Below are 72,089 nucleotides of genomic sequence, written 5' to 3' on the forward strand. Positions count from 1 at the left end.
TCAGGGTCCAAATGAGTACTTCTTGTTACTCCTTGTAACGTCTTCAGATGATCTGCCCAAAAGAAGAGCTCAACCCGCTTTTAAATCCAAATGGGCCATAGTGATTGGTGTAGGCTAAGCTTACCTTAATGAACCAATCCTGGGTCCCCACCCACAATCTCCTGTATTCATGAGGTCATAACCAGAGTGCTTTGCAACAGAAAAGGTAAAGGGGTGAAAACATGTTATACTAAGTCCCACCCATCTTCCTGTATGTTGTGGAACAAAGGGTTTCTCTGGTTAATTGAGCTCTCTGTGGTTCCTAATTAAAGTGGCAGGTCTCCCTTGAAGCTTTGGCAAGACCAGTTTTTTGGTTTCTGCCAAACCACATACTTGCACCTTCTGAATGGCGTCCCCCTGTAGGGAGGACTACTGTGAATACATATCCCCAGACAGAGATGACAGGTCACTGCCCTTAGTACTGAGAGGCAGGAGTTGGCTTCAGGTTGACACATTGCATATCAAAGGTTGTTGTGGTTTTCTGTCTCCTTTGTTCACCTCTGCAGCTATGTCCCATGTGGGACTGTTTAAAGAATACTCCAGTAGTGTGCTAATTATGTTAATTGCTGCCACCATTCCTCAGTGCTTACACAAAAGGACAGGGCAGATCTATGAATAATGTGATAGTTAATTAAAATTCAAAAAATGTTGGTACTTCACACATTGTGCCAGGCACCTTTATTAGAATAGGTCCTTATGTTTACAGGTGTTTCGGCCTTAGGCCTTTTTCAAAACCGGACAACATTTACATCATTCCTCATAAATTTGATTGCATCTCACATCAGTTTAATGAATTCTTAAAGTAAGTTCCCAGTCTCGGGTTAATCCCTCTTACCTGAGTTCCTGGGCATCATGGTGCCCACAGGAAACATCCAGGTCTTAGTGGATGTGCGCATGCCTGGTGTATGAGTGTAAGCCACATGCTGTGTTGGGACCCAACAAGTCACGCGTGCAAAGGGCAAGAAAGGGAGCAAGGCTCACCAAAACCTGCTGCAGTCTAGCAGGTAAATCTGAGGTCAATATATTGGGTAAGTCCCGATCCAAGAATCACAAATCAATCCAAAAGAGACAAAAATTAATGCACGAGATATGAGGAAAAACTAAAATGTATTATAACAGCCTAGGCAGGGAAACATCTAAACAGACATTCAAATGCATTTTAGAACAAGGCCGGTTTCATATTGTTTTACAGAAAGGAAAAGAAAACAAATGTTGCACGTCTCATACACTTGTCAGGCTTTTAATTTGCTCACATCATGTGCACTATATCTGTGTCAATACTTTTTATAGCACTATTGGTTAAAACTAACCACTTGTCTAAAGCAGCTTAGCAAAGGTTTGACTCATTAGCTTTTAGCTCATCTCCGTTTGCATGCATTTTCATTGGTTAGCTAACTTTCAAACATGTGTCAGCTAAACAGAGCATTCAATTGGGTGCTTCATAAGAAGTATGATTGGAGTGAATGATTATGTATATTTCGACCAATCATTTTCTGAGATGTGACAGTTTGACATTAGTATTGTAACTTAACACCCTTCCCTGTAGACCTAAGAAGTTTGGCACCATTTTACCATTCCTGAATCATTGGTCTCTGATACACTTTCCAACTCGTTGTTGGAAATATGGCTGACCTGCCTTCCGTTTCTCATGAGATCATCTATCCTGTTCTTGACCTTTCAAATTGAGGTTTATCTGCTTCTTAACTTCATTCAATGTTAATGACAAGATATGTATATGAATTGACATGCATAGCTGTGCTTGTACCTATATGATTTGTGACTTCATGAAGGTGTAGTGTCATTATTTCTGTTATATACTTATAGTGAACGTTATATATGGTCTGCTGGACATCAAATCAATTATACCTTCTTTCATGTGTACTGGCGTTCTGCAAAGTTTCTTCCTCAATAAATGGAGCCTTACTGGTGTGCTCTGTCTTATAGAGGGCTGTATTGCCCCTTGTTCATTTAGCCTCAACGGTCCTATCTTCCACTAATTATTGTTTTGCCTGCACAGGCGTATTACCTTCATTGTGTTGCATTTTCTCATACTGCTCAGGAACACAATTTGCTATATATCCTTTGAATATTTTCCTGGGAACTCAACTTAACCAATGTATATTCCAGTACTGGGGACTGCTTTCTTACTGTTTCTCTTCTCATGACCTCACTACCGCATCTTGAGCTTGGGAACTGGTTTGCCTCCCTTGGTTTTAGTCAATGATGGTGTGACATTTAACTGTGTGCTCTGAAAAGTTACAACTGAAATGTGCAGGCTTCCTTGCCAAGGCTCTGGCTAATATTTTTTGCTGTGGCGTGAGGTTTTTCACCCTTATGTGGTGGCTAACATGACTTTAAGGCTTACATGTACTGTGTATTTAGCTTACTGTGAGAGGCCTCTGTCATTTGTTATCACTATTAATGTGCTCATATTCCCCTAATCAATGTTGAGTGAATGTGTATTTAATGTAGTTCACTAAAGCATGGCTACTCATGTTTTGGGTCTTCATAAGGAAATCACTGGGGGTGGTGGTGTGGGGGGGGGGCTCTGTGTGTGTGTCTGTGTGTGTGTGTGTGTGTTTGTGTGTGTGTGTGCGCAAATATTGGCTTCTATGCTGTTTGCTCAGTGTCACAGGGACTTTCGCAGCTTGTATTTCCATGCACGTTTGGGGCGCTGGATTTACTCTCCATTTCAATTATAGTCCCCCATGTTCCCGTACTGCCCAACACATGTATGAGGCTCAAGTCAAATCAAGACCCCATGAGTACCACAGAGACCTCCAGATTGAAGCATACAGAGGGTTCCAGACAGTAAACCCAAATTACCCATGTCAAGTGGAGGGCATTCGTTGAAATGTTATAGAGCTGTGATGTGATATTAGTGCTATATATGTGGTTAAGAAGATGACCTGTTGTGTCTTTAATAAAAAGTTTTTTTTGGAAGAACCACCTTTTCATATTATTCTTAGCAACACCTAAGCCTTTCTTGTTGAAGCACCTTTAAGGATAAGGTAATATCTGGGCTCTGTGTTGTTTTAGACAAAAACATCATGGATGTTATGTGTTGCAATTTGTGATGGTGCATTACAAGGATGCCTTTTTTATTGTCTGGTATTTCTTTGTGTGGCCTGATTGTCAAATTGAAAACCCATCTGCCAGAAACTGCATAGATTAGAATTCGTTTTTGAATGGCGTGTACTGGATACAGCTGCAGACTTACTGATGTATCGCCGGTCAAGGTCGGGCTGGGACAAGAAATAGGCCCAGTCACCCAAAAAAAAGTGGTCCACCCCTCGCCTCATGACCCTTGACCTCTGATGACATCACTGGAAGTGATTTCATTTGACCCCACCCCAAAGTCACATCCCGGGTAGTGATGAAACACGATCTTTCACCCCTTGATAAAACAAACAGGAAGTGGCATCAAATAGCATTGGTCCTAAGTACACTAAATTACTGTGAATCCAAGCAGACATCCAAGGCCAATATGTTATTGTATAGCACTTATGCTTAAGCTCTTTTTTTTATATAACAAATATGCATACAATATCACCCAACCTGTGTTGGTACTCATTTATCGACCTAAGAAGGATGAAAGGCTTTTTGAAAGAAAAAAAAAATGGAAAAATATTGTTTTTTCCATTCTTTTTTCCCAAACTGTCCCAGGCATGGCCAGAAACCGGCCCCCACTCCACAAGGCCGAGGGGGCAATCCGACCCAGTCGCCCGTATTAGCATTACAAGAGCAGATTGAATGCATACATAAATGAACATTTGAATAAGGAATGCGGGGCATGAATTTCTCTTGCTGAGGACTCTCACGACCATACATTGATCTTTGCCCCGCCCTCATGACGTCATATTGCCCATATCCCTTAGAGCATGTGTTGCACCCGAGACTGATGTTCGGCCGAAACTGGTGGTGTTTGTTTTGTATGATCTGTGTTTGGTTTTTGTAGTTTTGTGACTGTTGGTTTCTTTATTATGGATGAATGCTTTCCTTTGTTGATTTTTTTCTGTTGTAGAGGTTTGCTTTAGATATGATTTATAAATGACTTGATTTTGTGGGTGTGGTGACGTGGTGAATTGTCCTACATTTGCATGCTGTCCCTGGAAATTGATTCTGTAAGCAAAAGGATAAAGATCTGAAAAAAAAAAAAAAGAAACTGATGAAATTGTCACTGGCACCAGAGTAATCAGGAGAACTGGTGGTAACAGGTACTGACAATGGAACTGCTCCTCCCGGACTGGAAATGGCATTGCCCGTGGAGGTCCGATGCCCCTCAGAACTGATTATAGAACTGAATGATGTTGGGTGACATCATAACAAGAAGTGAGCACTTATGAAGGACAATCATTTTAAGGATGAGTGTGCGGGAAGGCTCAGTTTTAGCATTCTCGAAATGTCCTTAGTCAGGTCACCAGTGGCGAGTAACAGTAAGGGGCATGCAGGGGGCTCAGGTCATTTAGGTGGGGTCCTGTTTAGAGGCAGGATTATGTTTTCCTTAGCTTACAAGCCTATGAATAAATCACCTGTTTGCCATCACTCGAAAATGTTGCGTGAACCTGCTTTCTTATTCTTAGACACTATGATGGAATTTCCAGTGAGGGTATTGCAGTAGGAATTGTATTCGCATTGGTTTTCATCCAGGAAACATATAGTCTAATGTCTCAGACCCCAAATGACGTCCCTATAAGTAGACGAATATGACGTGGAGCTGCTTCAGACATTCACACTTAGAGTAAAAAGCCTGTGTTGTCTCCTGAAAGCATGAACAACTGGTATTAATTCCACCTGACTCTCCAAATGGGCCAATGGTCAGTCTGGACAATGTGTCACCATTATTACCATTTAGATAGCCCATGAGGTGAGGATGCAAAGCAATCCATGGCCCTTCTCTGAACCCCACTCGGACTCTCAGAATACTAATGCGAGAGCCATACCTCTGGTGCCTCTGGGATTTACTTGAACGAGGTAATTTCATTGGCTTGAGTGAGGTAGTTACATTGGTTTCCTTTGCACACGGGTGTTGACATATGTGCACTGCATCACCCTCTCACTCTAGCTCTATCTAGCCCCTCAGGCTATTACGCAAGTCTGTACAAAAAAGGACGAGCATGCTCATCCTTGGCACTCAAGGGGTTAATCCGTGCCCCCTCTTTTTCACCTGTGCCCCACATTTTCCGACTCCTCCTAAATTCGCTTTCCAATGTCTGTGCTAAAGTAAAACGACTGCCATTGCACTGCTTGCCTTATTAATCTATTGCCCTCGTCCATCCAATGAGAAGAGAGCTAACATACCATAACGTTTTGTGATTGGTGGAGCAAGTAGGGCAAGGATGCAAACGGAGCATGACAACACAAGAAGAGCTATCTATATGAATGTCCCCAAAAAACACAATGGTTTTATCACGGGGACACTGCAATTTAGCTGTATGCTGCGTGCTGCGCCTATGCACAGTCTCTTTAAAGTTATTGCAAGCTCCATCAGGCAATCAAATGCAGTACCGCTCAGCAAATCACAAGTAGTCAAATAAAAACATAATTGAATGGGAGAAAGTTCTAGACCCCAGGCCTTCACAAAAGGGCAGGCGCTGCTTGAAATTCAGGCTGCGTCCTGATCTCGGCGTTTGCCTTCGCTGTAGTACTGCACGAGGAGACTGCACTTCGTCTGTCTGTATGTTTGTAGCCTTTGCAATGGCTCAACCGGTTTTCAGACAGTACCCAGTGATTTCATTGCAAATCTTGACCATGGTGCAAAACTCATACAAATGTTATGCTGAATGTTCCAATGATGTTCATCCATCGCTTCAAATGTCTTTTCATTTAAATGTGGTTGTTATTGTGCTGTGTTTCCATGAAGACACCCAGGCCAACAGTCAGACCTGCAGTGCTTTACTGAATGAGCACGCCCACTTTAAGGCCCGAATAAACGCACGTCAGATGTCCCTGAGGATTCCAGAAGTTGCGTCCCAAATGTATAAAAATCTACTATGTCTCTAAATGCGTGGACATTTAGTACACACGTTATACCGACTGTGGCGTTGCCCCTTTAAGGGTACGCACGCGACGGAGTGACGTCAACTCCGTCGCGTGCCTGTTTAAATAAACGGGGCGGCTCCTGGTGACGTCAGTTCACCGGGGAGCCCACACCGACCACATCTCCGTCTCTGTGTCTGATTACCACAGGGGGTGGGGGGCTCACGGAGGCGGCCCATCGGAGACCGCCAACAGTGGCGACGAGACCGGGATCGCTTCCTGGGACACGCGGGGGAGTTTCGACGCAGCGCAGATGATCGCGTGTGAGCGTGCGACGAACTCCGACCGCAGAGAAGGGAGCGACGCACGCGGCTGGCGGCCATTTTGATGAACAGGCCTCGGAGACTCACGGCTTCATAACGAAGCGTCGGTGAGCCATCCGGGCTTAATTTTTGGAAACTTCAGCGGCGGATGGTCGCTGAACACAGCACATGTCAATTTTATGAGGAAACTTTGACAATTTCCACCATTATCGTCGAGCAGAGGCAGGGGAACTCCATGGGGAGCCCACTGTTGCACTAGGAGTCTGTCCTTTCCTCTACTCAATTTTTGGATACATCATTGTCTGCATGCTGGCTGGAGTGACACCTTCACGGCTAGTGGTGAGTTGCGGCCCCTTTTCTTGCCAATCTTGTGGGGTGCCTGTGCGCTCTCCACCATGAACCAGGATGCTGCTGCTGCTCCTGCTGCTGTGGGTCCAGTACCGCCTGTGCTTCCGCCTGCCCCTCCGCCGAAACCACCGGGGTCCCTACAGCCAATGCCTGAGTTTGATATCTCGGGTGCTCCATCGGGCCTGGGACAGAGGTGGAAGATGTGGATGGATAGGCTGGAGATGTATTTCAGGGCCACCATGGAAACAACGGACGACGGCAAGCTGGCCACCCTCCTGTACTCGGCTGGTCCGGCGGTGCATGAGGTATTTATGTCCCTGCAGCCGGTGGACGGATCGTTTGCTGCGGCAAAGGAGGCACTCCATAACCATTTTCTGCCAATGCGGACTATGAACGTTTTCTTATGGGAACGGCTCGCCAAAAAGATGATGAGACTCTGGATGTATTCGTTGGGCGGCTGCGGCGTCTGGCAGCACCGTGTGCTTGGAATGACCCCGAGGTCATGATTAGGAACCAACTCATTCAGGGGTGCAGCTCTGGGAAACTGAGACGCCAGATCCTGCGGGAGCCGGGCATCACCCTCCCTCGCATCCTAGAACTGGGGAGATGCCACGAGGTCGCTGAACTGCGTGCGACCAGGATGGAAGCGGGTGTTCGCCCAGCCAAGGTGGAGGAGATCTGTGCGGTCGGAAGAGGCCGCGGGTTAAGGCGCCCTATGAACAATCAGAGCCAGCGCGCGCAGGGGTCGAATATCTCCTGCCCGAAGTGTGGCTATGATCTCCCGCACCCCGCGGAGTGCCCGGCGGCGGGAGTCAAGTGTGGCAGATGCGGAGGCCCTGACCACTTCGCCAGAATGTGTAAGTCTGCCGCCCCCAAAATTGTGCCGAGGGGACCAGTTCGAGCCGGTTTCTTCCGGCCCCAGAGGGCCTCCAACGTTGCCCAGGTGGACCAGGGTGATGAAGGAGCCCCTCAGGAGGAGGAGGAGGAGGACGAGGATGAGGAGAACGTGTTCTTCGTGTCCAGTGTGAGCGTGCTCAAGTCCCGCTCCAAAAGACAACCCAGGTGTAACGTGCTGGTTAATGGAAACTCTGTGCCGATGCTAGTGGACACTGGCGCTTCTGTAAATGTAATGGCCCGCCAGCATTACAAGACCATGCTGGCCCCGCCCGTGCTGGCTGCGCCCAGGGCACGCATATTCACCTTCGGCGGGGACCGGCCTTTGCCTCTAGACGGTGTGTTCGTGGCCGATGTGCAGTATGGGGACTCACACATACGGGCTCGATTCTACGTTACACCGGTGAGCGACAACACCCTGCTCTGCTGTGCCGCGGCGGAGGCACTGGGCATCGTCACGTTCGCATACGCAGTATACTTAGAGGACATCCAGGTCCTCCTGGCCAAACATGGATCCCTGTTTGAGGGCATTGGACAGCTGGTGGGTGAGCCAGTCCGGCTCCATATCGATGAATCCATACAACCAGTGGCGCTGAAGCACCGACGGGTCCCTTTCCATCTCAGGGATCTGGTGGATCGTGAACTTGACAACCTCGTGGGGTTGGACATAATTGAAAAGGTTGAAGGACCCACCCCCTGGGTGTCACCCATTGTCATCGCCCGCAAGCCCAAGCAACCCGATGCTGTGAGAATTTGTGTGGACATGCGGCTGCCGAATAAGGCCATAAAGAGGGAGCGACACCTCACCCCCACCATCGATGACATTATTGCGGAGCTGCAGGGTGCAAGGTTTTTCTCCAAGCTCGATCTGAGGTCGGGCTATCATCAGGTGGTCTTGCACCCCGAGTCCAGGTACATTACTACCTTTACCACACATCGGGGTCTTTATCGATATAAAAGACTAAGCTTTGGGGTGTCCTCGGCAGCGGAGGTCTTTCAAAATATAATAAGAGGTGCACTGGCGGATCTGGAGGGCGTCCTTAATATCAGCGACGATATCCTGGTGTACGCCAAATCGGAAACCGAGCATCTGTCACGCCTGTCCAAGACTTTTGAACGGCTACGTCTGCTGGGCCTCACGTTACACAAGGACAAATGCGAATTTCTGAAGACGGAGATCGAATTCTTTGGGTTCGTATTCAAGGCGGATGGGGTGTCACCAGATCCCCGCAAAGTGAGAGACATTAAGGAGGCGCGCCCGCCCGAAAATGTCGCGGAGGTGAGGAGTTTTCTGGGGATGGTCACTTACTGCGGCCGTTTCATCAGAAATCTCGCATCCCGTTCTGAGCCCCTGAGGTCGCTCACCAAGAAGGACACCACCTGGCAGTGGGGCCCTCTGGAACAGGCGGCATTTGACGATATTCGTGGGGCGTTGGCGGCGCATGATACCATGGCATTCTTTGACCCGAGCCTGCAGACGGAGATCGTGGTGGACGCCAGCCCATATGGGCTAGGGGCAGTGCTCACGCAAGTGGGAAAAGATCAGGAGGTCCGGCCAATAGCATATGCCAGCAAGGCCCTGTCTGACACTGAGCAACGTTACTCTCAAATCGAAAGGGAGGCCCTGGCGGTACTGTGGGGCTGTCGGCACTTCCGCCTCTACATTCTGGGGCGTCCTGTGACCGTGGTCACTGACCACAAGCCGCTGTTGCCGATCATGGCGGGCTCGTCATCTCGCCCGCCAGTGAGGATTGAGCGTTGGATGCTCGCCCTGCTGGAGTATGGGGTGTCCTTGACCTATCGTCCCGGTGCCAACAATGCGGCGGACTATCTATCGCGACACCCCAGGAACGACTCGCAGGTGTCGGCGTCGGCGGAGGAAGCCGACGAACACGTCTGCCAGGTCATAGAGAATGCAACACCGAACTCCATGCAGGTGGAGGAACTTGAGGCGGCTTCGAAAGGCGACGAGTGTTTCTCCATCCTGAAGGAGGCCATGCAGAAGGGTGCCTGGAAGACAGTGCTGGAGGCGGTGGAGCGAAGAACATGTGAGGCCAGGGTCACTCTCGAGCAGTTGTGGAGAGTGAGAGAGGAACTAACATTCTCCGAGTCGGGGCTACTGCTAAGAGGGGAAAGGATCGTAGTGCCCCAGGCCAAAGTGGCACAGGTCATCGCGCTGGCGCACCAAGGGCATCAAGGGGCCCCCAAAACCAAAGCTCGCCTCCGTCAGAAGGTGTGGTTTCCTGAGTTGGAGCGGAAGGTGGAGGCGTTCGTGGCCTCTTGTGTGTGGTGTCAGGCGGCGGCCCCGGCCCAGAAAGAACCATCCATTGAAGCAATGCCCCGCGGGACTCGACCATGGGAAGTGGTGCACGCCGACTCCGGGTCCACATCCAGAGGCACGCATTTTCTAGTGGTGGTAGACGAGTGGTCGAGGTACCCGGAAGTTGAGTTTATAGACTCAGTGGCGTTTGAGAACGTGGTGGTGGCGCTAGAGAAGATATTTGCCACTCATGGCCTCCCCTCGGTGCTGTGCTCGGACAACGGAGCCCCATTCCAGGGGGAGAGTTTCGCAGAACTCATGAAAGAGTATGGAATTCAACACCGGCGGGTCACCCCACTGTGGCCCCGCGCCAACGGGGAGGCCGAGCGAATGATGCGCACCCTCAACAAGGTGTTCCGCATTGCCCATGGAAGAGGGGAGTGTTTGCAGAGGGCTCTGTACGTATTCCTGCGAGGGTACCGCACCACCCCTCATTCGTCTACGGGGGTGGCTCCGGCAGAAGCACTATTCCAGCGGTGCCCGAGAGATGTCATACCGGAGGTGGGAGACAGAGACCCCGCCGTCATCGACAATGAGCAGGTGGAAGAGGACAGACAGGTCAGGACACAGATGGAGAACATCCGGAGGGGGCTCAGACCCCCACACATCGCACTGGGGGATGAGGTGCTGGTAAGAAATCGCCACCCTCATGGTAAACTGTCTCTCACGTATGAACCCGCCCCCTTGGACGTGGTGGCCGTAAAAGGGTCAATGGTGACTGCATCGGATGGAACTTCATCGGTAACCAAGAATGCGTCGTTCTTCAGGAAGATTGGTGACCCCAGAGTGGACAACCCGGACAACCGAGAAGGGGAAGGCGCTCTGGATGAAGGTGGGGGAGAACACGCCGTAGTGGAATCACCCGCTCGAGGCGGACCTGGTCCAGGAACACCAGCCAGGGACGGTGGCAGGAGGTACCCCCTGAGATCAGGGCGTGGGAAACCTGCCCGTCTCAGTGACTATGTTACGGACTGAGCTGGGAGGCTGACCGGGGACTAATGGTCAGGCCTTGACAGGTACACACGGGGGATCCGGGGTGGCTGTCAATAAATGGGGGTTTTTGTTGAAACTTATAGAGTGTTATGTGTCATAGATGTGTGCTAGTTAAGTGCTCCTATTTCCAATTTGTTGTTATGGAAAAGGAGGAGTGTGGCGTTGCCCCTTTAAGGGTACGCACGCGACGGAGTGACGTCAACTCCGTCGCGTGCCTGTTTAAATAAACGGGGCGGCTCCTGGTGACGTCAGTTCACCGGGGAGCCCACACCGACCACATCTCCGTCTCTGTGTCTGTAAACGCTTTGCAGTAAAACCAGCTCAACCAGTGGGATGAACAATCAGATGCAAATTACGTTTACTGAAAATAAGGGAAACATGAACACAGTAAAAAATAAAATAAAAAAAACATACTGAAAATTAAAAGAAAACAAAGTAGGACAATAGAAAACCGAACACAATTCTTACCAATTGTAGTTTTTGGGCTTGAATAGTTCATAAACAGGTTGGAATACTTCTTGTGAATATATTTCTATCCACCCCTTTTTTGCAACCTTTTACTAATGTAGAAACTTAACTGTAAAATAAGGGGTACTGGGTTGATCTGGGAGGTATGGTCACTCCCTGTAACACATCAACAACAACGCAACACATATAGGGCCTCATTCCGACCCTTGCGTTAACCATGGCGCTATTCGCGCCATGGTTGACGCCGGTATTTTTCCAATTCCGCCATGGTGAATGGCGGAATTACCGCCCCATTCCAAGGTTGGCAGGCGGTAATTCCCCATTCACCATGGGCCCTTCCCCATTCCCATTTTTGCCCCCATAGGGCTCAATGGGAATGGGGAAGGAGGTAATTACGGTACCTTAAATTACGGTGCCGTAATTACTTCCAAGGTCCCTTTGCGGGTTCGTTTTTTGACGCCTGCAAAAAGCAGGCGTTAAGTACCAACCTGCAAAGGGAACTTGGAATAGGGCGGTAAGGGTTTAACGGCACTGGTCTCGTTACCGGTGACCGTTAACCCTTACCGCCCTACTCAGAATGACCCCCATAGTCTTAGAATAAAATACATGAATGCAGAGGTCAAAGTGGGCGGGGGCGGTCGGGAGCGGTGCTCCCATACTTTTTATTTTTAAGTTTCACTGTTCCTATACTTATATTTTAAAAAGAAACCGTTCTGGAATGGTTTAGTTTTAAAATAAAAGTGTAGGAAAAAGTTGAAGCTTGCACTTCAGTGCACTGCACTGCACATTCCCATAAGCAGCAGGTGTGTTTGTTTGGGGGGTTGGATTGTGTGTGGGAGGGGTCGTGGCAATGGGGTTTGTGGGAGCGGGGCAGACCAACAGGGAACATAGTTCCACTACTTCTTTTCGTACACTTCGACCACTGCATGAATGCATTTGGACATGTCCTTGTTGGTGCATTTTGTGTTGCTGCGGCTTAGCGAAAATAGTAGTGTGTTAGTGCTACCTTCTGGTCAAAGGAACAATACAGAGAGGTGCGCTGTAGAAAGGCATTTTAACATGCAGAAACATTGGATCGGCATGGCACCTGGCAGTGTTGTTGGCATGTAATGGCTGCATCACTGATTGCTATTTCTTGTGTCCTGCCCTCAAAATGATCTGCCAGCAAATATCCACGAGGGAAAAGTCATCAAACACCATCTACAGAGTTTGAGTCAGAGTCATAGGGCCTCTTTCTACTTCTTATACTAGTCCAAGCCCTACTAGAACCAGTCCCTCTTCAATCATAGTCAAGTCCCACATCTCATTTCCTCCTCCTAAAAATACGCCGTGTCCATCCTCAGAGTCTCTACTTCCTAGTGCCAACTTCTAGTCCTGATCCTATTTCACACTCCCAACGCCCAGTACTCCACACCCCCATCCAAGCCCCTCATCACAGTCCCTACTCCTAGTCCCAATCTTTGTCCTAGTCCCTTCTCCTAGTCCCACTCTTTCGTATTAGTCCCTACTTCTAGTTAGCGCCCCATGTCCTAGTCCCTGTCCTAGTCCCTTGTTTTAGTTTCTACTGCTAGCCCTAGTTCCTCGTCTCAGCCATTCATCCGATTTCCTCATCCTTGTCGAGTCTTTTGTCCCATTCTCTTGTCCTAGTTCCTACTATTTGTCCAAGTCTCTAGACATCCATCCCTCTCCCTGTCCATTGTCCTAGCCCCACTTAATCATCCCACTTCTTCATCCATGTCCCAGTCCTGCATCCCTTTTCCTGCTTCTAATTCCAAACCCTTGTCTCAATCCCTTCCCTAAGTATCTACCTACTGTATGAGTACCACACCCTAGTCCCTTCTACTCTCTGGGTCCCTCAACACAGTCTTATGCCCCAGTCCCTACTCCTAGTCCCATTCCCTCGTTTCAGGCCCTTTCCTAGTCCAATCTCCTATCCCCAGTCCCTGGTCCATGTCCCTACACCTAGCCCAGTCGCTTATCCCAGTCCATATTCCTAATCACAGTATCTTGTTCCAGTTCCTCATGCAAATCCCTAATACTAACCCCAATCGTTCTTCCCAGTCCCTTGTCTCAGTCCCTAATCCTGGTCCAGGTGTCTCTTCCAAGACCATTGTCCCTGTCACTACTCCAAAGTGATAGTTCTAGTGCCAGTTCCTTAGTCCCCACCTCCACCCTTTCTTCCAATTCCTACTCCTAGCCGTGTTCCATTGTCCCGATCCTTCTTTCAAGTCACTACATAGAGCGCCACTACCTATTCCCATTCCCAAACCCTAATCCCGGTCAAGGTCTTTTATCCCAGTCCCTTGTCCCAGTTTCTTCTCCCAATATCTCAAATTATCCTTGTGTGCTCATCCCAGTCACTTGCCCAAGTCCCTTGTCCCGATCCCTCCATCCTGCTCCTAATCCCAGCCTCTGTCCCTCATCCTAATTTCCTTCTCCCAGCTCCCATTCCTAGTTTCAATCCATATCCCAGTCCCTACCCCTACTTCCAGTCTCTCATCCCAGTCACTCATGCCATCCCTGGTTTAAATCCTTCATCCCAGTACATTTTTTCAGACCTTCCTTCCATTCCCTGTTTATAGAACCAGTCCCATTTCCATCTCCATTCCTAATCCCTATTGCTAGTCAGATTCCCTGATCTTGATACATCACATCAGACACTCATACCAATCCCTCAAACCGGTCCCAATCCCAGTCCCGCATTTCAATACCTTCTCGCTGTCTCACATTCTCATCCCTGTACCTAATCCTAGACTCTTGGCCATATCCAAGTCCATCATTCCAGTCCCTAGTTCTAATTCCCAATCCTATTTCATTTGTTAGTCCAATCCTACTTCTTGTCCAAGACCCGCAAACCAGACCCACTTCCTAATCCTACCCCTGCATCAATCCCAGTCTCTCATCATAGTCCATGATTCTAGTCCCAGTCATTCATCCCAGTCCCTCGTTTAAACCCTTACTCTTCATCCCAGTCCCTCATACAGTTCACTTGTGCCAGTCCCTACCTCTACTCCTTGGCACTTATCAGACTCATTCGTCCTAGTCCCTCGTCGAAGTCCTGACTCCTTGTCACATTTACATGTCCCAGTCATTTCCTTTGCACTAGGTACGTTTACCCACTCCATCATCCGATTCCCCTCTCCTAGTCTCAGACTTTCATTCCATGTCATACTCTGTGTCCAAGTCAGTCATCCAAGCACCTACTGATAGTCAGTGTTACTTGTCCCAGTCCCTTGTCTCAGTCCCATTGTTCCACTCCCTGATTAGAACCAGTCTTGTTTCCAAGTCCCTACTACTAATCCCTTTTCCTTGTTCATAGTCTCAGTCCCTCCATCCATATCCTAGTCTTACTCCTACTCCAAGGAGCTTGTGGTTCCCCATGTTGTAATAATATGTTCATGATACCTTTTTTTCACATGTTAGAACAAGAAGAGATTCTATTCGCTAACTACGCAGATGACACACAATGTGTCATCCCTATTGCAGGCTCACAAAGTGAGGACAAAATAAACATCAATGAAGTGTATCACGCTATTAAAGGCTGGATGGTCTTGAACGTTATGGCATTGAATAGCTCAAAAACAGAGCTCCTGATTGTAAGCTTTGACAATAGTCTGGCAAAGGCCCATTGTATAACAATCTTACCATAGATAACTGCACAACTGAGATCAAGACTAAGGTGATGACTTTAGGCATTTTCTTAGATAAGAACTTGAATACGAAGGCTCAGGTCAATAGCCTAGTCTCCTCCTCATCTTATTTTTATCAAGTTGTTCTGTCACCTCTGCCCACTGATCTCTGAGAAAAATTCAGAGACCTTAGCTAGAGCGATTGTTGGTTCTAAAATTGGATTATTGCTGCATTCTCCAAGTCGGAATCTCGCAGGCAGACTTCCACCGGCCCAGGTTATCCAGAATGGGGCGGTGAGTGTTGTGAAAGGACTCTGTCGTAGGGACAATGTGTTTGATGCAAGACAGAGCTTGCACTGGCTGCCTGGACAGGCAAGAGTGCACTTCAGGCTGATACTTTTCAAACATAAACCTTAAAGGTCAAATGCCACTCTATTTAATGGAAGCCATCGGAAAAAAGCAAAACACCAGATCCCTAAGATCAGACAACACGAACATCCTAAAAAACATAGCAGCCCTGTCAGCTTGAAATGCCTTGCCCATAGACATTAGAATCGTAGAATCCACAGAAATATTTAAGAAGAAATTGAAGACCCTATTATTTTGCTAGATCTTTTTAAAGCCTTCTTTCTCTTACTCCAATATTGACCAATTCAGCCCCATGAACTGTTCTGTCTTGTCTTGTATTTTTTGTGTTTGTGCCCTTAAGTCTGAGGGAACCAGGGGCACGGTACAAATTAACAACATAAACATAAACAAAAACTCCTACTATAATCAGTACCTACTCCTAGTCCCAGTCCCTTCTTACTTCTTCATCTATTCCCCGTCCATACTGTCTCGGGAGGATAGCTCAGCGGCAAAGTGCTCGCCTTGGAAGCAAGATGACAAAGAGCAACACAGGTTCGATCCCCTGGTCCGCACTTAGAAACCTCTGGGTATTAGCACGTTATAAATAACCTATCATACTCCTAGTCTCAGTCTCTCATCTAAGACTTTTCCATCCATCCCAAGTCGCAGTCTTAGTCCCTCATCATAGCACATATCCTAAGGCCTCAATGTAGTCCCCATCCATCATTCCACTCTCTCTTACTAGCCCATGAGAATGGAGAGAAAAAATGAATAGCTGCATTGAGAATTTGACAGGTCATAGCTTGTGAAAGCATAACATGTGATGCGATTTACAATAATATCTCTCTGTTATGCTATGATAACCAGCTCCTAAGCCTGCACATGGATCCACATGTGGTTTTTCTACGTTCAACATCTAGGATTGTTGCTTGTTGCAATGCTTTGTCGTGTGCATGAAAGGTAAGATCTGTTACTCAGAGTGCCAATAGCAGGCAATCACTTTGTAGACCTGTTGCTTCAATGGCTCCAGAGTTAAATGGTAAGGCATGAATGCTGCTCAAATGTTTCTCAGCCAGAAATGGGCCTCATTACGAGAATGGAGGTAGCCATTGCTCCATGGCTGCCTCCGTTCCGGGCTCCATTACCGGGTTCCTGCAATGGGGACTTACCGGGTTACTACGACATAGGTGGACCCGGTAATTCCTCCTTGCAGGAACCCATCCCCACTTGAGCCCCCATAGGGCTCAATGGGAATGGGGAGGGAGGTAATAACGAGTAGATTACATCTGGCCCGTTATTGCCTCCCTCTTTCCCTCGAGGGACCCGGAAAGCACGCCTGGTTTTACCAGGCGTGCAATCCGGGTCCCGCGATGGGAAGCTCGTAATCGGCGCTCCCAGAATGACGGGAGCGCCAGCCTTATAATGAAGGCCATAGCCTTCAGGCATCGGATATTCAGCATTATCAAGCATTTTATACCCACTTAGCATGGACATGGATGGTAAATAGATGCTGTTTCTCTGTGCAGCACTGTTTTCTCCTCTTGCTACAAATTATAGTTATTGTTTTGCATATAGCCTCATAGATCATCTATGTCTGTATTATGTGCTGTGGTGGTAAAGTCCTACTCGTATGCCCTGTGTTAAACTGATCATCTGGGTGGCAATATTCTACTAACATTATTTAGGGAATTGGGTATTTGGGTCTTAAAGGTGTTTTTTTTTTAAATTAATTATAATACAATGCTGAATTATACAGACATCAAAACAATGTTTTGGGCTGGTTAGGCTACAGGTGTCATGCTTTTGGTGCCAATGAAATGTTACTAGAAGTATTTAATCAGCTGGCAGAGGGTAACTGCTCATGTTATAATAGTCACATGATGACTGACTCTGCATCTTGCATAGTCTTTCACCTGTGCATATTCTGTATGATGCTATACAAATGCATGACAATACTTGTAAAATGCAATGACCAAATGCAAAGCCTACACTATTGGTTGTTCAAAAGAATCAAGCAAAATAAAAATACGGATAATACACATTGGGCCTCATTACGACGGTTGCGGTAAGGCAACAACGGCGCCGGTAGTGCTACGGGCGCCGTTGTTGCCATGCCGCAACATTCCGAGTTTGCTCACGGGTGCCACTCTGGACGCCTGGTCAGACCAGGCGTGCAGAGCAGCACCAACTAGCAGACCAGGATGGTAGCCACGGTACCGTTATGAATGGTACCGTTGCTACCATCCTCCCCATTCCCATTGAGCCCTATGGGGGCTCAATGGGAATGGGGACATACCGGCTCCGGGTCCCGTGAAAGGGAATTACTGGGCCCTCCAAGGTCAGAATGGCCCGGTAATTCCCCTTTTGTGGGACCCGGAGCTGGACCCGAGTTTGAGGGTAGCCATGCCCTTATTACCTTATTAAGGGCATGGCTAACTCCAAACTCGTAATGAGGCCCATTTTCTTTAAACCTTGTCCTCTGGTCTCTTCAAATTAAGTGGTTTATGTTATGTTGCTGTGATATTACCAAATTGCAATATTTGACCACTCTACGAATCTATCTTTCACAGAGAAAGTGCGTTTTCATAACTTTTCTCCTATGAACCTCACTTGTGTTCTCTGGAGATTCAATATATGTGCCATCATCTTCTGAAACCAGATGTCAGATATCAATGCCTCCTTAAAGCTGTAGCTCAGACTTCTCCTTGCGGCACACTCCGCTCCCACAGCACCTCACCGCGTCCAGGCTCTACTTTCGTGTGCCAGCTACTGTGAAATGAAGAGCACTCTCGAAGCGTGATACCCTCTTCCAACTCTGCTAACTCTGCTTTAGAGAAATTCCTTCCACCAGTAACCTGGACAGCATAACGCGTGGAACGTTATAGTAGCAAAAACACACGATGGGCCCCACTCTCACACTATTTTCTCAGGCAAGTGATGTCATGGATATCTGATGGATACATTCAGCTGCCGCTTTCCCCTGCTCTGGGCAATTCCTCAAAGTAGGGCACGCTGAAGGTCCTTTTCCCTGAATTTCAAATCACATCCCCAAATTCCCAAAAGGATTTACTGTGGCTCAGAAAACTATGACGTTAGCCTGAACTGATTGAAACAATCATAGAGGGGTGGGCAACACAAGAGGGGGTCATTTCTGAACATTCCATGCATTTTTATGGGTTGCCCAGCAATGTGTTGAATCACAACAGTCCCACCTTAAAATGCGACAGACGCGCTTTTTATTTTGTTCAGAATTTCAGAGTTGCAAGCGCTTTACGGGGCCCTTTCTGTTACATGCTCTTCCAGAAACCAGGTGGAACTGGGAGCCGACAATGCAATAGTGTATGGAGCAGGCTTCTGAGAGTAGTTTATGCAAGGGGAAGATGAGCGCATCGCTTGCGCGACTGCGCATTCCCCTGTGAAACATCTGCGTAACCTTAGTGAATAAGGTGAACCGAGCATACCTTCAAATCTCAGAAGTAAAAAGCATGTCCTCTGCATTTTCTGCTTTCCTGATTTTCAGAGAACCTGGCCCAATGTCTGCAGATTGTGACTATCACGGTCCTGCCACTGTGAAATGTTAAAAAGGATAACATCATTTCCATCCCTTTTTGAGGGATACAAATGACAGCAATGCAGAAGTGGTTGAGACAGCTGCTGTCCCACTAGAGGAGAAATGCATGAAAGGATCAGAACTGACACTCTCTCCCATTGTGCATCCCCTGCAACTTGTCTAAGCAGGCATGCAAGAATGCTTGAGATTTCTGTGCATTTCAAAGCCCACCCCGTTCATGAATCTGGAAAACACTCTGAAATGTGCAGGAGGCACTCCTATCAGCCCATGCTTTGCAGCATTGCGAAAGGGGCGGGATGGGAGGGTCAAGAGGACAGCTAAATGTGCATAACTACGATGAGCACATTCAGACACCCTCCAGATATTAGACACATTTTTTGGGGCCCGAATGAAGGGGCTGCGAAAGTGCATTACATCATGTGCATCAAAACACCACAATATTTTGAGTCTCAGGTCTTGTACTTTTTTTCTGGAATTTAGAACAGTAACAACATTTTGATGATGCTAAGATGTAGACACTTCGGTCCTGATTTGTGGAATTCACTGCACAGAAAATATGGACATTTTGCACCAAACTGCGTGCAAAATCCCTTTTTTTGATTAATGGAACCAACTCCGCGCTCCTTTTTCATACTTTGCAGGGACTTTGCGCAGGCTTGGGGCATCTATGCGAGCGGCCGAATGCCTTGTGTGAGAAACCACACTTGTGCAGAGAGAAGAGTAGGGGGCGGACCTCAGAAAATGAGGAAGAACAAGGGAAAAGGTGGATGTTTCGAGGGACAGCCTGCAGGCAGTCCATTGCACACCCAAAAATGCGGCGAACGAGACATATTCATGGATCCGACAATGCAACCTATCATCGGGGAAATGGCCACACAAAGCCCTTATTCTATCTGCCATGGACACTTGCACATATGATTCACCACGCAGGGGTACGATCGCATGTTGGATTTAGGGGTGCGTGTACGCAGCTGATGTTTTGGTGTAACTTAGGGGTGAACGTACGCAGTGTAGCGGGGTGCAGGTACGGTTTACATGGGTTAGTACGCAGAATTTTATGAGTTTTACCTGAGTTACGGAAATTGGTATGCATTTTGTCAGGGTGCTGGTAACAGTTACGGGGGACCCTGTGCAGTGTCCCTGAGGTGTAGACCTGGTTGTGGGGGACCCTGCGCACTGTTTCAAGGGTGCAGGTGTTCGCGCCTGAGGAGAAGGCAATAGCAGCTGTTTCTGTCTGTTTTTATTTTGCGTGGGGATGCGTCAGGGGCGTTCCGGCCCAACTTACATATCCGGTTACTTTGCACAAACAAATCCATGAATACGCGAAGCATGCCGATAAACTTCTGTGCACAGACTTGCACACAGTTGTTTGCGGCGCGCAGGCTTTGCGGGATCTCTGATCACTTTTCCATGAATCAGGGCCTTTTGATAAACAAGTGCAGTGTATGAACCCTATCACACATGTATTTTCTTTTTGTGTGGCACCCTTATGCCTATTACATAAGACAGTTCGATTGATAATCAGATATATGGCAGGATGTATAGATTGAAAAGCCAGCAGGTAGACATAGATGCACAGATTGATTGAAGGAAGCTGTTCATTTGGTGACTTGCAGACAGTCAGATTGGCACACTTGTCAACCCTTTCTCTAGGTTACACTGTAGCTGTTGCTTTTTCTCACTCCCATGTTTCACTTTTGTGGCATTTCATTAGCAATCAGAACGTGGAGTTGTCCTGCAGGATTTACGCAGATCTGAAATGCCTGAATTCTTTATCATACATGTTCAGAGAGTGGAAGTCCTCACCAGATGGAGTAATATAGGGCATATTCCAGACCAAGGTGATCTCTGACAGTAATGCACTGGCTGCAGGAAATAGAACTGGTGACCAATGCCAAAAAGATGTGCCAAATCAATTTGAGGATGTTGGTGACAGCTCTGATTATAAGGTACCCTGAAAAAAAGGGGTGCCAGGCTGGACACATTCCCAACAAACTTACCAATAGCATATCATGTCAGCAGCTGCCAACGCGGAACCTAGTAACTAATTGTCAGGCTTTTTAAGAGATACCACAAATTAGCATAATTTGGCCATGGCAGAAATGATCTGGAGACAGAGTGATGCAAAGGGGCTTCAACTCGCTGTCTAAGTGGGAGGTATCATATGTGAAAAAGGGAATGTCTCCCTTCCCCCGGCCTTTCTCAGGCCTCTCTTGACAGTTCAACAAAGGTGGGGGGAAGTCTCCCTTCCACTGGTCTTTCTGATGCCCCTCTTGACAGTTCAACAAAGGTGGGGGGAAGTCTACCTTCCTCTGGCCTCTCTCAGACCTCAAGGGACAGATTTGCTGTGCTCGGGGGAACGTATGCTTCCCCCAGCCTTTGCCAGATTTTGAGCAATTCACAATGCCAGAGAGAATTGATTGCTTCCTCTGGTATTTCTCTTATGATCACAATGTCCAAGGGGGTGATTACTTCCCATACCATTTTCCAGTTTTTCTTATATTCTCAATGTCAGGGGGGAGGGCTGCTTCCCCTAGCTTTTCTCATTGGCACAGTCCACCTGGTTCACTACCTTGCCAGGTACTGTGACTATGGAGTTCAAAGGTGATGCTTGACTCTTTATGGGTGCAGGTCCCAAACCGCACTTCCTACTTTATATTTTCTCTTTATAGTTCACTCTCCTGCCTAGGACTATCACCCATTTCCAATTTACAAATCTTCCTTGTCTTATCTCATCGTATCTGTATTCTTGAGTTCTTTCTGTTCTATGGTCTCCAGACCACTTTCTAGCAGACCAGGTGCCTCCCCACTCACCCGCGTATCTCTCCTCATGGTCCGTGGTGGTTCCGGGTCCTCCTAGATGCCTCTCATCTACTGTGGGGCTAACCCGCTTATCTGTCTGTTTCCTCAGTCTGCGGTGGCTCCACAGTAGAGGCCTTCCTCCAGCTTGTGTGGATTCTGCTTCTCACGCTTGCCGTACTTCAGAGACTCCAGGAGCGCTTTCCTCTTGGCTGGGCGTACGGTCCCTCCACATGGGACCCACTCTATTCTGGCTTGCTTTCGCCACGGCAACCCAATCTGCCTTCTTCCCCCCTGCACCGTAGGACTTCTCGCGACTCCTCCAGGCAGACTCAACGTCATTGTTAGTCCTTCTTCCCTTTTTAAGTTCCACGGAACACAAAAGCTTGAGTGCTCAATGAGATGGTTTTAAGAGTTCTTTCTGGTCCAGAACTCCTTCCTTGTGTCAGTATATTGAGATGATGGTTCAGTAGAGTCAGTCTTGCTCTTCCTCATCTCAGTTATTTGAGGAAATAGTTCAGTGGAATCAGCCCTAATCTTCCTCGTCCCAGTACTGGTGGCACTATTTCTATACCCCAGATTGGGTAGCAAACCATACATGCAGCATGGACATCAGTTCTAACACTCCGTGCCCATGGACCGACCACCACCTCATACACTTCTCTATCCCTGCTGCCCACAAAACCATTACCACTATCAATCCTGCACCACCTGCCCTCACTAGAAGCGCACACAAAATCACAAAAAAATAAACATCATGCCCTTCCTAGAAAATACAGCCCTCAAGCCCCCATTCACTAAGGATCCTACTGCCTTGGATGAATTGTACAACAAGAAAATCAATGTAGCAATAGATGCCATTGCCCCTCTGGAAAAGAAGAAAGCGAAAAGTAAACTACACTCCAATTCATGGTTCACTACTGAACTTAAAGAAATATGCGCTCTAAAATGCATAGCGCTAAGCAATTGGCAAACCGGGCCACAGGAAACCACTCTACTAGCATACAAAAAACTTGCCACCCATTACAAAAAAAAGCATCATAACAGCCAAATCAGCCTCCTACAGCTCAAGAATTATCAATGCCAAATCGAAATATAAGCAATTATTTGCTATTTTTAAGGAACCCGCCTCTCTAGCAACCAGCACACAAGATCTCCTAAAAGATTAATCCTTTTGCTCGGGTATCCAATCCGTATGGTCAATGAAATTTCACTCCTACAAAGCAAAATTAAATCACACCTTGCGGCTCTAACCAAGCTGGTTCTGCCCACCCCACCAGTGGACAATTCTCTCCCCACAGGAGGAAAATCACTTTTTTTCTTTCAGAAATATGTCTGAAGGAGAGTACTTGTCATCATAAAAAACATATAAACTTCCAACTGTAAGGGTGACTCCTGCCTGGCCAATCTCACCAAAGATTGTGCAGACTCTCTCATGCCTTTCCTAACCACACTCATGAATGCCTCTTTCGCCTCTAGTACTGTCCCAGCGTGCCTTAAGGAGGCCTGCGTTTGCTTGCTCCTGCAGAAACCCTCCCTCCCTACACCCAGCATCGCCAAACAACTACAGACCCATCACCACCATGCCCCCTTAAAAATCCTGCACAAAGCAACTTACACCCAGATCCAACACTTGCTAAAAACAAACAATATTTTAGGAAAAAGGCAGTCAGGATTCCGCCATGGGTACGAAACGGAACTGGTCCTTTTAGATCTTAAAAACAAATTAGGCGAAATTTGGATGAAGGAAAACCCGCCCTCCTCCCCCTTTTCGACCTGTCCTTCACATTTTACTTGGTGGACCACTCGACTCTCTGCAGACAACTCACCAATACAGCCCAATTCTCCTAAGAAGCTACTGCCTGGGTGACCTCCTTTCTCGAAGGGAGAGCCATGAAAGTATTCTCTGAAAAGGTTGTTGCTAATCCCACTACCAGACACTGCAGTGTCCTGCAGGGCTCCTGCACATCACCAACATTGTACAATCTCCTCACTCTACTACTCTTCAATGACTCGGACAATCTCGGCATAGCCTCCACAAATTATGCCGACGATACCCAAGTGCTCATCCCCCTCACTGGCTCATATGAAACAGATGCCAAATCACTAGGGAAAATCTACTCCACCCTTCAAGCATGGATGGCTGCCAATTGGCTATGCCTCAATGGGGATAAAACAGAGCTCCCCATCATAGGCACCAAGGAAACGCTCAACACACTAGACAAACAGTACAATTCCTTCAGCATTGACAACTCCCAGAATTCCGGTCTCAGCAGCAATCAAAACCATTGGGGTGTACATTGACTCAATGCTCTCAATGACGCACCAGGTCAGCGCCATTGCTACTTCAGCAGCCTTCACCGCAAAACGAATAAACGTGGTTAAACCCGACCTATTGCCTCAAACTGCCTCTCCATCACCAGGCCACCATTGGAGCCAAATTAGACTATTGCAATGTCTTATTGGCGGCACATCTGCCAAAAATCTGGCCCAACTCCCAGTGATTCACAACAATGCGCTTAGGGCTGCCCTCAGTATCCCCAAAAGAGAGCATGTCACCAGACAAATGGCACACTGGCTGCCAGTCAAGGAAAGAATATGCTTCAAGACACTGGGCCTCATTATGAATGTGGCAGTTAGGCAACATTGGTGCCGGTAGTGCTACCGGTGCCGTTGTTACCATACCGCCACATTACGAGTTCTGCTTGTGGGGCCGCTCTGCACACCTGGTCAGACCAGGTGTGCAGAGCTGCACAAGTGAGCAGAACTCGTGATTGCACCGGCACTGTTATAAACCGTGCCGGTGCAACCATACTCCCCACCCCCATTCCGCCCTATAGGGCAGAATGGGGATCGGGAGCCCAGCCATACCGGCACCCGTGAATGGCCAATTACCGGCCCATTCAACTCGTAATTAAGGGCACGGCTACCGCCAAACTCGAATGAGGCCACTGTCCTTAACACACAATGGGCCTCATTACGAGAATGGAGGTAACGAAGGTAAGGAAAAGGAAGGCGGAATGGTAATAACGGCATCGTTAACAGGGCCGGGGCATTACGACCCAACAACCCGCCAATACCGCCACCGGCTGTACCGTGCCCCTTCATACCGGGACGCGCACGTACACGTGCCCCTTTGCAGAGTAAATACTGGGATGGCGGTAATAGGAGGACATCACAACTCACGCGGGCATGCAATTACCGGCATCCCGAAGCTGGTAATTTGGGCCAGCATGATGGCGGCCATACAGGCATCTCGGACCATCTGTAAACAACAATCTGCAGTCAAGGCAACTGCCAAAGGTGCACACAATCACCACAGGTGGAGTCAATGGAGCCTGTCCCAGTATAAAAGGAGTACAACCACACACCACAACCCTTCCTACACCAAAATGATACCACTAGCTGTTGCGATCATGGGGCTGGAGGACATGCATATACTGCTACAACTACAGCAACAACAGCAACTACAACAACAACTACAGCCACAGCAACAGGAATTACCACCAGTGTAGCCAGTAGTACCTCGCAGGCAGCCACCAATCCCTCGCATCGGACCCAGTCCATTCAATCTAACCCCTGAGCAGATCCACACCCGCTACCGGTTGGACCAGGACACCATCACCACCATAGTGGACATGATACTCAACAACATTGTCAGCCTCATAGAAATACGCACTGCCATCCCCCCGCTACTAAAGGTGGTGTCTGTGCTCCACTTCCTGGCCACAGGAACCTACCAGCACACAGTGGGCCAGCTGCATGGCATTTCACAACCGCTATTTTCACGCATGCTGACCCAAGTGCTGGATGCCCTCCTGAAGCACGCTAGCACCCACATATTCCTACCACGGACTGCCCAGGAGATAACCAACACCAAAGTAGGCTTCCATGCATTGGCAGGCATGCCCAATAGTGTTGGTGCCCTCGACTGCACCCATGTAGAATTGGTAGTCCCCCATGCCATAGAGGAGATGTACCACAATCGCAAGCAATACCACTCCATCAATGTGCAGATGATATGTGACTCCAGCAAGATCATCACACATTGTTGCACCCGATATCCCGGATCGACACATGATGCCATGGTGCTGCGTAACTCCACGTGGCCCGGCACATGGAGCAACATGCTGGACGATGTGCCTGGCTGCTTGGTGAGTTGCCTGACTGGCCCATGGCAGTGCATCAGGGTTGTGAGGTGGGGGGATGCATACTCCACCAGGGTGGGAATGGGTGGTGAGTGGAGAATGCATGCAGAGCTAAACACTCCTGACCTGAACCTCCCAAACCGAACACGACACATCACTGGCACACATTGGACCAATGCCGTATATGAATGACAACATGTAAGACGCACAACCTGGCCACCATGGGTATGTCAAGCAATGCATGACTAACATGATTGCAACTGTGCCAATGTGGCTAGTGTGACCATGCACAGTGTAGTATACACAGCAAATATGGGAGGCTAAACATCGTCCTGCAACCACAGTGCATCCGCATCAGCATGCAAGAATTCACCCTGCATCATCTGTACAACACCATCCAGACTACCACACCATATTGCAGTATTCAATGCATCTGAATAATATTTGGGCATACGTACAGGGACATGTGCATGTCAACAGCAAATAGCTGCGGCCATGGCTGTGAATCCTCAAGGTGGCAGCTCAGAGTGACTCACATAGACGTATTTGTATTCCTGAGAAGGTGGCAAAGATCACCATGGCCTGTGTCATGCTGCACAACATGTGCGTCCGGAGAAATGTACCACTGCCACCTGACATTGACATGCATGCACCGTGTGAGGATGATGTGGATGAAAACGGAGGAGAAGCAGCACCCCTGCCAGTACGTGATCCACAAGATGGCCGTGCAGTATGCCAATCACTGATTGATGAATACGTCTGACCCACAGGGACGTCGATAGATATGTGTCAGTAGCACAATGTACACTGGGTCCATGTGGACATGTACACAGGGAATGTGGGGAGTTGGGCACTGTGCACTGTCATGAATTAAATTTATACACACGAAATGAACAATGTTCAGGCATTGAATGATTCACGGGTGTATTAATATCAACTACAGAAATGTGCTAACCCCCACAACACCAAAACTCCCCATACCCCCAATGAAATCCCAAAACCCCCAATGAAATCCCAAAACCCCCAATGAACTCCCCATAACCCCCAATGAAATCCCCAAACCCCCCAATGAACTCCCCATACCCCCAAATGAAATCCCCCTAATACACCCATTCACCCACGACCCCATCTGACCCACTCCCATTGTTGTCCCACACTATTTCCTTGATTTCTTGTTGTCCGGGGCAGCATTTCTGAGGGCCTTGCACTCCGTCTTGTTGGACGCACAGGGCTGCAGGGTGCAGAGGAAGCGGGTGTGGAGGATGGGGGTGTGGTGGATGGGGTGGAAGCTGTGGTGATTTGCACAGCTGGTGCGGGTTGTGGCTGCTGCATGTGCAGCATGATAGAGGTGAGGACCTGCGTGACGGCCCCCAGACTATCTCGCATCATCAACGCAGAGGCATTGACGGCAGCTGAGTTCGCCGCTATGGCCTGCACAATCTCACGCCTCGTGTCCTCCCCCTCTGCAACATATTGTCGGACAAGGTCCAACATTGAGTCCTGTCTAGCCTCTTCCCTTGCTAGTCGTGCCTCAAGGTTTGTGGTGGGAGTAGCAGTGGCTGAGGGTGCTGCAACTGGGTGTGCATTGGCAGTGCTGTTCTGGGGGTGGCTGCTGAGGTCGGAATCATGGAATAAAGGATCCGAAAGCTGCTGATGGGTCTGTCCTGAGTGTGGGGTTGGGGGGTGGACACGGGGCATGGGGAGTGTGGACATGCCACATGGGTTAGTCCATCCTCGTCCACGTACTCCTCCACTGCAGTTTCAATGTTGCTCAGTGGGGCAGTGGCTGCTGCCTCGCCCATCGAACTTGTTGTTGCCGAAAGTGTGCCACTGGCCTCGCCTTTCACAGGTGTTGCCAGCTCTGTGGTCCCGGTATCAGGCATTGATGTGGGGCCCTCATGTGCGGCCATGGCCTGGGCACTCGTCCTGGGTTTCGGTGTGGCCTGCGAGGCTGCCCCAGAGGTGGTCTTGCCTGTGGGAGTTGTCTTGTGCCGGGACGTGGATGCCCTTGTGGCTGTTTCCTCACTGGCATCCTCTCCATCGGTGCCTGGGGGGTTGAAGAGATGCAGGGCATCAGTGATGGTGTTACATGCAAGATGCATTATATGGTGCTGTGGAGAATTTCATTTGTCATGCATTCGTATCTTACAGGTGTGTCACACAGGGTTTTATGAAGGGGGCATTTTGGCATTTCCCGTGATGTCTCAGTGCAGGGATGCTGCATGGCAGGTGGCATGCCGGTGTATTGGGGTTTGTGTGATGTATTGCATGGGCACGGTCCGTGTGTTTTGGCTGTGTGTTGGTAATGGGATTGGCACTCAGCATGCATTTCAGTGTGGCAGGGTTTGGGCCTCCATCTGGACAAGGATGTGTTGATATGTGTGTTGGGCATGCATTGCCTTGCCTAGACTCTCTTCCACATCACTTGTACTATGTCATGGTTTCCCCTACTGGGATCTGCAGGGTTACTCACCTCCATCTCCAGATGTTGCGGCACCCGTCTCCATCTCCCCAAAGCCCTCGATGGACTGTATAAAGGTACTGCACGTCTCCTCCCAGCGCAAATGTTTTGTGGGTGAGTTGGGACCCCCGCCTGTGGCCATAGCCTCCCTCCTATTGCTGGCCAGGATGTTCCGTACCCTGAGGCGGAGGTCATCCCACCTTTTTTTACAATCCCTGACAGTCCATCGGGTGGTGCCGACTGCCGAGACCTTGCGGGCTACCTTCTTCCAGATCTCCTTTTTGCATTGCTGCACCTCCCTTTTCAGGTTCTGCTGGTTGATCTTCTCAGCATGGGCAGCAAGGGTGTCTGCCAGCATGCTGAGTTTGTCGTCTGAAAAACGTTTTTTGCGCAGGCGGGGTTTGATTTTCTGGTAGCCTTGGCATTTTCAATAGATAGGCCCTGGTCTCTCCTCTGTAGCAGTGGAGGTTTGGGAGGATTCCAATGGATTGTGTTTTTAAAAATGGGCACCGGTGCATTTCCCGCTCCGACGCAATGACGTTACTTCCTGGTCCGGTATTACGAGCAAGGTATTAGCATGATGTTATTACCGGGTCGGTATTAAAGGGTGCCTCCTAGGCGGAGGCGGTATCGGCGGGTCCCGTGATGGCGCTATCGGGGCGTTAGAGGGCCTTTAGCGCCATGGCGGTATGGCCATTACCGGAATGGCGGTTCACTCGTACTCGCGCACTCGTAATTACCCGCTATTAGCGGTGTCATACGAGCATGGACCCGCTATTTCCTCCATGCCGGTAATGACCCCGTTTTTACCGCGCTTCTCGTAATGAGGCCCAATGTCTTGCTCGCACAGCTCCCCCCTACCTAACAGAGATAATCACCAGAGCCACCTCAGCCAGACCCATAAGATCACACCTCGCCAACCAGCTGAAAGTCCCCACTTTCAAAAGGGCAAAAGCAGGAGGGATTTGCTTCTCCAGCCTTGCACCCAAGTATTGGAATGCACTCCCCAGTACCGTCCCTAACGAGACCTCATACATAGCCTTCCACAAATCTCTCAAAACTGAACAATTCAACTAGCTCTCCCTTAGACACCTATCCACACGCTGGATCCACTGCCCCCACATTGAAACCTAACTCTGAAAATGTCCACTGACACCACATTTTGTACTTTAGTTTAGTCGACCGTATCTATTTTCCCCTCACCATCCCCTGTCTTCTCTATACATCATATATCAACCCTTCTTTCACCTGTCTGGCCACAGTTTTTTGTAACCAAGAACCACAGACAGGTGCTTTCATCACTTTGTTTTTGTGTTTTGTGTATCCAAGTAAATACTACTGTAACAACGTCACGATGCCCATGGGCCGCATTGCACGCTTTAGAAATTCAAATAAATAATATAGATACATGGGGTTACTTATGTAATCAGAGGAAGGAAAAGAAAGGAAAGGAGGAAAGGTGGGTGAGGGTGTTTTATACTGTGTTACCCCATGATGTCCCTGTATCCCAGAGGGGGAATCCCTCCCCATTAGATCCACTCACTGTGACTATTGGGTAGCGGCCTCACCTTCCTGGCTTCAAGGAAAGGGTCTCCTGCTCAGGGATACGGGAGAACACCATAGGGTTCATCAAAAGGGATTGCAGATTTGGAAATGTATGAGGAACTGCATGTCACTGTGTTCTTTCTGTCTGTGTTTATCTGTAGTGATGCCATTAAACAGACCCTCCAGTTTATAGTGATTTTGCAATTCCGCAAAATGCTGCAAAAATGGCTGTTTAAAAAACTAAGCGCAAAAAGAGCATTTTTCACAAAAACAGCAACGGAAATGGCAGTTTTTGCAAAAACAACCATAACAAAAAAAACTCAAGTGCCCGGATTCTCAAAACTTTTTTTTGACTCAAGAAATGAAATGCGCAAACACATCTCATCACTTGCGCAAAAAAGGAGTGTCTAAATCCAAAAAAGACATGCTCCAATGAAGATGGCAATTTTCGCACCTTTGCACAAATACGGGAGCATTTCTGCGTATTTGGAAGTGCGTATTTAGAAGTGCATTTAGAAATGCATCCCAAATTGACAAGATGCGCTTTTAAATGTGCAGAAATTGTAGGCAACCCTATGCTCCTGCTTTGAATAGGTGCATGGGGGTGACTGGGTCTTTTGTGACAGCTGTTGTCTCACTTATATTTATGTTCCTCAAATGGGATAGAAATGTGTTTTTTTGGGTCGCATTTTACAGTGGCACGCCGTAAGGGCCCGTCACAGTGAAATGCGCAGGGAGCCTGTAGAACATTGTCGGGAGAGCGCTTCTAACACAGACCTACTGAATGCGGCTACACAGCGCATCATTTGCACTATAGCTCAGCCCCGGAAAAGCGCAGGTCACCTTTAAGAATAAGGTGACCTGCTTATTTCCAAAAATGGGTTATCTAAAAATAGCATACCCGCTGCTCTATTTTTAGATGCCCCATTTTTTGAGGATCTGGGCCAAAAGCTACAGTTTACAAAAATTCAAAAATGGTCACAATATGAGAGGGAAAGGAGAATAAGTGGGAGTGAAGGGTGAGCTGTAGGGTGATATGTAAGAAAGCAGTGGGTCAGAGGGGGAAGCGGTGGGCAAGAGAACCTAGAGGGAGCAGTGAGGCGGTGGTCCAGATATCAGAGAGGGAGTGGACGTACAGAAAGAAGAAGGGGCCTGGGCTCAGGGTGATCAGGGGGCCAAAAACAGAGAGGGGTTGCCTGGAGAGAGGCATTGAGCTGCAGATTGGGACAAAGGATGAGGGAAGAGTGGGATATAATGGGGGAAAGGATGCAAGATGCAGAAGTAGCACAAAACAATGAAGGACTGTATACTGCAGGAGGAATTGGGGAGTAAAAGGTGTGAGTTGGGAGTATGTTTTGGAGTTTGGCAGAGACTTTAGAGTGCAAACTCTGTCTTGGCAGCATGGCAGAGCATGTGAATGTGTATGACTGAGTGAGAGATTTGGGAATACAAGGTGTGATGGGGAATTGGTGAGATGTGTGAGGTGTGTTGGTGAGAGAGATGTTTGGGTGTTCGGGGGATTGGAGAACATAGAAGGGGAATATTTTCAGCATTGCAATTTATAATGATTAAATCTGTTAATAATATTGAATAGGCATGCACATTAAATCAGAAAATGTTTCCAAAACACAAACTGTTTTCCCAAGCCAGAGACATCTGGGTCTCTTCCTATTTAGTTGATACAAAAGGTACAAATAATGATGCCCTAGCTCTCTTGTAGCCTTGCACACTGCCTCTTTCCTGCAATGTGCCAACCTGGCACATAATGCTTGACCTATGTAAAGCACTACCAACCACGCCACAACTTACAGAAACACAAACCCCTTGCACTTTCACGCCACCTCCTGCCTCTGAGGCCGTTGCCAGCCCTCCACAACAAGGACTAGCAGCAGGTGCCTGAAGTGCTCCCTGTCTTGCACCAGGGAATACTGTCTTCCTGGTAATGTAATAAGGAATAAATTGCAAATGTACTATGCTCATCAGCACCAGTTTGACAGCTGAAAGGAACAGATACAAAACAGAAAACAGGGTCCCTGAGAACCAGTTGACCCAACACGGCCAAGTAGAGAAAGAGGGAGTGCTCCCTAGTGAAGGGTCACACTGGGCTTGAAACAAACTTGTTGCAGCAGCTAACATCCATTCTCAACACATAGGGCCTTAGCAAGAGTTAGGCCTGAGCCCTTAAATGCGTCGGTAACAGTATTATTACCGCATTTAAGCTCTGTCGAAATAACGAGTTTGGCGGAAAATGGACCCAATGGGGAATGGGGATTTACCGCCCCCCACGCCCGCAACTCGTGACCCAGCGCAAATTGTGCCGGACCGAGTTGCGGTAGGGCTATTAGTGTCACGTGGTATCCCACCAGTATTGCCGCCGGGATACTGCCCAACTCGTGATGAGGCCCATAGTCTACATTGGAACAGGACTTTCCAACATGATAATGCCAGGTTGTGGGAAGAAAAGGAATATCAAAAGAACTGAAACTTCAAATGAATTCTATAACTACCGAAGAAGTTTCATTTTATGACTATCTGGACTTTAGGTGTAATAAGAGCAGCACTTGGATGAATTAAATTGCTAAGTCAAACTCCATCCTAACGTAAAATGCTGGGACAGTACTTAAATAAGCTTGTGACCATGGGGGGGTGGTTGGTTAAACCAACACAGGCCATCTTCCAGAAAAAGGCCAGGTAGGCTTGCATTTATGGCTCAGAAATCTGGGGTTATACTAGTTGTGAATGTTTGTCAAGGAGTCAAAATAATTTCCTAAAACAACTATTAGGTCTTCCTTTGTCCGCCCCATACATGCAGATCCAGTTTGAACTAGGATGGCTGCCCCTCAAGCCACTAATTGCAGCCAGTCTTATGTTGGCTAATAATGCATCCGTCATGGTTTACACATATGTGCCATTTGATGTGCTTAAGCAGAGTCGACTGATACATGTTCCTTAGTTTAGCCATGTAAAGAGAGTTCCGTTTGACAGTTGTGAAGCTGTACCTTGGGACAATACTGGCAGCATTAACACCAGTTCCAGGTTTTCTCATTACCTGTCAGCCAAAACCTCTTTTTGTTTTGAACAGTATTTAGATTCTGAGGTTTTTCCTGCTAATAGAACCCTCATGTTAAAGTTACAACTAGGAATTCTGCCAGGGTTCCATGTGTTAAAATCGCGGCAGAAAATATCAGTTCACACAAAAAATTGCGGCAAAAAGTCAATGGTTTTGACAAAAGAGAAATTATATCGTGCCTCCTATTGGAATAAATATATGTATATTGGCCTACGCCAAGCTGCTTGAAAGTCGCTTGCGAAAGAATTCCTTCAGCATTGACAACTCCCAGAATTCCGGTCTCAGCAGCAATCAAAACCCTTGGGGTGTACATTGACTCAATGCTCTCAATGACGCACCAGGTCAGCGCCATTGCTACTTCAGCAGCCTTCACCGCAAAACGAATAAACGTGGTTAAATCCGACCTATTGCCTCAAACTGCCTCTCCATCACCAGGCCACCATTGGAGCCAAATTAGACTATTGCAATGTCTTATTGGCGGCACATCTGCCAAAAATCTGGCCCAACTCCCAGTGATTCACAACAATGCGCTTAGGGCTGCCCTCAGTATCCCCAAAAGAGAGCATGTCACCAGACAAATGGCACACTGGCTGGCAGTCAAGGAAAGAATATGCTTCAAGACACTGGGCCTCATTATGAATGTGGCAGTTAGGCAACATTGGTGCCGGTAGTGCTACCGGTGCCGTTGTTACCATACCGCCACATTACGAGTTCTGCTTGTGGGGCCGCTCTGCACACCTGGTCAGGCTATGCCTCAATGGGGATAAAACAGAGCTCCCCATCATAGGCACCAAGGAAACGCTCAACACACTAGACAAACAGTACAATTCCTTCAGCATTGACAACTCCCAGAATTCCGGTCTCAGCAGCAATCAAAACCCTTGGGGTGTACATTGACTCAATGCTCTCAATGATGCACCAGGTCAGCGCCATTGCTACTTCAGCAGCCTTCACCGCAAAACGAATAAACGTGGTTAAACCCGACCTATTGCCTCAAACTGCCTCTCCATCACCAGGCCACCATTGGAGCCAAATTAGACTATTGCAATGTCTTATTGGCAGCACATCTGCCAAAAATCTGGCCCAACTCCCAGTGATTCACAACAATGCGCTTAGGGCTGCCCTCAGTATCCCCAAAAGAGAGCATGTCACCAGACAAATGGCACACTGGCTGCCAGTCAAGGAAAGAATATGCTTCAAGACACTGGGCCTCATTATGAATGTGGCAGTTAGGCAACATTGGTGCCGATAGTGCTACCGGTGCCGTTGTTACCATACCGCCACATTACGAGTTCTGCTTGTGGGGCCACTCTGCACACCTGGTCAGACCAGGTCTGCAGAGCTGCACAAGTGAGCAGAACTCGTGATTGCACCGGCACTGTTATAAACCGTGCCGGTGCAACCATACTCCCCACCCCCATTCCGCCCTATAGGGCAGAATGGGGATCGGGAGCCCAGCCATACCGGCACCCGTAAATGGCCAATTACCGGCCCATTCAACTCGTAATTAAGGGCACGGCTACCGCCAAACTCGAATGAGGCCACTGTCCTTAACACACAATGGGCCTCATTACGAGAATGGAGGTAACGAAGGTAAGGAAAAGGAAGGCGGAATGGTAATAACGGCATCGTTAACAGGGCCGGGGCATTACGAGCCAACAACCCGCCAATACCGCCACCGGCTGTACCGTGCCCCTTCACACCGGGACGCGCACGTACACATGCCCCTTTGCGGAGTAAATACTGGGATGCCGGTAATAGGAGGACATTACAACTCACGCGGGCATGCAATTACCGGCATCCCGAAGCTGGTAATTTGGGCCAGCATGATGGCGGCCATACAGGCATCTCAGACCATCTGTAAACAACAATCTGCAGTCAAGGCAACTGCCAAAGGTGCACACAATCACCACAGGTGGAGTCAATGGAGCCTGTCCCAGTATAAAAGGAGTACAACCACACACCACAACCCTTCCTACACCAAAATGATACCACTAGCTGTTGCGATCATGGGGCTGGAGGACATGCATATACTGCACAACTACAGCAACAACAGAAACTACAACAACAACTACAGCCACAGCAACAGGAATTACCACCAGTGTAGCCAGTAGTACCTCGCAGGCAGCCACCAATCCCTCGCATCGGACCCAGTCCATTCAATCTAACCCCTGAGCAGATCCACACCCGCTACCGGTTGGACCAGGACACCATCACCACCATAGTGGACATGATACTCAACAACATTGTCAGACTCATAGAAATACGCACTGCCATCCCCCCGCTACTAAAGGTGGTGTCTGTGCTCCACTTCCTGGCCACAGGAACCTACCAGCACACAGTGGGCCAGCTGCATGGCATTTCACAACCGCTATTTTCACGCATGCTGACCCAAGTGCTGGATGCCCTCCTGAAGCACGCTAGCACCCACATATTCCTACCACGGACTGCCCAGGAGATAACCAACACCAAAGTAGGCTTCCATGCATTGGCAGGCATGCCCAATAGTGTTGGTGCCCTCGACTGCACCCATGTAGAATTGGTAGTCCCCCATGCCATAGAGGAGGTGTACCACAATCGCAAGCAATACCACTCCATCAATGTGCAGATGATATGTGACTCCAGCAAGATCATCACACATTGTTGCACCCGATATCCCGGATCGACACATGATGCCATGGTGCTGCGTAACTCCACGTGGCCCGGCACATGGAGCAACATGCTGGACGATGTGCCTGGCTGCTTGGTGAGTTGCCTGACTGGCCCATGGCAGTGCATCAGGGTTGTGAGGTGGGGGGATGCATACTCCACCAGGGTGGGAATGGGTGGTGAGTGGAGAATGCATGCAGAGCTAAACACTCCTGACCTGAACCTCCCAAACCGAACACGACACATCACTGGCACACATTGGACCAATGCCGTATATGAATGACAACATGTAAGACGCACAACCTGGCCACCATGGGTATGTCAAGCAATGCATGACTAACATGATTGCAACTGTGCCAATGTGGCTAGTGTGACCATGCACAGTGTAGTATACACAGCAAATATGGGAGGCTAAACATCGTCCTGCAACCACAGTGCATCCGCATCAGCATGCAAGAATTCACCCTGCATCATCTGTACAACACCATCCAGACTACCACACCATATTGCAGTATTCAATGCATCTGAATAATATTTGGGCATACGTACAGGGACATGTGCATGTCAACAGCAAATAGCTGCAGCCATGGCTGTGAATCCTCAAGGTGGCAGCTCAGAGTGACTCACATAGACGTATTTGTATTCCTGAGAAGGTGGCAAAGATCACCATGGCCTGTGTCATGCTGCACAACATGTGCGTCCGGAGAAATGTACCACTGCCACCTGACATTGACATGCATGCACCGTGTGAGGATGATGAGGATGAAAACGGAGGAGAAGCAGCACCCCTGCCAGTACGTGATCCACAAGATGGCCGTGCAGTATGCCAATCACTGATTGACGAATACGTCTGACCCACAGGGACGTCGATAGATATGTGTCAGTAGCACAATGTACACTGGGTCCATGTGGACATGTACACAGGGAATGTGGGGAGTTGGGCACTGTGCACTGTCATGAATTAAATTTATACACACGAAATGAACCAAGTTCAGGCATTGAATGATTCACCGGTGTATTAATATCAACTACAGAAATGTGCTAACCCCCACAACACCAAAACTCCCCATACCCCCAATGAAATCCCAAAACCCCCAATGAAATCCCAAAACCCCCAATGAACTCCCCATAACCCCCAATGAAATCCCCAAACCCCCCAATGAACTCCCCATACCCCCAAATGAAATCCCCCTAATACACCCATTCACCCACGACACCATCTGACCCACTCCCATTGTTGTCCCACACTATTTCCTTGATTTCTTGTTGTCCGGGGGCAGCATTTCTGAGCGCCTTGCACTCCGTCTTGTTGGACGCACAGGGCTGCAGGGTGCAGAGGAAGCGGGTGTGGAGGATGGGGGTGTGGTGGATGGGGTGGAAGCTGTGGTGATTTGCACAGCTGGTGCGGGTTGTGGCTGCTGCATGTGCAGCATGATAGAGGTGAGGACCTGCGTGACGGCCCCCAGACTATCTCGCATCATCAACGCAGAGGCATTGACGGCAGCTGAGGTCGCCGCTATGGCCTGCACAATCTCACGCCTCGTGTCCTCCCCCTCTGCAACATATTGTCGGACAAGGTCCAACATTGAGTCCTGTCTAGCCTCTACCCTTGCTAGTCGTGCCTCAAGGTTTGTGGTGGGAGTAGCAGTGGCTGAGGGTGCTGCAACTGGGTGTGCATTGGCAGTGCTGTTCTGGGGGTGGCTGCTGAGGTCGGAATCATGGAATAAAGGATCCGCAATGCTGCTGATGGGTCTGTCCTGAGTGTGGGGTTGGGGGGTGGACACGGGGCATGGGGAGTGTGGACATGCCACATGGGTTAGTCCATCCTCGTCCACGTACTCCTCCACTGCAGTTTCAATGTTGCTCAGTGGGGCAGTGGCTGCTGCCTCGCCCATCGAACTTGTTGTTGCCGAAAGTGTGCCACTGGCCTCGCCTTTCACATGTGTTGCCAGCTCTGTGGTCCCGGTATCAGGCATTGATGTGGGGCCCTCATGTGCGGCCATGGCCTGGGCACTCGTCCTGGGTTTCGGTGTGGCCTGCGAGGCTGCCCCGGAGGTGGTCTTGCCTGTGGGAGTTGTCTTGTGCCGGGACGTGGATGCCCTTGTGGCTGTTTCCTCACTGGCATCCTCTCCATCGGTGCCTGGGGGGTTGAAGAGATGCAGGGCATCAGTGATGGTGTTACATGCAAGATGCATTATATGGTGCTGTGGAGAATTTCATTTGTCATGCATTCGTATCTTACAGGTGTGTCACACAGGGTAGTATGAAGGGGGCATTTTAGCATTTCCCGTGATGTCTCAGTGCAGGGTTGCTGCATGGCAGGTGGCATGCCGGTGTATTGGGGTTTGTGTGATGTATCGCATGGGCACGGTCCGTGTGTTTTGGCTGTGTGTTGGTAATGGGATTGGCACTCAGCATGCATTTCAGTGTGGCAGGGTTTGGGCCTCCATCTGGACAAGGATGTGTTGATATGTGTGTTGGGCATGCATTGCCTTGCCTAGACTCTCTTCCACATCACTTGTACTATGTCATGGTTTCCCCTACTGGGATCTGCAGGGTTACTCACCTCCATCTCCAGATGTTGCGGCACCCGTCTCCATCTCCCCAAAGCCCTCGATGGACTGTATAAAGGTACTGCACGTCTCCTCCCAGCGCAAATGTTTTGTGGGTGAGTTGGGACCCCCGCCTGTGGCCATAGCCTCTCTCCTATTGCTGGCCAGGATGTTCCGTACCCTGAGGCGGAGGTCATCCCACCTTTTTTTACAATCCCTGACAGTCCATCGGGTGGTGCCGACTGCCGAGACCTTGCGGGCTACCTTCTTCCAGATCTCCTTTTTGCATTGCTGCACCTCCGTTTTCAGGTTCTGCTGGTTGATCTTCTCAGCATGGGCAGCAAGGGTGTCTGCCAGCATGCTGAGTTTGTCGTCCGAAAAACGTTTTTTGCGCAGGCGGGGTTTGATTTTCTGGTAGCCTTGGCATTTTCAATAGATAGGCCGTGGTCTCTCCTCTATAGCAGTGGAGGTTTGGGAGGATTCCAATGGATTGTGTTTTTAAACATGGGCACCGGTACATTTCCCGCTCCGACGCAATGACGTTACTTCCGGGTCCGGTATTACGAGCACGGTATTAGCATGATGTCATTACCTGGTCGGTATTAAAGGGTGCCTCCTAGGCGGAGGCGGTATCGGCGGGTCCCGTGATGGCGCTATCGGGGCGTTAGAGGGCCTTTAGCGCCATGGCGGTATGGCCATTACCGGAATGGCGGTTCACTCGTACTCGCGCACTCGTAATCACCCGCTATTAGCGGTGTCATACGAGCATGGACCCGCTAGTTCCTCCATGCCGGTAATGACCCCGTTTTTACCGCGCTTCTCGTAATGAGGCCCAATGTCTTGCTCGCACAGCTCCCCCCTACCTAACAGAGATAATCACCAGAGCCACTTCAGCCAGACCCATAAGATCACACCTCGCCAACCAGCTAAAAGTCCCCACTTTCAAAAGGGCAAATGCAGGAGGGATTTGCTTCTCCAGCCTTGCACCCAAGTATTGGAATGCACTCCCCAGTACCGTCCCTAACGAGACCTCATACGTAGCCTTCCACAAATCTCTCAAAACTGAACAATTCAACTAGCTCTCCCTTAGACTCTTATCAACACGCTGGATCCACTGCCCCCACATTGAAACCTAACTCTGAAAATGTCCACTGACACCACATTTTGTACTTTAGTTTAGTCGACCGTATCTATCTTCCCCTCACCATCCCCTGTCTTCTCTATACATCATATATCAACCCTTCTTTCACCTGTCTGGCCACAGTTTTTTGTAACCAAGAACCACAGACAGGTGCTTTCATCACTTTGTTTTTGTGTTTTGTGTATCCAAGTAAATACTACTGTAACAGCGTCACGATGCCCATGGGCCGCATTGCACGCTTTAGAAATTCAAATAAATAATATAGATACATGGGGTTACTTATGTAATCAGAGGAAGGAAAAGAAAGGAAAGGAGGAAAGGTGGGTGAGGGTGTTTTATACTGTGTTACCCCATGATGTCCCTGTATCCCAGAGGGGGAATCCCTCCCCATTAGATCCACTCACTTTGACTATTGGGTAGCGGCCTCACCTTCCTGGCTTCAAGGAAAGGGTCTCCTGCTCAGGGATACGGGACAACACCATAGGGTTCATCAAAATGGATTGCAGATTTGGAAATGTATGAGGAACTGCATGTCACTGTGTTCTTTCTGTCTGTGTTTATCTGCAGTGATGCCATTAAACAGACCCTCCAGTTTATAGTGATTTTGCAATTCCGCAAAATGCTGCAAAAATGGCTGTTTAAAAAACTAAGCGCAAAAAGAGCATTTTTCACAAAAACAGCAACGGAAATGGCAGTTTTTGCAAAAACAACCATAACCAAAAAAACTCAAGGGCCCGGATTCTCAAAACTTTTTTTTGACTCAAGAAATGAAATGCGCAAACACATCTCATCACTTGCGCAAAAAAGGAGTGTCTAAATCCAAAAAAGACATGCTCCAATGAAGATGGCAATTTTCGCACCTTTGCACAAATACGGGAGCATTTCTGCATATTTGGAAGTGCGTATTTAGAAGTGCATTTAGAAATGCATCCCAAATTGACAAGATGCGCTTTTAAATGTGCAGAAATTGTAGGCAACCCTATGCTCCTGCTTTGAATAGGTGCATGGGGGTGACTGGGTCTTTTGTGACAGCTGTTGTCTCACTTACATTTATGTTCCTCAAATGGGATAGAAATGTGTTTTTTTGGGTCACATTTTACAGTGACACGCCGTAAGGGCCCGTCACAGTGAAATGCGCAGGGAGCCTGTAGAACATTGTCGGGAGAGCGCTTCTAACACAGACCTACTGAATGCGGCTACACAGCGCATCATTTGCACTATAGCTCAGCCCCGGAAAAGCGCAGGTCACCTTTAAGAATAGGTGACCTGCTTATTTCCAAAAATGGGTTATCTAAAAATAGCATACCCGCTGCTCTAATTTTAGATGCCCCATTTTTTGAGGATCTGGGCCAAAAGCTACAGTTTACAAAAATTCAAAAATGGTCACAATATGAGAGGGAAAGGAGAATATGTGGGAGTGATGGGTGAGCTGTGGGGTGATATGTAAGAAAGCAGTGGGTCAGAGGGGGAAGCGGTGGGCAAGAGAACCTAGAGGGAGCAGTGAGGCGGTGGTCCAGATATCAGAGAGGGAGCGGACGTACAGAAAGAAGAAGGGGCCTGGGCTCAGGGTGATCAGGGGGCCAAAAACAGAGAGGGGTTGCCTGGAGAGAGGCATTGAGCTGCAGATTGGGACAAAGGATGAGGGAAGAGTGGGATATAATGGGGGAAAGGATGCAAGATGCAGAAGTAGCACAAAACAATGAAGGACTGTATACTGCAGGAGGAATTGGGGAGTAAAAGGTGTGCGTTGGGAGTATGTTTTGGAGTTTGGCAGAGACTTTAGAGTGCAAACTCTGTCTTGGCAGCATGGCAGAGCATGTGAGTGTGTATGACTGAGTGAGAGATTTGGGAATACAAGGTGTGATGGGGAATTGGTGAGATATGTGAGGTGTGTTGGTGAGAGAGATGTTTGGGTGTTCGGGGGATTGGAGAACATAGAAGGGGAATATTTTCAGCATTGGAATTTATAATGATTAATACTGTTAATAATATTGAATAGGCATGCACATTAAATCAGAAAATGTTTCCAAAACACAAACTGTTTTCCCAAGCCAGAAACATCTGGGTCTCTTCCTATTTAGTTGATACAAAAGGTACAAATAATGATGCCCTGGCTCTCTTGTAGCCTTGCACACTGCCTCTTTCCTGCAATGTGCCAACCTGGCACTTAATGCTTGACCCATGTAAAGCACTACCAACCACGCCACAACTTACAGAAACACAAACCCCTTGCACTTTCACGCCATCTCCTGCCTCTGAGGCCGTTGCCAGCCCTCCACAACAAGGACTAGCAGCAGGTGCCTGAAGTGCTCCCTCTCTTGCACCAGGGAATACTGTCTTCCTGGTAATGTAATAAGGAATAACTCGCAAATGTACTATGCTCATCAGCACCAGTTTGACAGCTGAAAGGAACAGATACAAAACAGAAAACAGGGTCCCTGAGAACCAGTTGACCCAACACGGCCAAGTAGAGAAAGAGGGAGTGCTCCCTAGTGAAGGGTCACACTGGGCTTGAAACAAACTTGTTGCAGCAGCTAACATCCATTCTCAACACATAGGGCCTTAGCAAGAGTTAGGCCTGAGCCCTTAAATGCGTCGGTAACAATATTATTACCGCATTTAAGCTCTGTCGAAATAACGAGTTTGGCGGAAAATCGACCCAATGGGGATTTACTGCCCCCCACGCCCGCAACTCGTGACCCAGTGCAAATTGTGCCAGACCGAGTTGCGGTAGGGCTATTAGTGTCACGTGGTATCCCACCAGTATTGCCGCCGGGATACTGCCCAACTCGTGATGAGGCCCATAGTCTACATTGGAACAGGACTTTCCAACATGATAATGCCAGGTTGTGGGAAGAAAAGGAATATCAAAAGAACTGAAACTTCAAATGAATTCTATAACTACCGAAGAAGTTTCATTTTATGACTATCTGGACTTTAGGTGTAATAAGAGCAGCACTTGGATGAATTAAATTGCTAAGTCAAACTCCATCCTAACGTTAAATGCTGGGACAGTACTTAAATAAGCTTGTGACCATGGGGGGTGGTTGGTTAAACCAACACAGGCCATCTTCCAGACAAAGGCCAGGTAGGCTTGCATTTATGGCTCAGAAATCTGGGGTTATACTAGTTGTGAATGTTTGTCAAGGAGTCAAAATAATTTCCTAAAACAACTATTAGGTCTTCCTTTGTCTGCCCCATACATGCAGATCCAGTTTGAACTAGGATGGCTGCCCCTCAAGCCACTAATTGCAGCCAGTCTTATGTTGGCTAATAATGCATCCGTCATGGTTTACACACATGTGCCATTTGATGTGCTTAAGAAGAGTCGACTGATACATGTTCCTTAGTTTAGCCATGTAAAGAGAGTTCCGTTTGACAGTTGTGAAGCTGTACCTTGGGACAATACTGGCAGCATCAACACCAGTTCCAGGCTTTCTCATTACCTGTCAGCCAAAACCTCTTTTTGTTTTGAACAGTATTTAGATTCTGAGGTTTTTACTGCTAATAGAACCCTCATGTTAAAGTTACAACTAGGAATTCTGCCAGGGTTCCATGTGTTAAAATCGCGGCAGAAAATATCAGTTCACACAAAAAATTGCGGCAAAAAGTCAGTGGTTTTGACAAAAGAGAAATTATATCGTGCCTCCTATTGGAATAAATATATGTATATTGGCCTACGCCAAGCTGCTTGAAAGTCGCTTGCGAAAGAATCCGTGTCGCAAGGTCCTGACTTTTAGATCAATGTAAGCCGCCATTTTAGGTCAATCCGCCATTTTAGGTTTGCTTTGTAAAGTAACTCTGTGAGTTAAAATGGTGGACGATGTCATTCCAAAAATACAACATGGCCGTATTGACCTCTGTACATAGCTAATATGTAACTTGCCTGCAGGCCACTTGTTGAGGTCGTGAACTGAGACCTTGTCCTTCGATGACCTGTGTGTAAGGGATTACTTGTGTAATGAAAATAATCCACGAGTATACTATAAAGACAATGTATTCAAATGCTGAACGTAGAGCACTTGTTTAACCACATTGTATTAATGTTTAAGAAGACTTACATGGAAAATCCAAGAATACACAGTTGCTGTATAGGCTTGTTGATATATGTATTAAAAGCAAATCAGTTATATGCGGATGTTTGAGACTTGGCATGAACCCTAGATCGGTGATGTATTAAGTGGAATATTAACCCGAAGTGGGGCTGGACATCGTGCTTACAAAATGTATAAAAAGCCAATGCATTCTAATCTACAGTGTCCCTCACTGAACACATTGAACCGCACTGGAGTTTGTTGTGTCGTACGGAGGGCCGATAGCTATCTGATTTTACTCTGTTTTTGGAACTGGATTCAGTATAAAATAAAGTACTTTGTATGTTTCTTTGTAACCCGCATTCGGTGTATTTCCTTTTGGGGTACTCAGCCTTGATATTCTGATTTTGTTTTCATAGTTTTGCCACCACAATCCATGTAATGGATGCAGGGGACACCCCTGCAACCCCTGGACTCATCATAACATTTAACATGAGCGACAGACACCCCAGCAATCACCGCTTCCCTTGAATGGTATAATGGGTACACCTTTAGGGGGTCAAACCACAGCTTTTTGCCACAATTATTGTTTACTGACAGCAACATTTTTGCTGCGACTTTATTACCGCACACCCCTGCCAGTAGGCCAATTAACAAAAACATTATTTTCTGTCGATTCAGATATGTTCAGAATTTCTCAATATGTTCTTTTTTTGCGCCCATTATATAAAGATGTCAGCAGAAATAATGTATGCCCATGGTTGCGGACATCATTGCAGGTGACTGGCTACGGTGGGCTGTATTCATGCTCTGGCAACCTACCTCTCTTACTCCTGGCACAGAAGCGCCAAACATAATACACAAACTTGGTCCTGAAGGCAGATTGTATATATTTCATCATGAATTTGAATGTATTATTACGTGTATTTTCAGTGCACATGTATGGTTATGATGATGTGATCTGCTGCTCTGTGTACTTTGATGACATGAGTCAAAATAACATTTAATGATGATGCTTTTGATGATGATGATGATGGTGATGCAATTTGAGTCATGGAAGATAACACATTTGACCTCGCATCCGCATTAGGAGTGTCTAGATTCAGAGCAAAGCGTACGACAACAAATGACTTTGGATACAGTCATACAGTCATACTGTACTATGTGGTATACACATGTGATTTCATGTTGTTGAACAGCACTCTTGTATTGCTGCACTGTCCATCTGGGTATTCATATTATTCTGTAGAACATATATTATCTTTGCATATACCTGCCAACTATCAGTCTGATTTGACTGACCCACAATCCTGCAGAAGGTATTTAGAACAATGGGCGAGTCATGATGACATTTCTGCTTCCTATTCTTCAATTAACAAACAAGGCTCACTCATATTTTCCAGAATGTATGCATTTTTTGCCACCACATGTTGTGAGCAATCTCATGTCCCAAGTATTCCATGATCATTTGCATAAATGCTGAATCCTCTTATCACATGGTGGAGGGTGAGTATACACCAATCTCTGTTGCTGTTGATTACGCAATCCGATTGCTAAATTGCTTTCCATTTCTCCATGGATTGTGCCTTGTTTGGACTTGTCAACGGGGTCTACACGTGCAGGTGACTGAATATTTGTGAAACACAAGACAGGAAAGCTAGTGGTAGCAGTAGTAGTGTAGTAGTCATTTATATATCGCCTTTATCCACTTGTGTGGACTCAAGGTGCCAGTGGTGGGAGCGCCCACGAGGACCAATGTCCAGGTATGGGAGCATTCTCAGAAAAGGCTTAGAGTGCATGTGTGCATTTGGCCAAGTTCAGCAATTAGGTGGTCTTGCCGAACCCAAGATGTCTGGCATGTGGGTGGTTGCTGAGGGGGGGGTCACAATAGTACTGTAGTACAACAGACTCATTATGATATGATATGATATATGATATATGATATGATATGATATGATATGATATGATATGATATGGTATGGTATGATATGGTATGGTATGTATAACATGCCTATGTGTCCAACTAGACCAAATGTTGTAGATAGTCACTGTATTATAATGGCAGAGGTGTTGAGGCAAGTCTGGTCTAAGAAGGTGACGAGGGATGAGGAAGTTTGCTCCCTCCTTCCCCTCCTATAAGATACATGACGCTAAAGAAGGCCACAAGATACCGAGATCACCCATACTATTTTGGACCAATTACTAGTGCACCAATGATTGATAAGTATGTCGAAAAGTAACTCCTCAGCCAGCCCTATAGGCCAGGTGTGGTACAAGTCTACACCAGAGTGGACGAGGAGCCCCAGGATGCAACTAAATAGACATCAGTTAACAGTATTGATGAACGTGCAGAGAAGCCATCTTGCTGAAGTCGATAAAGACAACCCGACATAGCAGCATTAGACATGAAGCACACATGCCATCCGCACTTCGGGACACAAAAACACACTCAAATACATGAAGAACACAAGCATACAGTTCTATAGTTATAGGACAGATACATATACATATATTATTATTTTTTCACTACCTAAACACAACAATGCAGAAAACGCAAGAAGCAAGAGATCATGAGTAAAGCTTGCAGATGCTTATATGCAAATAACCTTATGGAACTGCAGGAGCATCGAAGTGACCTGACAGATCTGAGTGTCACTAACCTAAGGAGAATATAGCATAACATGAGCATGTTAGGAAAAGCATTATGGTTTAGGCAAATTAGAGCAGCCACAAGCCTCTCAGCAAGAATTGAGCTGTGTTGAATTCAGGCTGGACAAGAGAAAACATGTGAGACAGGACCCGCTGCCAAGGCCACCAGATACTATGACATTCCATTCCCTGAACAACATTAACACCAACTGCAATAAATGTGAATAATTCTTCATAATTCAGAGCTTCACAGCTCCAAATACTGGTCTCCGAATACGTGACCCTGTCGACTCAACAATGGACAGCAACCAGCGCTGGCAAAGGAAGCCGATCTCACGCCACCAGACAGAAGCTTGCAACAAAGATGTTACAATGTGAGACAAGTGTTACACGAGATGAACAAGCACTCTCATAGTCTAAGGTCGAACACACAAGTTACAATGCAGACACAAAGTCATTTGTATTGCCTTGAGAAGGTACACTAGGAGCTGAGAACCTTTGCAGATCCCAGGCCTGGGGAGGTCAGCTCTAGCCTATCACAGTTCAGGCTCAAAGAGGTGGGTAGCAACAGACAAGAACATTGGCAAGACCCTCACACTTCAACTTTATTATAGATAGAGACTCTGGGATGGACCAGGACAGCCACCTGACATGGGAGAGCCAGTAGAATAACATGTTTAGGGGATCATATAGGTTATTAGGCTCCTGATGACCAATCCAGTAGTCCGAGGTTTTCTGGAGAGGGGCCTAGGTTGTGACATCACTTTGATGCAATTTTAGGTTCAAACTGGCTTGCAAGCCTGGAGATTTTGAGACGTCCATGATTTTCTCCTGTCCTTGTACTAATCCTTGTTGGTTTTTTGCTGTAATAAACTGCAGTTTGAACTTGCCATTTGACTTAGTTCTACATTCCTTTTGGGGAGGGTGTTGGGCCTTCCAAGAGTCTGCAAACTGCTAGTGGCCCTCTGGCATACCTCAGAGTTTATTGCAACAGAGGGAAAGACATTCAGTATCCAACAAGCCAAATCTGTCGTAGTGATTGCTTCATTCTAATTTGTGTGGCTGGATAGCCATGCCTGCTGCAGATGTCCACAGAAGTGGTGTGTTTATACGTACCTTAAGCTCAGATGGAGCATAAAATATTGGGATGATAGGATTCTCTAAAGACAGGTTACCCTTATAGTCTTGCTATGTATCTTCTAAGTTCTATAATATGCTAACATCAGGGATCTTCTCAGTGCAATATCAAGGATACCTACATAGATCTTGTATGTGTTCCAATGGCTAATTTATAGATCTTCTAAGAGCAATAGACAGGTTACCATCATATAACTTCGAGCACAATGGACAGACTAACATTATAAGCTGCAACCCATTGTGCCCCCTCCCAGATGCATCTAAGTGCAGCACACTGTCCACCCTCAAATCCATCTAACCTCCACAGATCTTCTAAGTGCAATACATGTGCTGATCTTCACAATTTCTTTTAGAGCAGTGCATGTGCTAACCTTCACTGGGCGTGAGAGAGGGCTTGCTAAGAACTTTTCACCCCTTGTTATCTAACTTTGAGATGCTTACAATCTGGATGTAGCCCCTGTGGAGTGGAGTGTGTGCATACGTTTGTGGTGAGCGGGATTAGCAAATATAGTTGGTTGGAGTTTCACACAGGCACTATTTAATTATTTTAACTACTCGTGTAGGGCTATGTTTCCTGCATATATAACCAATGATATCATCTGAATAGCAATGTTGTTTGGTTAACTGATTTAGCAACATTTTAACAAGTATTCATGTAAATTCAAATAATTTTGTAGCTGAAAATATTGATGGGTGTTAAATGCACAATGGATAAACATTGTAACATGGTCATTTCAAATTAAATTGAAAGGACTGTAGAGAAGATTATGCACGAGAAATCGGATTAACACTTAGATGCCCTTACTTCCTCTAAAGGCATACATTTAAAAACAAATCAGAATCATAACTTTGATTTAAGAAGCAACTGCTCCGAGGTTCAGTTGAAGCAAAGCCATTTTAAAATAAATCTACAATAAATTACATTTTTATTACTCTCTTTCTCTCAAAGAATTGGACTTCATCACTGAAAGTTGTTCAGCACAGTCGTAAAAAATGCCGGGTGACATTGCATCGACCTGGGGACGTTCTGTGGACCATTAAAATGTTGCTCCATTTTTGCTGAGACAAACTGCTTAGGATATTACTGTCTTGTTCTCCGTCTTTAGTTAACAGAACTGCTCAAAAGAAAAGTTCTGCAGGGTGTGGGATTTTGGGCTTAAATAAAGAGAACCACTTTATACATCAACCATAGTGTAGGAGTGCCTATAACAAGAGGTTCTTGAATTTAATTCATGGTTCACCAGACCCCAAGTGATGATGTCTGATGATGTGGGAATGACTTGTTCAGTAGTTGGATGATCATCGAATCACTGCAGGTGTGGCTCCGAAGAAATAATTTTAGACTAGGGTAGTCAGTTTGAAAGACATTTTAGTACCCAGTGCGCTGATGCCACGGGACACACTGAATGTGAATTGGCTGAATTCCGAGTCATACCACAGTGTAATCCTGTTCATGCATTTGCGTGCATCGCGCGCCGAGTCTGCCAGCTTCCTCACTCACCTCTCCAGACCCGAATAAGGCAGGCACTTTATCATCATCAACATAGTGGTGGAAGCAAATCTATTCATGATGATTTACCCCTAAGGCTCATTCATATAGGGTGCCTTGGAAAGTCAATAGACTGACGTTGCCATAAGTTGTCTTCGTTGTTTATGCTGATTTGAGTTTGACTCGGGTGAGTCATGATAATGGGAGGGATCACATCTGTGCAGAGGAGAAAGTGCATCCTGTGAGAACACTGATACTCAAAGTGGAAGATAAAATACCAGAGGCTGTGTTTTCAGCAAGAGCAAAGAAGGAGAGGATGGCAGAGATTCTGTTTCAGACCTCGAGGGAGAGTGCCGTAGAAAGGCAAGTCAGAAGTAAGTTTAAGCTGGGAGACCTAAGCATCCGACTCACCAGTACGAGGCAGATTGAAGTGTTTTGAGTCACATCGATATACACTGGGCGGTGCAGTAGACAGAGGGAATACGAGTCTGGGACTGGGACTGGGAAACTAATTGATGAAAACATTGGCAAGCAATACGTGTTTTACACACACATAATATTGGTAAACAGACTTAGAAGACCATCACCACTCAGGAGAACACACATTGTGACATTTATTGAAATCCCTTATTTGAAAATAAATGTACTTTTACTAATGCTGTATATCAGTTCCTTGAGTTTGAAATGAATGTATTTATTAAGCAATATTGCTTTTCTGCAAAGAAAACATTACAAACAGTTGCTCACTGTGCTCAGAGAGGCACAACCTCACTGATGAGGCCCAACAAAGCTGAACCACTTGTCTGGGGTTGCTGTTGGTGCTCTTGTTCAAGGGTGGTTTGCCTGGCATTTCGGTGCTGGACTGCCCTTGTGGGCGGGACAAAGGGTTATATGCAAATGGTTATTCCTCCTTTGTGAAAAGTACAGTTAGCAAAAAGCGATGGCTACAGACTATCAAAGTGGGAAAACACCACAGAACATGTTGTCATGCCATGTTCTTTCTAGAGAGCGGCACCTGCTACCTTTTTTGTATTTTTGCAAGGAACTTGGGGTTAGTCACTCTAAGTTACCTGTGGGAACCGAGATGTGGACCCATTGCTCACTGTGCTTAGAGAGACACAGCTCTACCTCAATGATGAGACCGAATAAGGCTGAAACACGTGTCTGGGGATGCTGTTGGTTCTCTTGGTCAAAGGAGGTTTGCCTGGCATTTCGGTACCGGGCTGCCCTTGTGGGGGGGACAAGACTTATATGCAAATGGTATTCTTCATTTGTGAAAAGTACAGTGAGCAAAAAGCGATGGCTGCAGACTCTCAAAGTGGGAAAAAAAACACAGAACAGGCCTTCATGCCATGTTCTTTCTAGAGAGGGGCGTCAGCTATCTTTTTTTGTTTTTTTGCAAGGAACTTGGGGTTAGTCACCCTAAGTTACCTGTGGGAAATCAGACGTGGACCCCTTGCTCACTGTGCTCAGAGAGGCGCAGCTCCACTTCAATGATGAGTCCCAATACAGCTGAAACACGTGTATGGGGTTGCTGCTGGTAGACTTGTTCAAAGGAGGTTTGCCTGGCATTTGGGTACCAGACTGCCCTTGTAGGCGGGACAAAGACTTATATGAAAATGGATATTCCTCCTTTGTGAAAAGTAAATTGAGCAAAAAGCGATGGCTGTGGACTCTCAAAGTGGGAAAAAACAACATAACAGGTTATCATGCCGTGTTCGTTCTAGAGAGGGTCGCCTGCTATCTTTTTTGTATTTTTGAATGGAACTTGGGGTTGGTCACCCTAAGTTACTTGTGGGAACCCAGATGTGGAGCCCTTGCTCACTGTGCTTAAGGAGGCACAGCTCCACCTCACTGATGAGGCCCAACAAGGCTGAAACCCGTGTCTGGGGTTGTTGTTAGTACTCATGTTGGAAGGAATTTTGCCCGGTATTTCGGTGCTGGAATGCCCTTGTGGGCAGGACAAACACTTATATGCAAATGGATATTCCTCCTTTGTGAAAAGTACAGTGAGCAAAAAGTGATGGCTGTGGACTCTCAAAGTGGGAAAAAACAACATAACAGGTTATCATGCCATGTTCGTTCTAGAGAGGGTCGCCTGCTATCTTTTTCTATTTAATGACACTCTGCCACACCTTGCATCACATGGCTGTGGCAGACATATGCTTGGATTCTGGAATGCACCTTAATGTCAGACTTGGCATTGGAAAATGTTGGATTGTGCTGTGTTGGGAGGAAGTTGGGTTGATGAAATAGATATTAATCACGAAAACAGGGCTTGCAATAGTACCGCTATGATGTCATCACCCTTATATGGGTCAGTAATGCCTAACATTTCATCACTCTAAAGACCTCTGAGACCAAATTCTAAACACATAAAAGGCACTCCCTTGTATCCTGTTTGATAGGAAAGCAGAATCATGCCTGCTACATATTAGACCACATAATGTCATAAAGCGGGTTAGTAATATCAGAAAGATATTTAACACATGAGCAGCAAGGTTGGTTGCACTAATAAGTCTTGTGGACTAATCCATCCTCTGTATGGATATATGTATAACCCGAAGGCCAGAGGTCAAAATCATGGAGGATCCACTCAGCCACTCATCCTTCTGAGGTTGGTAAGTGAGAGTGATTGAGTTGGCTAGTACTCACACCTGTGATCACCGCTTATACCTGTTTCACACTTTTTAGAGAACTATGTAAGTGTATTGATTATTATTCAATACATAAAGACATAATGATGTCTTAGGTTCGTTTTTAGTTGTGCTTCACATTGGCTCATTTGAATGTAAAAGTAATGTGATAGTGTTAAGGGGGCTATTAGCGTTGGTTTAACCGAGGATTACAAAGAGATATACTTGTGTGTGTTTGTGTTCCTCCATTTGACCTTTCTCTGTTTATCATGCACACATGGCATTACATTATCCTCCATTTTAATTAATTTGATCAGGTGGGAGGATTGCAAAGTAATCTTTAGTTTGTTTGTGGTAACTGCACGGTACTGTGAGGGCGGCTGAGGCCTTTGCAGCTTCACTACTCTTAAACAATGAAGAGAAACATAAACATTAACTCATAAAGCAAATACCTTTACACAATTCATAAAGATAAGATCAATAATTATATGATTGTACTTATATAGGACAAACCTAGCTAGTACATTTGCCTTGTTATTAATTTTATGTTCTCATTTTTCATGCTTAATTTCCCTAAACAGTAATGAAAATATCCAATTTCATTGGACCTCATTACACGGAAGGCGTTAGGGGATTACCGGCACAAGTAAGGGCACCGGGGCCGGTAATCCCAACCACATGTTAAGGACGGGACCCGCTGAGGGACTTCAGTGCAAATAACGGTACCCTCCTTCCCCATTCCCATTGAGCCTTATGGGGGCTCAAAAGGGACTGGGGAATGGTTCCCGGAATGGGGACTTACCAGTCCCGCAAAGGTTGGAGTAGGCCGGTTAGTCCCTATTCCGGGAACCCGGCCTCCGTCAGCGGTAAGGGGGTAGCCATGGCGCTAATAGTGCCATGGCTACCGCCTTCCGTGTAATGAGGTCCAAAGTGTCAGTGGCTGTACTGTACAGGTGGTAATTCACATTGTATGGTCTTTTTTTCTGTGTCTTTGGTTGTCATTGTAGCTTTGCAACATGAATGTGTGTGCTATTCAGAGGCAAGTCATTATTACCTGTGGCACATCATTGGGAATGTGAATAGTCTGAAAGATGCAGCTGAGCTGGTAGTGGAGGCTCTTGTCTGATGGTCTGGATAGTGTTATCTATCATATGCTATACTGGCCTGATGTTATGTATAGCATTATAGAGACAAATGTGAATGATGTAATAGAATGTAGAGTGGGCCTGAGGTCTAGACGATCTAGAATGTGGTGTGAGCCTGAAGGCAGTTAAGTTGACGATTAAAGTAGTAAGAGACGCACTTTAAGGGCTCCTGTGCATTACTATATTTAAGTTATACCAGGCACATAACAATGGTGACGAGGGGAAACGTGATTGGAGATGAAGATAAGGAACGGAAATTGTGAAGCAATTAAACATCTCATTAAACATGGTAGAAATCATCAAAGGATGAACTGATACCAGACCTTGATCAATAATACATTAATAAAAGTAGTTGAGAGTAACAGGGTGAATGGCCAATTCTCAGAAGAGTACAACACCAAAAAGTGAACCTTAGAAATACCTCTCAAGCCTAGAATGTAAAAACGAGGCTGGAAAAGCCCTGGAAGAAGGATGGTCATAGAGAAAGCAGATGTGCCTGCTCTTCCTCACGACATTCAAGCGGAAGCTCTCTAGAAAACACAGCTGCCTATAGGAAGGCAGTGCCATTGAGGAGATTCAAAGAGTCTGTAGTACAAGCCTACAGGCTTTGAATGGAGAGACTGGAAACCATTGACACATTGAAGCCCTTGGGAAACAAGGCTGACAATAGTGGTCCAGAAGAATGTTCTATGTCCTTGGGGGAACCTGAGAGCCAAAGCCTGAGACGTTCCACCAGTTACCACTGGGGAGATAAAAGAGGTGAACGAGATCCTTGGCAGAAGGGTGACATGTTATCAACTGCCTGAAAAGTTCCCTGAATGAGGGGGTAGAAAGATCCATTATTCCTAAAGTGCCTATTGAGAAGCCCATATTCTGAGGTAGAGCTGAAGAGAATGCTGAGATACCCAAGGTCTGTTAGAGACCTGAAGGAAATTCTGAACAGCCCATCATCTGGAAAAGGCTTGCAGTGAATTCTGAGAAACACAAGGTCTTTAGAAGAACATATGTGAATACTGAGAGATCCCTGTTTGAGGATAACCCTAAATTGAAGGATGAAGACTTGCAGTCCAGGAGAGCTCTCTGTCAGAAATATTTATAACAAAAGGGGGTAGTTATTAGCCCATGAGATACATTGGGTGAACTTAACCTCAAACTGTTGAAAGTTCATGGTAAACATCAGGCATCAAGGCAAGTGAGCAAACTCACATTCTCAAACGAGAAGCACCCGGGGAGAACACATTGTTGTGCATTATCACCAAGCAGTTTGTTATGTAAACCTTGCATCAAAAAGTGTCTCAACAACATACAGTGTTTGAAGGACCAGGCAAACTAATGGACATTCAGGTATCGTGACATATCGAAGAGATTGTAAAACCCACAGCACAACCCCTCAGGAAAGTACCGATCCATCTGCAACTCCTGGTTGAGCAGGATACAAAATGTTGCTGCTCATTCTGCACATCATCAAATCAGCACCATGGCAGGCACATTGGGTGTAATATAGTGACTGTTCCAAAACGAAGAATAAATGGCCATCACAGGGTATGTGTAGACTTGCACCAAGCCAATGCTGCAATTGCCAGAGAACAACGCCGAACACACAGAAATTAATTTGACTTGTCAACAACTGCCTTAAGTACAGCAATGGCATGTTGCTGTTCGGGTGAACACAGGAAGAGCATAGAGCGTATCTGGATCTATAATAGGCAAGTTTATCACTCGTATCCCTCAACTCAGCCAAATGTGAATTCCAAAGAAATAAACCCAGGTTTTTCTGGAATGTGTTCTCTGATAAATGGATTCATCCTAACCCAGGAAAGGTAGAAGTCAGAGCCACTCCTCGCATGCAGATTGATGCAAGTGATATATGCTGGCTCCCGGGTATGGACTGCAACTCTGCCAGATACCTAAGCAGCTTTGCCACAATAGACACTCCCTTGAGAGAATTGACAGGACTGCAAGGATGCGTTTCAAGCTTTAGAATGAGACATAGCAGCAGCTGAGCACATGGAATATCCATCCCTCTTCACAGGCATCATGCTAGACGCCAGGCCTGTGGGGTTGGAAGCAGTTCCGGATCAACACAAAACAGGGATCAAATCATCCAGCTAAATCATATGAAATGCTAGCATGGAGCTTTCAGATAACGATAGGGCCTATTCGTAACCACAGAAGAACAGCCCAGCACTAGTATGGGCAGTTGACCACGTTCATATGTTCGTATATGACTTGCCTTTTCCTATCGTGACAGATCGTCAGACTGTTCAATAAATATGCAAACCTCAGGAGCAAAATGCTTTCGAGAATATTACAATGGGGCCTGGGGCCCTTGGAACACGACTTGGAAATCATCCACAAACCAGGAATGAGTTCAACCCAGCTGACTTCATCTCACATCTCACATCACGGCGGGATCAAACAGTCAGGTAACCTACACTTACAGTGGAAAATATCAATTTCCCTAAACTCAGGGACAATCGCCCTAGAACAGATTTCACGAGAAGTCACTAAAATCTGATTCCTCATGACGTCTAGAAACCATTCTACATGAGAAGATGGAAACACATACCAGACGCTGGTGTCTTCACGTGATGTCACTGCTGATAAAAGTCATGCATTTAAACCATCTCAAATTACCAAAAGGCATTCTTGTTCATGGATGCAGCATGGTCCTCCTTACATCTGTATATCAACAGATATTGGAAAGTGCACAGGTGTGCCACATATAAATAGAGGTGACCAAGAAACACATGTTTGACACATAGCGGTCCTTATCACTTCACTTCATGGTGGAGATGACGACAGGAATATGCTACCTTTGTCAATGCACCTGCAAGCGCGAGAATCTGTAATCCCTTCAAAAGTCACAGATTCTGGGTCCAGTTTGGCTGGAAATCACTGCTGAGGTCTTTGGGCCCCTAAAACACAGCAAGCATCACCTCCTCATCATGGATGAATTTTGGCAATATTCTACTGTGAAATTGTTGTCATCCAACCACCTAGCCACTTCTCAAAGTAGTGGCATTCCCACAGTACAGAAACCAGAGCCCTGTTATAAGGTTAAGGCTATGCCAAATGTATAAACTACAAGGGTACCGTGCATCAAAATAAAAGCACCTCTGCCATAAGTCAATGGAATGGATGATCGATTAATATTTGTGTACAATGAGGCTGTTTCCACTCAATGAAGCAAGACGGATGACGCCATCACAAGGCCTGTGCGGCAAGCTGAGAGTATATGGCACCAGCATATGCTCGATAACTGAATAATGTCCAGCTATTTAGTTACCCAATTATCACAACTACCACCACAACCAAATGATAGCAGTTATAATTAACTCGATGTGTCTGAAGCGGCTTCAGGGAAGCTGTGGTGCGGTTTGACATGGTCAGCATGGCATTAGGTAATTTCCTCTAGTTCCTCCTTCAGGCCACACAGCCCGGCATTCGGCGTCCTTCGTAGTGTCGAGCTGTGCTCCTTCCAGAATGGTCTGTGGACAGACCGAGCTGTGGGCGAGTACTGGAAGCCTTAGAAGAGAGCCTTGAGAGAGCCCTGGTAGGTGCGTGAGTAGCGAGTAGAGAGAAAGAGGTGCATGAGAAGAGGATAAGAGCTCTGCCTGTAAAGATTTGCTCAGCTATGGTGCTTTGTCAGCCACATTGCTTAAATTTTCTTTCCTTTGCTGACCTGACCTCCCCATATGCTCCCCTGCCTTTACCTGCTCTTACCTGCCCATATCTCTTGGAACAGCCTGCGTTGACCAGTGAATGCACATCGCACCCTGTATCCGACCGTGGACTGCCAGAGTAAAGCCAGATTGAAGCCTGTGAAGTCTGTGCAGGGACAAGGGGCGGTCTTTAATCAATGGTTTATTGGGATGAAGCACATCATACTGCCAATGGACCTGATGGGCCGAAACCCGCAGAATCTGCAGAACACAAGTGTTCGGGAGGGGAGACAATTTGCCTACTTATTACCATTATAACAGTTTATTTCAGTTTCATTTTCACCTCAGTTTCCTTTCAGTTTATCATCTGATTATGAAGCTGTCCCATGGTTATTCTTCCAAGCCATACTTCCAGTTGTATTTATTTTATTTATTCCATGTGGGTCCTAGTCGCCAAGCACCAGTATATTGGTGTAGTCCTGGTATGCTTGGTCTGTGGCTTGTGCCCCCAATTTCGCTTTCCTCACTCTATACCATGGGGAAAGAATAATTGAAGGGGGGTCGGCTGGGGGGGGGCGAGTCAGAATAAAATCACCAGGAACTTCAAGCTCATCAACAAGTTAATTTCTTGATCCTGGAGATAAAGGACCTGTTTATTGACATTGATGGAATGGGTGATCTGAACATTAAGGCCTCCAAGGACAGAAGCGGATCCGTTCCACAGGCTCCCTCAACAACAGCCCCACACTCAGCCCTTAACTTGAAATCTAACTCTGCTGTTCAATTCGACGACTTTGTGTTACCCTGTGGCCATGAAACTGTGCAAAGTTTTGGAATGAAAGGCCCCATCTGCCGACCTCAGAAGGAGATGGATCACCTGTTTTGAAACAGCTACACTGCCGGGTCAAGAAGTGGGGAGAAATGTTGTCTTTCCTGTGAACTTAAAAGCGCTTTCACTGGTGGGTAATGGCCTAAGTATTATAGGAACCCATTAGATGGAAGCTATCCATGCCCCATTCGCAGTAACTTCCATGTGTGGCGGGAAAGGGGGAGCTTGATCTTCCCCCAATATGAACTGATGTTTCTCCTGTCAATGGCATCACTGCCTCGATTCCTGCTGCTGCTGTTGAGAATATGGTGGATTCCACAAATAGTGTGAGTGGAGCTGTGGAGCTATCTGTGATGTCAACTGTAGAGGCCATAGAGGCTACAGAGGCAGTAGAGGCCATAGAGGCCACAAAGTATATATAAGGTTCTTTGAGCACCACTGGTGGTGCTGTCTCTGGCTGTGCAAGATCTTTCCCTCCAGTTGCTCTTGCCAATCATTATGAGCGTTTGTCAGAAGTTATTCCAGTACTCTAAGCTGTGCCTTCCAACTCTACTCTACTTCCAACTCTACTTCCAACTTTACTGCATCCACCACTACATATGCTAAGCTTATTCCAGGTGATTCTTCTTGGTCGACAGTGGCCTATAGAAAGATGAGCAAGGGAGCTGGGAAATCTGTCCCAACCAAGAAATGCATGTGCATTGTCCCTGTGCCTTTGGCAAATCAGCTGCAGGAAAGGAGCACCCAGACAGCTATGGTTGAGCCTGATGGTCCCTTGAAAAATCGAGGATTATACACGAAAGCTGAAGAAATATTTTCTGATCTGAAAGAGTTGACTCATTGCGAAGTGGAATGTTGGTTCGGCGAGATGGCAGAACTGCTTAAGAGATGGCAGAGCTGCTTAAGGAGATTAAATGTAAGGTGTCTTCTTGGAGAATTAACCCTACACATGAAGATGTACTTTTCCCTGCTGAGGCTCTCACCTCCATTGCAAATTTTGGCCCACGAGCAAATAAGTTCACCCTCAGTCTTCTCCCCTGATGGCATATGCCGATAAGAAGGGAGGTTTCCCCTTTTGTAGGTGATTGCCGATCCGCCCCGAACCATCATACCAAGCATGGCTCTGAACACATTGGTCCACCAGTTCCACAATTATCTGATCCTAATTCAATGTCGCTGGGTAGAGCATGAGGCTTTGAATTAGCTAGGATTCCTCGTGGGAGAATGGACCATAGATATGAGTCTGCCCGCTCAGTTTATATGAAGAATTTAACTAGAATCTGCTGAATCACTGCTAAATAAATATTTTCACTGGATTCGGCATACAAAGGGTTGCATCTCTATTGGAAGGGATGACATTGTGAGCTGTCTGTGGGGTATGGCACCAAACCTTGGCCTTGACAACATCTTAATTGTTCTTTCTTTCTTATGAATTATTGTCTTTGGGCCTCTAAAGCACCGATCTTAGAAGCTTCCGAAGAGAAGGACTCTAAAAAACCTTTTGTCATGCACAATAAATGTCCTGTAAAAAGTCTGATGCTCCAGAATCTTGTAGGGCTCCTGCGGCAGCTCCCCAGGGACTGTCTGAGTCAAATATATGGAGCTAGGCTTCTTCCCAAGGACAGACTGACAATTTGAATGATCCAGAAGCAGTTGACTGACTAAGTGAGGACTTGCATGACTGCATTCTGGAGTCTCATTACCTCAAACATTTGTCTTGGAACATTGCAGGAATTTGCAAATGTCTAGAATCTCAGGAATGGTGTTCTTACCTTCAGAGATTTAATATTATTATATTCCAAGAGACATGGGTGGTAGACCCCGTTGAGCAACAGGGTTACCAATCTTTTCAAATACCTGCAAGTAAGGGCCTGAAAGGGCAGCCCTAGAGTGGTTTATTAATTGCAGTTGATGTGTCATTAGATCTGAAGATTGAAATTATCCAAACCAACTCTTTTGACTCCAAATGCTGTTCATTTGGCAGGTACCAAAGATTTGTCTAGAAAACATCTGAAACAGGCCCTGGGCACCTCACGGTTTGGGTACTCTGGAATGTTTACAGCGACTAATTCATCAAAGAGTTTCATCAACTGTCTCGAAAGAGAATCTGATTGTGGTGGGTGGAGACTTCAATCTTCATTTGGAATCCCTTAGGGAACGTGTGGGGCTGTGGGACGAACATAACCTAGCGTGGCATATCCCTGTGTTGGTTGCCAACACACCAATGCATAAACATCTTTCCACTGTAGAATCTGAAAGTGCTGTTTCATTTAAAACTGAAATGGGAGATTTACAAATGACCAGCCTTCATGTTACACCTACAAAGACCATAATGGGCAATCTCTCATTGATTATATCTTTATATCAGCTAAAGATTGCCCCAGGGATAAGAGTTTTGAAATCTTTCTCAGAGTGGAGAGCGATCACTGTCCCCTGTCGATCTCCATTGCAATGCTTAGTCCTGTCTGCCTTGAGCCCGACGCTGTTACAACTTCTCAATTGTTAAGTGTAGATGGCAGTGCCTGTAAACCTTTGTGCTGGTCTGCTATAACTGGCTCTGACATCAAACCCCACATTTATAATGTGTTATGTTCTAATTTGGAAAATTATTCTTGAAAGAGAGCTTACTGACAAGGCAACTGTAGCTGAATTTGAATCAATGTTGACCACAATACATCAATATGTCATCACCCAAGCTCGAGTAACAAAAAGAGCACCTCTGGGAAGGGCAGAAGGTTTCAAGACGAATGCCGTTTAGTGAAGGGACTAATTGAAACTCGTATGGGTCTAAGATTAGGGGTGGATAGGACAAAGCTTTGTATACTAAGAGCTAATTACAAAAGCTTGCTCCTAGTTAAAAAGAGGACATCTGCAAATGAGAGATGGAAGGTATTGCATCTGGCCCTTAAATCAGTTGATCTCCCACTCTTTTTTAAATTGGTCTTGAGAATTGACCTTAAATCTGATCAACCTCTCTCATGCTCCATTAGTACCAAAGTATGGAAGTCTCGTTTTTCAAATTTATATTGTGACATGGCCCCTTTACCATACGCTGGTATTTCTTCCTCTCCGAATGGCTGTGTCTCTCTTTATATCACCAGCAAAGAGGTTGAAGAGGCATTGAGTACTTGAATAGGTGGCAAGGCCACAGACCTGACTTAATTTCCCAAGATCTTTACAAAAATTAGATTACAATTGGGACTCCTGTCTTATCTAAAGCTTTTAATGCCAATCTCACTTTGGGGGCTACCCCCAGATTTGTGCGCAGAGCGGTGATTCTCACAATTTATAAAAAAGTTGACAGGGGCAATCGCGTGAACTACCGCCCAATATCTTTACTATACGGCATGGGTTTTTTGGCAAAATAATTCCAAAGTACCTTCAAGGAAGTGTCTGCAGCAATAAAATCATTACAGATTTGCAGGTGGGGTTTAGGGCAAACAGGGGCACACTGGATCAATGTTTGATATTGTTTTTGATAATCCATAAGTATACAGTCCCCCTGAAAATTAATCTATATGTGGCATTTCTTGATTTAAGAACAGCTTTTGATTTTGAGTCTTGGGGTAAACTCTGGCAAACGTTATCATCCAAGGGGCCTCCATCCAATTTGATTCACATCTTATTGCAACTATACTGAAACACAAAAGCCTGTGTGCACTATGGATTAAGTGGTAAGACAATCAGTCATTTTGAGGTGTGCTTGGGTGTTAGCCAGGGCTGTGTCCTGGCTCTGCTCCTTTTCATTATTTTTATCCAAGAGATAATTGGTGCATTATCGAGTGGGGCCCAAGACTTTCCGAGATTGGTGTCTTTTGTATACCCAGCCCTTTTCTATGTGGATGACGTGGTTTTAATCTCAACTACCCTACATGTTTAAAAAAAAAAAATCTTTATTTATTTTTCTTTCTAAAAGCACAGAGTTGTTTTTAAATCGAAATACTGGCAAATCATAATTAATGGTGTTTATCCCCTCATCTAAATCATAAACTAGTCCAGTTAAAAGTACGTGGTGTTATGATTGAACCGGTTGCTCATTTTGATTACCTGGGGGTGATGTTTCAGGAGTACCCTGGCAGGGTGGCCCAGGTTGTAGTTTACCTGGGTAAATTAAATGGTGCCATTAGGTCTCATTTATCCAGTCATGGAAGTGGTGCTCTGTTCCCCGCCCTGGACCTTTATAGCAAACAAATCCTGCCAGCTGTGTTGTATGGGCCAGGACTTTGGAATTATGTGAATATTAGAAAACTTATTTTGAAAGAAAATATATTCTTAAAATGGCTTTTATTACTCCCCAAGAAGGCTTTCTCTGGCATGAACTTTCTGAAACATGGCATTAATTCAATAGGCACACATGTGATGTTTTACCCAGTATATATCTGGATAAGGCTTTGGTACAAACCATTTCTGGAGAAATGCAGGGAGGCTTTGACCTATCTTATGTCCCCAAGTGGAGGTAAAGGACGTAAGTGGTTTGCTCACATCAAGTCTCTGTTATATTGCCTTGATATGGGGATGCTGTGGAGGAACCCCAGGGACTGCTGTCGCTCTGATCTGATTAGAGCAAAAAACAGTGCTATACAGAGACCTATGGAATATCTTCTCGCAGAAGCTGCCAAGTCCAGGTTAGGTCGCGTATAACAGTGATGATCCCGGTTTTAAGTCTTATTTAGGAGATATTTCTCCTCCATTCCAGCGATCGTCGTACACTCGCCTGAGGTTGGGCATTTTTCCTGTTGCCACATTGACTTATGCGTGGCACCGTGTAGGATCCGATGTATGTCCTATGAGTGGGAGATCAAAATAAACGGTGCCACATTCCTTTCTGTTATGTGAAAAATCAATAGGCCTACAAAGTGTGTATCTAAAACCGGTGCTTAGAGAGGCTGGAATGCGCACCTTACATTCTGCTATGTTGTTTTTTATGGATTCCTCGTCCCCATTAGTGATTTTTGCAAACGCTCGCTATAGCTATAGGACCTGGCAATTGAGAAAGATGTTTTAGACTGTGAAATGTGAAATGGGTTTTTAAGCAAGGTTGCGAGCCTGACTCCCCTTGTGTTTTTATTTCATACTCTTTAATATAATATTAATTTTTTTTGTATGTGGAAAATCGATAATAATTAACTGTTTTTCCATTTATTTTTTCATCTTTTACACTGTAACTTGACGATTATTTTACTGAATAAAAGTGGTTTTGACTGACAGGCCACCAGAACCGGATAGTCTCAGAGAAGGGAAAGAAGTGTTCATGTAAAAGCACTGCTCCGAGAAGACTTATTTAATATTTGTGTAGGAATTATTGTAGGCGATGTCCACAGGACACCAGAAAGAGAATGCATTTTAGGGAATACTGACTGTCTTCTCAGTGTGAGAAAGAACACAGTGGGCCAGATTCGCAAAACATAGCACACATTGAAGCAGTGCAGAGAATGTGCTTGTTTCGTTTGTACTAACTTTAGAAATGCACAAGCCATCGTTTTTTTCAAAGGTGACCTGTGCATTGTGGAGGGAGGTCGACCGTAGCGCAAAGATATGCTGCCCACCCCCCTTAAATACATTAGTGTCCAGAGCCACGCGCCCGACACTATTGTAGGATAAGCTCCTATCAACCATAGCATTGCTGGCAGCTCACTTCAGAGACAGTCCTTTAAAAGTCCTGATCAAACGCATTGTAAACTCTGTTTGGGCGATGGTAATGTAAAAGTGACATCCGTGGTTTAAATCGTGGCTGTCGCACTTCAAGGAGAAAGCATGACAGGGTCAACAATGACCAAGCCATGATTTGCTGCTCCGCTTGCATCTGTTATTAACATCTTTGTAGAGATGGTGTGCCTACAAAGGGCTCCAAGAGGCAAGTTCAATGGAGAAAAAGTTGTGAACACTAAAAGGAGCTGGGAAATGAACAAAATCGCAAATTCAAATTGAATGACTAGCAAGAGCCTGAGTCACAGATGGTCAGTGATCTGGTGTTCAGGAATGAGTAGTGTGAGGTCAGCATTGGGTAAGATAAATGATGAAGACTTGAAATATATTGCGAGATCTAGCAATGTGTAGTCTAGTGACTTCCAAAGGAACCCAAGAGGTGTTGAAACATTGCAAGTGAAAAGATGCAAACTAGAATCTGGGAGTTGCAGTCTGGAGACTTCTGAAATGAGCCCAAGAAGCACAAAGCATTGCAAGTAAACAGAATAGAGTTGCAGAATGCACTGGGATGGTGAGCATCAATGCATGAGTTACTGTTAAATAGTAAGACATTGCAGGATTATCTGGCATATTGATGGAAAACTGAAATTAATATGGCATAAAACGAGCTAAGGTGAAACAGAAGAAGAGATTATCAAGTGAAAGGCAGTGCAGGGGACGCTGTCAAAGTGAAGTACAGCAGAAGTGTGCTGATAAAGTGAAGGACATTGCAAGAGGTGCTGATTAATTGCAAGGCAGTGTGCTGATGAAGTGAAGACCGTGCCTTGAAGGGACACTGATAAACCGAGTGATAGTGCAGTGGTATAATGAACAAATAATCCTGTGATTGAACAGTTTACAATCCAAGGTAAGTGAGTTATGCGTGGAAGCTACGTCCAATAATACCTATCAACCTGGGCAGGTTTTAGCAAACATTTAGAGAGAAGCACATTCCCATATGTGCGTTCAGACATATTGTCTTTGACATGCATTACTTGCAAACACAAGTAGCATACGCACAACCATTATTAAATCATTTGTTCAATTGCATTTGACTCTGATTCTAGTAAAACATGCATTCTTTGCGAGTGACATGGGAGGTGATGATAAAGCCAGAAAGCTCTGTTCCATTTCAAATGCATTTTTGTTTTAAGGACTATGAAAGAGTTAATTTCTATCCGGTAATGCTTACAACTCACTATGTGAAAATATTGCTTTGTTTTAATTACAACATGGGTCTGAATGCTATCATTTTATTTTCACCAGAGAACGCAAACAATCAAAAACAGGCAATTTCTTAAACACAGCATTCTACTTTAAAATGAGTCATTGCACAGTGGAGAGGCAACTGAACCTTTATTCTCTTGCAGAACATTTTCTTGATAATCCATGTCAACGCGACTTTTGAAATTCTGCTATCTTGAAAATCGGACATCATTAAAAGAAAAAAAGCTTAGACATAAATGTCATGAAAACCACATTCAAATAGTGTATGGATGAACTTATTGAACTCGATTTTGTAGTGTTTTTTACTTTACATTTCTTCTGCCCTCTGATCTGGTGCTACACTTGTATTGTAAAAGCCTACTAGTGATCTCTAGTTGCTCATCCAGTATTCTTCTAAATTATACTTTAAATGAAGAACTAAAATAGAATACATTAATTAATCTTATATTCAATAGATTAAGTGCAAGTGAAGTGCATATTGGAAAACTTGATTATCTCCATTAACTTACAAACAAACAAATGTTTCACTGACGGCAATCCCTCGGATGGGTTTAAGTACCTGGTAGCAATAACGAACAATGTATGCATTGTTTATTTATTTATTTATTTTTATTGATTTGTGTACTTATATCACGTAGAAAGCCCGCAGGCATCAGGGCGCGTGAAACACAAAACCGGGACAACCCGTTTTTGTGGCCATATGGTAAAATCTAATAGCAGTGCCCCGTATATGCAAACACTGCTTTGCATACCATGCCTGAATGTGGGCACATATATCTATTTCTCAAACTTTTAAATTGCTGCATGCCAACAGTGGTCTCACAGTGCACAGGTAGGATTATATTGATGGCGCCCAGTCTTTTTACTGTGTATGTTTATTGTGTTTATTTTGTTTTAACCAACAATTTGTTACTGATTTTATTATTCTAAAATGCAGGGGAGTTGGGTAAGGTTTGGGTGAGAAGGCAAAAGGGGGAGGAAAGAAGTGTGAGGGGGTGGACCCCTCAGCTTTGTGATAAAAGAATAAGTAACAAAACAGCAAGTAAGAAACCCACAATTAAAAATGGCATGGTAAAAATATTACGAACTGAAACCAATAACATGAGGAGGCAGAATGTAAGAACTACGTTATTTCTGTAAGAACCAAGTCTTCAGTCCCCTCCTGATCTTGAATACGTTGGGTTCAAGCGCAATGCTGAGTTCAAAGGATGTTCTATCTGTTCCCTCGCATCTAATAAATTGGTACCTAGAAAATAAAATGGGAACTTGGCAACATGGTGGACGAGTGGATCGAGGTCACGCGACGTCTGCCTCGCCCAATTCCTGCTAGTCTTTTCCTGCTCCTTTTGTCCGCCACACCCATGTATTTCCCTTATGAATCTGCCTGAAGCCTATTTATTCCTTAACCAGCTGGTTAGCTGATGAAAGTTTAATCCTTGCCCACGCACCTGCTTCTCCCTGCTAATTTGTTCACCTTCCTTTTCTCAGACTTCACTTTTTGTTTTCTCTGTGGAATCTGCATCTAGCCTTTTTCTCTTCCAATATATTTTATTTATGTATTTATTTTGCATTTGTAAGGTACTTATACATCAACACATTCTGTTTCAAAGTGTCCACAGTGCAAAAAAGTGGGGAGAGGCTGGGAACAAGGTAAATAGAATAAACTGAACACGAAAGGGCTGCTCCTACTAGGCCTTGTGAGCATTCAGAGCATGCAAGTGCAGAGTGAGAAAGAAGGGAGAGGGCAGTGGATAATTACTAAGAATTCCACAGAGGTAAGTGCCATGAGTCAGTTGTATGCAACATTAAGTGCATGGCAGGGATCGCTTGGCACAGAGGGATCCCCTGCCTGTAACACGTGCAGGCTTGTGAGAACACGAACCAGTGGGTGCCCAGAGGCAAGTGCTGGGAAGGGGGAAGACTGAGGGCAATTGGACGGAAGGCTGGATCCCAGGAGGACACATAAGGTCCCAGCCCACCATTCTCAGAGACTGTGGGCTATTAGCACAGGAGTGAGAGGGGGAAGGCAGAGGTGAATAGGCAAGTCTTGAGTAGCTTCCGTCCATAATTTAAGGAGATCTGGCTCAAGACGGAGAAACAGAGGGAGGCTGTTCCAGAGGAGGGAGCCAGTCGAGGAGAGAGATCTGCCACCAGCTGGCATCAGATTGCTGCTTAGAAAAGTGTCTGACATGCAGAGCCGGAGGAGCGTAGAGATCTGGAAGAAAGATATTTGGTGAGAGGAAGTTGTAGATGGGTTAGTCTTCCACCCCAGACAGCCTTATGGATGATGCAGATGGATTTGAATTTGATCCTTGCAGCAACCGGGAGCCAGTGGCAGGTTTTTAGGGCTGGAGAGATATGATTCAAGGGCTTGAGGCCAAATGATAAGACTTGCATCCATATTCATGACAAGCTGGAGGAGGCGTGGAGAGGAAGAGGGTAGATTGTGGAAGAGGAGCTGCAGTAGTCCAGCATAGAGAGTACCAGAGCTCTAGAAACAATGAGCTTCTGGGGAAAAGTGAGGAAAGGAAGGATACCTTCTTGGCAAGGTCCAGGATGTAAGGGAGAAACGAGAGAGTGAAGTCGAAGATGACTCCAAGGTTTTTGGTTTCAGATGCAGGAAAAGGGGGAGAGCCCTTAGAATGTGGCCAGAGTGAAGGGAGGAAAAAGGGAGTGGGAATCCCAATAGGAAGGATCTCAGTCTTGCTGGCATTGACGCAGAGATTGTTGGAAGCACACCAGGACTGCATAGCGTATGGGCAGTTGGCAATGGTAGAGGAAGTATAGAGAGCATGAGAGGGAAGGTTGAAGAAGAGTTGGATGTCATCTGCATCTGGAAGAGGGGGGAGAAAGTGGAGATAAGGTGGGCAAGCGGAGTGAGATAGACGTTGAAGAACAAGGGTGAGAGGTTTGAGTCCTGGCTGTTGCCACAGGTGGAGATGGAGTTAGGAGAGTAAAATGAGCCCATTATGACCTGGGAAGGACATTCAGTGAGGAAGGAAGTTAGCCAGTCCAGTGCCTGCTCCGAGATACCAAGGGTATCATGGAGCCGTTTTATGAGGATGGCATGGTTAACCATATAAAATGCAGAGGGAAGATCCAGTAGGATGAGGACAGAAGGAGAATACATGGCAAGAGATGGGAAAAATCATTGGTCGGCTGTAGAAAAAGGAAAAAAGGTCCCGTTACCTGTGCCTACCACCTACTAATCTCTTCTAACGGTTCCCTCTCCTTTTGTCTGCCACACTCTTTTCTTTATCTTTATAATATCCGTCAAAGTATTGTTGCTTTCTTTTGTGCCTTTAGTCAGCTGGTGCAAGTGTATCAACATCACACAACCTCTGCCCCAATCACAGGGTAATCCCTGATAAGAATACATAATCCTTTGGCATGTGTCCCCTTTCTTTAAATCCATAATCTACTTGGCAGCCTTTTTTTTATTTGCATAATTTGTCAGCTGGTTCAAGCGGATCAAAGTCACCTGACCTTATACAAACCTATCTGTCAACCAGTGTTAATGTTTTCTCTCTCCTTCTTCATACCCACTACTCAATATGTCTCTACTTAATCTGCCATGCCAATTAAACAATGTATGTTCTTAACACAGGATAGGGGTATTCCGCATTTTTAGAAATCTGGCATATGGCCCCAAATAGATGGGTAAATACTGCAACAGCTGGACAAGGTTGGAGTTCCTGGGTGCATGGAAGAATACCTAACAAATTGTATGAATAGTTGGCGTATGACAATAACTGACAGATGAAAGCAGCACCTGCCATATGTTCAGAGTACCAGAGGATATAATGTAAAAAATTGCTAAATGATGCTATTACCTGGGAATATGATGGCAATACCTGGTAATGCGCACAAAATGGGCCTCATTACGAGGTTGAAGGTAGCCATGCCGTTTATACCGGCTCTGGGTCCTGCAAAAGGGGAATTACCGGACCATTCCGACCTCGGTTGGCCCAGTAATTTCCCTTGCGCTGGACCCAGAGCTGGTACATCCCCATTCGAGCCGTCATAGGGCTCAATGGGAATGGGGAGGATGGTAGCAGCGGTAGCGTTCATAACAGTACCATTTCTACCATCCAGTTCTGATTGCGGGTGCCACTCTGCACACCTGGTGTTAGCAGGCGTGCAGAGCTCCACAAGCGAGCAGAACTCATAATGTGGTAGAATGGCAACAACGGGCCCGGTAGTACTACCGGCGCCATTGTTGCCTTACCGCCACTATCTCAATGAGGCCCAATGTTAGTAAACACATCTGCTCAAACCATGTCAGTTTTTGTTTTTTGCACGTTTTGCTTAGTTTAAGCATTGCACAACCACAAAAACACAATCCACACAATCCACACCACAAAATGTCCCAACCATTGATTCATAATTGTGACACTGGGCCTCAATACAAGTATGGCGGTAAGGCAACAAGGGCGTTGGTATCGCTACCTGCACCGTTGCTACCGTAGCGCCATACTAGGAGTTCTGAACTGGCACCCGCGAGCAGAACATGATGGTAGCACCGGAACCGTTATTAAAGGTTCCGGTGCTACCACCCTCCCCGTTCCCATTGAGCCCTATAGGGTTCAAATGGGAATGGGGATGTACCGGGCCCGGCACCCGCAAAAGGGCAATTAGTGGGTCCAGCTGGGCACAGAATAGCCTAGTAATTGCCCATTCTTGGGTGCCGGAAAGAGGTGCCGGACCCGGATGCGAGTCTGGAGGTAGCCTTGCCGGTAAAACCAGCAAGGCTACCTCCAACCTCGTAATGTGGCCCATTGTTTCTGCCTGTATTCTGGTTTGTCTTGCCCTCTTCTGTTGAATCCGGTACACATGAGGAGTGAGGACAGTGTGTTATCAAACCTCATCCCGAGGGGTGGACTGTCCTATAGGGAACTCTGGAGATTTCCTGCTAGGCCTCTGAACCCCGGGCCTCTTTTGTGTGATATTTCCAAATGTTCCAATAGCAAAAGGGCTAGGCTTACTGAAAATGTGTAATATGGGGCCACTTTGAACATTATTTCCAGGGCCTCTTTTGGTTCCCAGTCCACCCCTGCTCATCCCTTACAGTTTCAACATCTCTACTCAATGTCTCATTTTGAATTTTCACAATTTACCTTCCAATCTAAGTGCCTACGATTATTGACACTGTAACGTGTGTTAGTCCCTAAAAAAGGATGTTGACTTGTGGACCTTTCCATTGAAATCCCTGCTGCATACCTGGTGCCCAATAACCTAACATGTGCACTGGTGATAACCATGGAACGAATGCACTTAGGAGCAGTGTTGCTACTTAGGTAAGTTTGCTACAAAGCATACTATCTAAAACATATGCACACGAGCAAAAATGAATCACGGTTCCATACCTTAACATGAAATGTTGGTACTGCATTTGTTCTTTGGATATGCAACTAATATGGTATCAGGGTAAACAATAAACCGTCTGCTTCTTTTATGCCCTATTTAAAACATGTGCAGATAATATGGATTTGAGCAGAACGTGTTTGCTCTGGTCTCTGTTGTACAAGTAGCCTAACTGGTGTTAAATTAATTTGCTCCATTATTTGACAAAAGAGCAACGTTCAGACAATCTGTCCCTGGGATACGCTGTATGAGTTGTTGAACAAGACATTCTATATTGTTATTGCTCCATTCATTCAAGAATAATTATAATATAATTATGAATCTTTTGCAGTGAGGGTAAGAAATGTTGCAAAATGCAAAGGAAGAACCAAGTGCCTAAATATCACATCATTTATTAATATTATTATTATTATTATTATTATTATTATTATTATTTATACTTTCTATTACTATTTCTCACAGGATGGGAGTTTTGTCTAGAAATATTTCTTTGAGAATTGTTTGTGTCTCTAATTTTAACATGCAGTAAATGTTGACGAAACTTGTGTTTTCACTGCTTCCCCTTCAACAAATGAACTATAGAATAGGCAAAGCCGGTCATACTTATCTAGAATTGGAACTCAGCTTGATAACCTTGTTTGGGTCTTTGGGGATCAGGAATATGCCAATTTTCCAATGACAGTGATACAAGTCTCGTTGGTTCCATGTCATTTCATTGCCAGAATTTTCAAAGCCTGTCATTTTGACGTGGACATGTTCATCGCATTTTCGGTTCTGCTCCTCTGCCACCTGTTTTACCTATTCCCTAATGGCCCAAACCCTTATCTGCCCTTTCCCATCCCCCCTAAAAAATTAGATGATTAGTGCACGTTAAAGTGGCATGCTTTGAAAATTTTGGCAATGAAAGGATGTTGTACGGTCTCGTTTTCTTGCAACATTACAGGCTACTTTTGGCATTCGTAGGACCTCACCATACCAACTGGTAATTCACGTGTTCAACAGTAGTCATCGCACATTGACGCCTGGAGGTGGGAACTAACAGGTATTAATGACCTATAACTGAGTTATGTCAGTTTGACAGTTGGATTTGCAGTGGTTGAAGTGTAAAAAAGTGTAAAAAAAGAAGTAGTAGAACAATGATCCCTGCTGGCCTGCACCCACTCCCCACGAATCCCATCACCACGCCCCTCCCACACACAATACAAACCCCCAAAAACATGCACCTGCTGCTTAAGGAAACTTCTTCCTATACATTTAGTTTACGAAAAAAACATTCTGGAACGGTTTCTTTTTAAAATAAAAGTATAGGAACGGTAAAACTTCATTTAAAAAGGTAGAGGAGCACCGCTCTCAACCGCTCCCACTCAATTCGGCCACTAGGGATGGGGTACCAAAAACATCTGTTTTCAAATGTCAGATATCGTCATCATATACACAGATACTCAAGCCATTTGCCAGGTATTGCAGTCATCTACTTAAGTACGTCAATCCATTCTAGGTGGTACATCATACACCCATGTACGTAGATCATGTGCCACATATTGGCAATAAAAAGCTGAATACCCCACATTATACAGGAAAAATGTATAATTTGCTAGCCAGATAAAGGGGCAGGTCTTACAAAAGGGGTAGGAAACCATAAACTGTGATTGATAGGTGGGTAAGGCAGAGGTCAAGAGACCTTAATCAATTTTCACTAATCACATCCATGTCTACCCACAATTATCTTCCACTATTCGTGCCTCAGATTATTGAAATTGTAACTGTGTTAGTTTCTAAAGTGAACTGCCAGGCAAAAAAGGAGGTCCAGGGATTCAAGATGTTGGTTTGTAACATCTTTCATTTTCTGCAGTACCCTTTATGCCATTCATGGAGGATTGCCCAGATAAATGGGATAGGGCAGTAACAATTCTGAGCTCGCCCCTGTCTCTTGAGGCTCGCCTATACACGAAACATGTAAAAGGTTATACACCATCAGTGCGAACGGATTTCATAAGGAAAATGTGGCAGAAAACTAAGGAATTGACTGTGGAGGAAAACATGATCATAGCAATGTCCTCCATTCGGATGAACCAACATGTAAGAGTGGATGGGAAACCTATATTTTAGCCAGACTGTTTAGAAAGAGGGATACAATGGATCAGAGACCTGATTAAAGAAAATAAATGGATTACTTTTCATTGTTTGGCTGTCACAAGTAAGCTAAGAGGCTGCACATATGGTGACTACTACAAATTGAGAATGGTGCTAAATGAGCTGAATGTATCGGATGATGAGGTTCTTAGAAGACATTTGCTGACCATGAAATCAAAAGGACATTGTGTCTCTGGAATGTACAAAGTCTTTAGGAGTTTTAAGCACCCGAGCAAGCTTCTCGGGACTTGGTCTGAAATCTTGGGTACAGAGATGACAACAGGTAAATGGGAGAACATATGTGGGAATGTTGCACTGACTTTGTTGAGTGTTGTGGAGAGAGTCTGTCAGGTCAAAATATTGAATGACGTTTATAGGACTCCAGCTAAGATGTTTGCGAGAGGTTTGAGTGATACGATTGCTTGCTGGGGACACAGATAGGTATCCTATGACCACATGATCTGGGATTGTTCAAAAGTGAGGTAAAATTGGTTGGAGGTGACTAGAACAATGACGAGGCTTTTAGTGACAGATATTGAGGATTTTGATGTCAAAACTGGATGACACCGCATTGGAGGACTTGAGCCACCCCCAGAGGTGCTGGTTCTTCAGAGCAAAACTGTCAACGAAGAAAATCATTCTGAGGGACTGTAAACATTTCACTGTTCAATGCATGTCTGCCTGGTTTGAAAACTTACGTAAACTGGCACTGATGGAGAGGGTGATTCTGAGAAAACAGAGAAAAGTGAACCTGTTTGAGGGAATATGGGGGAGGCTTTTGGAAATGTATTGAACATGGACTTGTGCTTAGCCTTTTTT

Source organism: Ambystoma mexicanum, chromosome 9 (genome assembly GCF_040938575.1).
Source record: "Ambystoma mexicanum isolate Mex_15411 chromosome 9, UKY_AmexF1_1, whole genome shotgun sequence".
Lineage (NCBI taxonomy): Eukaryota > Metazoa > Chordata > Amphibia > Caudata > Ambystomatidae > Ambystoma > Ambystoma mexicanum.